The sequence below is a fragment of the Amblyomma maculatum genome, chromosome 10, assembly GCF_055883805.1.
Source record: "Amblyomma maculatum isolate TAMU_Amacu chromosome 10, ASM5588380v1, whole genome shotgun sequence".
NCBI lineage: Eukaryota > Metazoa > Arthropoda > Arachnida > Ixodida > Ixodidae > Amblyomma > Amblyomma maculatum.
Window position 1 is genome coordinate 19137939 of NC_139353.1, and position 67005 is coordinate 19204943.

A 67005-nucleotide genomic window follows, 5' to 3' on the forward strand; every position below is an offset into this window, starting at 1 on the left:
ACGTGTCGTTGTCAGTGTGCGTGCACTCGGCAAGACTTTCTCCACAGAGTTTGTGGTGGGGACAGTGCGATTTGGCCAGGGATTTTCGGGTGCGGCGGGTGCCAGCAAGCGGAAATCTTTCTCACTTTTCCGACACCAACATCATGGCCATAGGGCCACTGAATGTCTTTGGCGCACGACTTGCTCAGCTGTGTTTTCCACTTCAGCATGGGCCTGTGACACTCTCTGGTATCGGCGACAAAGCGTGCTTACGCCTACCTGTGCGACTTACCTCGCATTGTTCAGCAGTCTATTTTATCCGTGATGAATATGGCTTCCGACGTTAATTTACCTCCATGTGCGGCAACCTGGGTGCGTGAACGGCTGGAAGTACGGTCACGGCGGACGTGATTTTCGAGACCATCCGGTATTCCGCTCCAACTCGCGAGAGGACCTCCCCTCTGAGCCTGCGATCTGTGGTCAAAGAAGAAACCCATGTGTTTCTTCTAAGCTTAAGCCGTGAACCCCTTGTGCTGTCTTCGGTTCCGAGTCGTGACTTGCCGGTCGCGTTTCTCCAGCCTGACGTTCTGGTTTAAAATCCCACAACACAGCCAGCACTGCCGTGGGAGTCTCAATTTTGGCCCCAACCTCACCGCCACGGAGCTTACCTCGCTGAAGGCCTTGCTGCAGGAACATCGCAGTTTGTCTTGCTGTCCATGCCAGCAAACTTGAGTGCACTTCATGGGCTCAGCACCGCATCGACACTAAAGGCCCATTCCCCCAACCTCGTCGTGTAGCTCCGGCCGAACGGCGGGGTATCCAGCAGCACGTTGTTGATATACTAGTTCAGAGAATAATCTTCCCTTCGTGCAGTCCCTAGTCCTTCCCTGTCGTTCTGGTACCCAAAAAGGATGGGAAAATGCTATTCTGCGTTGCCTAACGTAAGCTTAATGCTATTGCTCATCTGGATCTGTACCCACTGCCTCAGCTCAACGATGCGCTGCACCACCTGAAGGGATCACGCTACTTATCCACCTTGACCCTCCTCTTCGGCTACTGGCAGGTGCCTCTACACCAAAAAAACGCCGAAAAACCGCATTTATGACTGCCCACGGTTTGTATCAGATCAATCGCGTGCCATTCAGCCTCTCGAATGCGCCGGCCACGTTTCAGCACCTGATGGATTGCATACTGCGACATATGAGCTATAAACTATTTAGATCTGTTTGCATGGATGACGTTATAGTCTGCGCAGCCACGTTTGAGGAACACCAAAGACACCTGAAACGTAATCTCGAATGCTTACCAGAGCCGGACTTCGTTTGAAACCCACAAACCTCTTTTTCCGTTACGCTGAAGTAACCCACTTAAGTCGCGTCGTCGACCGGCATGGCATTCGCCCTGTTCCAGATAACCTGCGAGCGCTATAGGCTCATGAATCCCCATCCAGTCCCAAAGAACTCAAAAGTTTCCTCGAATTCGCTTCCTATTTATGTCGTTTCAACCCGAGTTTTGTCAAGCGAAGTGTACTTTTGACTGCACTACTCAAGATGAATCCTGCTTGGAACTGAACACCGACCCAACATCGAGCTTTTCAGAACGTCGAGAGTATCCCCCTTCGGCCTTGGGCTTACACGATGCTTCCACGGCAGGTTACCATGGTCGCAGCAAGACCTGCGCTCGCATGATGGATCACTTTTGGTGGCCTCATATGTACAGAGACGCCAAGTTTCACGTGACATTGGGCCAGACGTGCCAGTACAGGAAGCTATGATGGCGCTACCCTGCGCAGGCTTTTCCGCGACAGAGCGTGTCATTCAAATTGGTTAGATTAGACCGTTTGGGCCCGTTTCCGAAGGCGTACGCTTGCAACAGGTATGTCTTTGTTGCTATTGACCACTTCTCCAGGTGGGTCGAAACATTGCCCGTCCCGATACCGACTAGTCATGCCTTATTGTTTGTGGAACGGCATCTCGTGCTCCGACAGGGCGCACCCCGCCGCTTGGTAACAGACCTTGGGAGCTGCATCATGTTACATGAGTTTGAGCGAGGTCTCCGTTCTTTTGGCATTCAGCTTCTCCAACGTCAGCTCCATCCCAAACCAACTGGGACCACTTTGTTCCTGCTTGCAGCCTTTGCCATAAACACTGCGGCACTGGAAACAATGCCTGTGTCCCCTTTTTCAGTTGTGTACGGCCGGACACCCTCCATTCCTCTCGACATGCAGTTGGGCCTGCCTCGTCCCAATATGTCGGTGTCTGTATCGGCCCAACCACCTCGGATCACCTGCCTTGACGCGCAGCACAACCTTTTAAAACCTCATGCGTGTGACTGAGCTGCCAGTGAAGTAGCTCCACCACTTCTCTCCTCCGACTCGGCTACTTTGTCCTCGTTCATCGCACCATCCGCTCAAGTGGCCATGCGGTGAACCTTTGCCCAAATATCGCGGCCCTTGCCGAGTCGTTGCTCGGCTCTGCCCCGCGACATACCGTCTCGAATATCTGCCCGAGTGTCGCCCACGCGGTGTGCACCGTATTTTTCCCGAGCATGCTTCGAACGTGAAGCGATAGGTTCATTCATTCATTCATAAACCTTTATTCATGAGGATGACCTGAGGCCTAGAGGGGTCTCCAGCACGCGCATTGCTCCCGAATCAGCCACCAGGTAACGCTTATCAGTTCCAGCATACCATTAATCGATCATATTTGGGGAGTGCTCTGCGGGTGCATTAGGAACTCGCATCGCCGCTGGTGGATTGTTGAAGCCAGCCACCAGAGCTTGGTGACGCGCACGCAGATTAACGACGACCTCGGCAGCCACTAGGTTATAATAATAACGACGACCTCAACAGCCACTGAGTTATCGAGGACCGGACATAAATCAGCTATTTCCGAAGTGAACCCATCAAATGCGGTGACATCGTAAGCATCGAAAGACCTCCCCGTACTCGGACCGGGATTTTGTTTGGGCATTCCCGATTAGTGTGACGTGTGTTACCATCCACTCCCTATGAAGTCTACGTTACCGCTTACGTATGTGTGGTCGTCGGACAGTTAAGTGCGTGTGCGTGCTCTCCCCCCCTCCCCCCGGTGGCACGGCGAAAGCCTGAAGAGGAAGCGCAGGGCGAGAGTGAGTGCGGCGCCGCGTGGCGAAGAGATGGTAGGAAAGTAGTACGATTGAGCCGCTGGTGCGCCAGTGACTGTGTGTTCCTCCTTGATCTGTGCCTCTTTGCTCGCACACACACACACACACACACACACACACACACACACACAGATATATATATATATATATATATATATATGTACATACACGGCTATATATATGTACATACACGGCTTATATATATATATATATATATATATATATATATATATATATATATATATATATATATATATATATATATATATATATATATATATATATATATATACATATATATATATATATATATATATATATATATATATATATATATATATATATATATATATATATATATATATATATATTTATATATATATATATATATATATATATATATATATATATATATATGTACATACACGGCTTTGTCAACATAAGCACGATAATCGAGGTCCCATGACCATTTTTTGTTTATCAATGAAATTTAATATGTCGTGGGCAAATGTCTCGACACAAAGGAACGAACCTTAGTTTTGCAAGATATGACATAGTTTTCACAGAAATAAATCTTGTGACTAGAAGTGGAAAACGCCATTTCTGCCATTTCAAATAGCTGCAAGTTTGGAGACCTGCTACTTCCGCACTAAAATATTGTTATACATTATACTTTACTCAATATATTTATGTAACGTTTACTTTTATCAAAACTATTGTAAACGCGTTTTGTTATTGCAGTTGATTTAGTAAAAAAAAAAACTAAATTTTGCTTCAGGAGCGCGAGGTGCGAAATGGTTCATTTTCAACCCTAAATACTGGCATGAGGGAAGCTGCTTGCAATAAAACTTTTCCTCTTTATTATGCAAGTTACGTTCTTAAATGCCCACAAAAGTTGGAGCTCTAGATTACTATGCGCATTCTCCACAAGGCATCACAGTCACCGGAAATTTTAAAACAGCAGAAAAGAGGCCATTTGATATTAATGAAAAGAAAATCTTGCATTTTTATTAAACTCCCTCTCAAGAATTCTCAGTAGCTCATAAATATTACGGACTAAGAAGTGTTGCATTATATCGTCTAAAATTATAAAAGTTACATAAAACATAGCGCTTGTCCCACATTCCGGAAGGAATGAGCTATATTTTCCGACTGAACATTTTTGTGTGTGTTATCCAGGCCTTGTTCTTCATTGCTGAGAAAATTTGTACCTCTAGAGTTATCCGTTCTTTCTACATATTGGATTCGGCCTAAATTTAAGTTAATCAATAAAATGACAAGTTTGATTCGAATTAAAAAAAAACTACCCGGCTCAATCCTTATAGAAATCAACTAAAAACAATCTTAAGTACTTTATAAATATCAGGCACTAAAAGGTATTGCAATATGCAAATAAAATCTAGAAATAAATATAAAACTGAACGCATTGTTTTATTCTATACAAGCGGTCAGGGCTTCCCCTTAAGGAGTAGGCGTCAAACTATGGACTAAGTATTTGCTGAATTCAGTTAAATTTTATCTGATGCAATATCCAAAGTGATATCAATACATACAAAGTCGTTTTCTGCTGGTTGACAAGGTTGATGATGGCTTAAAATATCGGACAGCGCCGAAGCCGCATTTTTGTTGTTGTTGTTGTTGTTGTTGTTGTTGTTGTTGTTGTTGTTGTTGTTGTTGTTGTTGTTGTTGTTGTTGTTGTTGTTGTTGTTGTTGTTGTTGTTGTTGTTGTTGTTGTTGTTGTTGTTGTTGTTGTTGTTGTTGTTGTTGTTGTTGTTGTTGTTGTTGTTGTTGTTGTTGTTGTTGTTGTTGTTGTTGTTGTTATCAGGTTAAAACGAAGAGCCGTGCTTTCGAGCGCATAGTGTTAAATGGGAAAAATGAAATACTCTATGGTTACTCATAATGAGGCGTTAAGAGTGAATTGTGAAGAAGGCTTTGATACACATTAGTACATTAAAATGTTACTTGTCTCTCTTTCCCTTTCTCTTCCATCTTCCTCCCATCCCTTACGGCGCGGTTCAGTGTCCACAGAAACAAGTGTGACAGATACTGCGTCTTTCCCTTCCTGTGAACCAATTAATATTAAAATGAAGAGTTTTAGTAGTAATAATCTCTCAAAAAGTATCGTCTCCAATGTATTTGCGTAACCAACAGAAAACCGTCAATTTGAACATTAGAGCCTCCAACAAGATTTTATTTTTAGAAAATATTTTTGTGTTTCAAAAAGAACACTGCAAAAACCATTCCAGACCATTGAAAAACACTTTAACCTCGAGAGGTTGGTAATAAAAAAGTATGTGGAAAGTTCCACTGATTTGTGAGGGACGCTAGTCATAGCTTGTGGCGCCGGTGTACAACATTGTTGTGTACAGCAGTTTATCCCGGGGCCTAAAACTTCGGATGGTTGCGTATACTCCCATGCTTGTTAACCAGGACACCATCCTGCAAAAGCAACTCACCGAAAATCGCTTTTAATAGTGATGGCTTTACCCTGAGTAAAACTTACATGCCAGTGTGGTGCTTCTCGAGGCGCTGTGCAAAGTGTTTTGCACAGCGCCTTTTGGCTGGCTTAAAATGAATGTAAAGTATGCAGTCCTCATTGCGCTGCATTTATATGAAGAAGCCCAATTTCAAACTGGTTTTACACTAAAAGCCGAATTTAAAATTATTCTAAGGGAGAAGAGCACCAGTTTGCGCAGATTATTCCGCCCTTGCGCAAAATTTTACCCAGGTGAATACTTACCATGCTTATGAATCACGTTTAGTACAAAGTAGTAAGGAGTTTTTTTCTGGCGGAGTTCTTCAGGGTGTGAGGGGGGAGGGGGGGGGGGGGGGGGGAGGAAAGGCAGGAAAGAGTAGCTGCGCAATAAAAATTAAGCTCCTGTAGCAAAGGGTGCGTCTATGGCGGCTTTCCTTCATTGTAAGAAATGCTGCCGCGCGTTAGGACAAACTTTGTACACACACAAAGCTGCGTTATGATGGGCGCGTTTGCACATTTGGCGTCACCTAAAGGACTAAATGGGACACTGTTTCTTCGTCGCTCTATATTTCTGTATAATTGCACGAACAAATCCGTCTACAAAAAATTTGTCTAAAAATCACTTTGTGCTTTACGAAAAAGATTGATATTTCTGCAGTCATTTCAATTGTTGTCCCCATGAGACTACTTTTCACTGCAGCCTTAATTTTCGGCCAATCGCTCGCATCAGTCGCCCGAAAAGCATGCGGCATCTTATTTACTTCGCTTTTTTTTTTTCGCTAAGGCAGTCTGCTAAAATTTGGAACGAAGAATTTCTCTCTGGTAGACGACTTCTTTCTGGACTTCTTTCTGGACGACTTCTTCTAAATGGAGATGACAATGAAGTACATTTATGAAGTTTTTATAGAGCTTGTTTTATGTAGACGCGGGTTGGTGCCCAGCCCGCAGAGAGAGAAAAAGAAAGAGAGAGAAAATTGCTTAGTAAAAGTAAAGGCGGTTATACCACCGGCGGTCAGCCGGTGGTATAAAAGAACCCTGGCCTGATAATCATTAATATTCCGCCCAGCCCACAAGCTAGAGGGCTGCTATGGGAAGTGGCTGGTGTGCGGTGCATCAGTAGTGTAGTTCTGCGTTCGAATGCTTCTAGGTCGGCTTCGCCGCTTCACCACAGCATACTAAGTTTCCGAGCGGCGAAGTGTGGAAGTTCGCAATACCACAGATTTCAGCAGTAAAAATACCAAAATTTTATTAGCTTTGGCCTTTTTCATTCAAGGACAAGTGTATTACACTTCTTGGTGGAACATTTGCATCTCACATTTTTGCGGTGAGCAAATCTGTGATGAAGTTGATTATTATCTATATTACGCGCCAAAATATGACGTGAATACAGTGCACAAGGACGTATGAGAATATATATGTTCGTGGCAGTACGCGAGGAATGTCGCAGCTCTCGGCAAACAGAGCATCTAATTATAGATCATGTAGGGTGAAAAATCAGAGGACGAACTCCTACACATTTGTAACACATTCTTGCACAGCCCATACGACAAGCTATTTGCATCCTTAAGGGAGGATGTTGCCAAATAAGGTGCCGATTAGCATTATTCAACGATTCTAAGTCAGTGCTAAGACAAAAATTATTAAACTTGGCTGTGTGTTTTATAGATGAGCTGGCACACTAAGATTGATTGCAAAGTAATGAGCAAATTCTATGTTAAAAACTTAATAAAAATGGTAAAGCAACAAATTGAGAAAGGTGAAATTGCGTGTATTGCTTAATGTTACAGAGAATAAAAAATGATTGCTTCATAACGCATTGGCACTAATTGCCACTTTCGCCTATGACCGACGCTATGGCATTTTTTTAACCACCTGCGATGAGCGATTGTCCGACAAGTAATTTTTTTTTTTTTTTTTTTGCGAACGCGCCATGCTTAGAGGTAAATTGAAACTTCAAACTCGGTATTTCGTGTTTTAGTACAGTTGAACACAGAAAATTCGACTATCTAGTGAAATTGGTTATCAAAAAGCCATTGAACACGCTCACGCGCTCTATTGCTTTTGATAGATATACAGAGGATTTTATTGAATGCAAAGGTAAAGAGGTTGGTCGGAAATTCGAGCATTATGAATCAATAAGTAACACGCAATATAGATACCTAAGAAAGCAGAAGACTGAACAGCAGCCGCAGTAGCTGAGTGGTACCCAACATCAAATTAGATTACTGTGTGTTCATATCCTACCGAAAGCATACGTTTGTTTTCTACTTTCTAGTCAATTATCTCCGTAGATACAATATATGATGCACATTGATCAAGTGTTAAACAAATCCACTATGTTTTACTTGGTGTCATTGGTTGTTAACTCCCCTTGGTATGTATACGCAACTCTAACGAACCGTCAGTTTCCTTTCATCGGTTCACTGGTATATAAAGAATTACGTGGCAGTAATGATCGAAATGCCACTCTTTCAGCTTCGGCCATACTTTCGGTAGCGTTAAGATAATCAAACCACATTATGTCGTCGCGATCTATTCCGGAAGCCGTCTCAACATTTTGCCATTGTAGAGACTGATTCCTGCACAAGGCTGCTAAACTAGGAAGTTGGAGCATTTGAATTGTGGGAACGTTGCGCTAAAAAAAAATGACAATAAAGAAGCGAGGCACACGACACGGGAGGGTGTGAAATGCTGGTTTCATTGTCCCTCCTTTGATATTTGGCCTGTTTTTCTCGTTAAGTTCCCCAAATACAAAACTGAGTCGGCTTCCTTGTAGGTAGTAGTTAGTACATGAACAAGATAAGCTGAAGGAGTTAGATGAATGTTTATAATGATGGATAGGGGTATTTGTGTTTAAAGTCGAATGAAGCTTTGTCTATAGTAGCTGATTTTAGGTCTCCCTCCTCATGGTTGACCTTATATTGACCAGTGATATTTGTTATAGCCCTTAGAGAATGGCTTACAAGCAAGGACCCCGGTTTGCTTCGATTTTAGCCAAAAGTACCCGTAGAAAATTATTTAGCTGTGTGAAGACATTTTGTAGCGTTAGCACTAAGACACTATTGAATCGGTAGCTGCATTAAACAATAGTTGCTTGCTTCATTCTTAAAGATGCTGTACTGCAAGCTCACCTGCATTATCAAAGAGAGCAGATTAGTTGCATTTTCCGGATCACAGCCAGCCATCAAACAAAGTGTCCCTAATGGTTGTTTATATTTGTATTTCAATGATATGGCAATGAAAATTGCGATGTGGCAGCCCAAGTGACAACGAGGTTAGAGCATGGCAAGTGGTGCCATTTGAATTGCTGCGCTAACTTTGGTGGTGGTACGGCAGCCAGTCCGAGCTTCCGGGTAGAGCTAGGAGATTGCACGATGTGATTACGAGCCTAGTGATGTTAACGCGATGGCAATGAAAGCCTACCCATTATCAGAAAAAAAAATGAGACTGCCTTTTGGTGCGTCACATCCACCAATCCAGCCTTATACTCGCCCACCTTTAGCGCATCAATATTGTGCGAAAATCCTCATTTGTGCCAAGCGGAATACCGCAGTCGCTAGAAAACAACGCATACTTTGTAAGCAAAACCTGTACAAAAGGGCTCTTCGCTTCCCTTGCCCTCCTCATCCCCCGAGAGGAAGCGTTACAAAACTGACAGGCCGAAAATCACTCAGCTTAGGAATTTGGTTGCCCGACTGGCAATCACGCTGCAGGTGATTGATCCTGTACATGATAGGTCATGTGCGTGATTCTTCCTCAACACTGACTGGTCCTGGAAATCCATTTCTTCGATATGTGCCCAAGTAAAACATTCCCACTGCACCAGTGGCCAAAATCCAACCAGACTAATGAAATACTAAGACAAATTTTCTGCATTTAAAGTGAATTCTCTTGTACAATTTATTTTCCGTGCATACCCTTTTTGTTATATCGACCAAACATGCATTTTTGTTCGTTTTGTTTAATGTTACGCACCTATACGAATACCACCGACAATACGAACAACTTTATGACACATGTTAGCACTGCACCATAATTGTCTGATTTTATACGATATCCAGAAATTGGAACAAAAAATATTTAGGCATTCTTTCAGAATTAATCCTACTTTTATACAAGCAGAATAAGTCACTAGAAGGAATTTTTGTTAGTGCACGAGTTTGGCGCAGACTGGACGCAAATTTATGGAGTGATTCAGCTGTACACCAGAGAAGGGTCGTGAATGGCATTCCGCTAGGTATGTCGTCACAGAAATATAATGCGCTCATCCATCGCCATTTCTAATAATTCATTTTATTAACTCCATGACCTCATTTCTAAATGCGAAAACATCGCATTAAGGCGGACGCTTCCTGTTTATAAAACAATGAAAACTTCTTTCATACTTTTAATTGCACGTTTTTTGTGTGTTACTAACTTTCGGCCACTCGTATGTTCCAGTCATCAGAAAACGGCGCAGCGTCTTATCGGAAACGCATATAAAATCGTCCCCATTTCGGCATCGTTAATTTTCGCCGAGGCAGCGGCATTGAACATGACGCATCTAAGGCTACTCACATTAAGTGCTCTCTCCTGAAAGGGACAATAGTTTTGCAGACGTATACCTGGCAGAAAACTTGTGAGCAAGGTAGCTCTACGCTTCATTATATCAAGCCCTAAGGATAGAGTTTAGAATTAACGTATAGACATTGCTTTTCGTGTTCCGGTCTATGCAGTCGTTTTTTCCTTCCCATGCGATATTTCCTTCATTGAACAAGAGTAAGCTAACACTTTTGTTTAATACCACAGGAGAAGAAACCCCCCACCCTGGAGGTGAGTGCGCACCATGTTTGATCAGAAATTGTTTTGTTATAGTATCGTGAAGCACCTTTACGACGCAGATCTAGTGAATGGCATTGCCTATCGTTTGAAAATTTCATGCTTCTACAGGAAAAGTTAAATTTTTGGATGGTACAGAGCATGCCCAAGGGCAGTTTTTTTGGACGTCAGCTGATCTTTGTATCGTTGAATGCTATTACGAACATATCAAAAGGGATGGTCTTTGCGATATAATTGTAGAAAATTGTGAAATTGTATGTTCGTCTTATACGCCAACCATATAGTTAAAACTGCCATAAAAAACACTGCGGCGATGCTTCAAAAAATAATTGTCGGGAAACTCGGATGTTTCATATAAGAGAGTTAGATATTGATGACAAGAATTTGATGTTTCGATGCATAGAGGAGTCTTTCTGTAAAGCTTGTCCTTTACTTGCCTTGGGTTGTTGAGACTGCCATAGAAGTCCAATAGGGTTTGTTGTGATAGTAGCTAGCAGAGAACTGCAAAAGTCTCGAGGGCGATATTTATATTGTATGACTTGTTACGCCGGGCAATAATGGTAAGGGGACGAAACGTATCCGCAAATCAAATTAGAGGGCTTTAATGCTGTTGAACCGAATGTGGAGCGAGAATAGCTCCGGAACCAGATTGTACCCGGCTGCGAAGTCGACTGCCGGCAGCCGTGTTTCGATGGAGGCGAAATGCAGAGGCGACGCTGTGCTGTACGATGTCAGTGTACGTTTAAGGTCCCCAGGTGCTGTCAATTACTCCGTTGTAGGCAAACACTACTTTCACGCCCTGCGCCTACGGTGCCGGCGACGCTTTCTTGCTCAAATCGGTCAGCTCTCCGCGCCGGCGCGCGCATCTGCTCGGATGCCGCTACCCTCCGCCTCCTCTCTGTAGCGAGCGCAGCGGCGGAACACCTGTGGAACGTCTCACCTGGTTGGAATGTTTACGGCGCATGCGTAGTAGTGGCTTGTGCCACGCACGGCGACATTGGCTTTACATGGCGTAGTGAGAAGAAAATGCGGTTGTGTCAAAGTTTTTGTTAATATGGAATGTGAGGTTAACTTTTATGCTTTTACCCCCTGGCGACTATTCCGTGCATTAATACATTAGTTTGCAGCGCAGGGGTGTTGGCTGTATTCTGAACCCGCCTGCGGTGGTCTTTATAAGCGAGAGATGTTACCATGGCGGTTCGGTTCAATACAGAGGCACTATTTGCACGTTTGCAATACTATTTTTTCGTTCAGTCACACACGGCCAAGAATGCGCTTTCGGGATTGATTTTGTACTTTTGGTGGTAGGTAAGAGAGAGCATATTCTCCTCTAGAACTCGATTTTTATGCTTCTATTAAATAAACAGTCAAACTGTTTAGAATAAACTTTACATCAAAAATGAATATTTGGAATTTTTGCAATGAGTTTCTAGCTTAAACATGTTTCACTCGAAGCTCTTTATACCTGGCGCTCGTTTGTGCCAGTCACCTCAAAGAGATGGGTTGTCTTATAAGGAACACATTGAACATCTCGTTTTTTCCGTCTTCACTCCCCTTTACTGAGACAGCGTTACGAAAACGAGCAAGAACATTTATGTTTGAAGGGATGAGACAGCTACATGTATGTGCCTCGCGTTTCTCATGGAATTCAACGTGGTTCATGCAAAAATTATTGTAACTGCTTCTGTGCTATCTAGTAGAGGTCAGCTTCAAAGATGCTTGAGAAAATAAGACATATCGTTTTTTGCGCAAGATTTGCACTCATTTATTTCTTGTCACTTTGAACATTAGTGCCTAAATTTGCTAATCGACAGCAATCGCACAGAAACTTACATCGATTTTCTTAACAGGAGCCTGGCGTGTGCGCTCTCGAAATACAGGTGAGTGGTAAGCTTAATCCACTATTCTTTCGTTTAGCGTCTTGTAGGAATGCTACGCTTGAAGAGGTTCCATGCAGTGAATGACACAATACATGCAAAATGTCGTCTACTCACAACGGAAGCTCACTTGTTCTATAGCACTGTGTTTAACCGTCACCACTGATTTGATATAGACTAATTATTTTTTATTTGCCGTCATTACTTTATGCGCACAAACAGCATACTACTATGAACGGCACTTTTGTGCGTTTTTCTTGACTAAAGGAACACACTTCTACAGCACACTTCTTTATCTAAATTTCTTTATTAATGCCACCTACACATTTACGCGTCTCCTAAAACGAGGCTGCTCTCAAATTTTTGCTCTTTCATGTCCATAACTTGTAATATATTCTAGTCTTCGCAATCGGATTGCCGTCGAACATTTTCCTGACTTTATCTGCCGCGTGCTTTCATCAATCGCTTGAGTAGTGTGTGGCATCATACCGGAAACTTGAAAAGCCTCGTTGTTTTCCCTCTGTTCTTCACTGAGCCAAGGTGTCCTCAGGGCTAAGAAACATTAACTAAAAATCAGCACACTGTGTTCTAATAGGTATATCTGGTTAGAATAGTATCCAGCCGGTGGCAAGCAAAGTAGGCCTGCTGTTAAGAAAATAACAATGCTCTGATTCTGGTGGCCCAATGATAGCGGCCGCAGTTAGTCAAGCGCTGAAACTATAATCTAGGAAGTAAGTGTAGGCATAAGATTTCAGACAATAGTCTACGTAATCATTGTTTTCTTCTAAAGCTACAGTGCGCTTCAAGTATCATTCCTTAATAAAGCAGGCAAGTCAAAACGTATGTGTTTTTTATTTACAGCAGGGATTGGTCGACAAACTCGGCCAGCAATAGGTGAGTGCGGATTTTCTTGATAAATACGTCTTCCTATAGCATCAAAACTGCGCGTTGTGGTGCAGTAAACAGCAATCAGTAGTATTAAATCGTGTCTAAGCTTCGTACTTTCATGACGAGAGCTTACTTTCCTGAAGCCCAGGATGATGCGATGAAGGATTTAATGTATTAGAAGGTTCGTTACAGCAATTTCGCACTCCTTAAAACGCACAGCCCATACATAATTATCACCAGTGTACATAAACATTTCCTGGCACGCTAGAAAATGTATGTTGCTTTGGTTTATGGCATTTAATGTGCCAGCGCGACTAAGGCTATGAAGGCGCCGTAGTGAAGGACTCCGAAAATTTCCATCAGCTGGGGTTCTTTAACGTGCACCAATATCGCGCCGCACACGGACGCCTAGCTTATCACTTCTAATCGAAAAGCGGCCACTGCGACCGGGATTCGATCCCGCATCCTTGTGCACTGACGTCAAGTGCTCTAACCGCTGCACCACCGCGGCGAGGCAGCAAGTGCAAATGCCCTTGCGCTTGTGTTGCTCTTTAGCTTACGTTTGCTTTTATTTCACGACGAGATTTCAGAAAAAGCTTCATTTAAGATCGCTGAGAGGAAAGCAAGTTAAAAATATTTGCAGAAGCAAGCTTTAGGAAAAGACTTTCCACTGAGACCTGATTAATCTACCACTCGTTTAGAATAGCAGCCTTTCAAAGGTGCAGAGCCATAAAGACAAATGAAACGTTTTTTAGATCTGCTATCACTTTCCTACACTAAGGCACAAAGCCAGAATCATGACAAACCTAATGTGCTCTGATTAGACGCTCTCTCTACCAAGTTTCCATATTAATGTGGCGCGTAGCCCGGCGGGTAGTGAGGAAGATAGCTCTGAAAGAAAACATTCTGTCTGCTCTCAGTGGTTTAATGAAGCTTCACGAAGTGATTTAAACAGATTTCTTCAACACCGGGTTTAGTAGAGCATAAAGCAGATAATAGAATGGATTGGGTAAGCATCGCACTTCAATGTCCAGTTGTCGCTGCCACTTTCCTCTTGTGCAGTTACAAAAAACTAGCACTGAACTTTTTCATACTTTTATGGGATAAAATTAAAGAATGTGCCAGTTTTCTTAACAGGGACTGGAGGTGGCTACCCTCAGTGTGGAGGTGGATGCTGTTCAGGGTTAATCAAATGTACGTTTATACAGCATTCATAACGAATGTTACGTGAATAAAGCTTCCAGCAAATGATACGTGAACGCGCAAAAGTGTTGTCCTTTGCGAAACAATTAAAACTTATGTTCATTTTATTGACAGGGACTGGAGGTGGCCTCCCTCAAAGTGGAGGTGAGTGCGGTTCATGGTTAATCAAATTTACTTTTGTACAACATCCTTAAATAACGTTAGGTTAATACAGCTTCCAGCGAATGATACGTTAGCGTGCAAATGTGTTGTCGTTTTTCAATAAAATTAAAAATCATGCCCGCTTTTTAACAGGAACTGGAGGTGGTTACCCCCAAAGCGGAGGTGGGTGCGGTTCATGGTAATCAATTTTACTTTTCGGCTGCATCCGTAAGAAATGGTACGTTAATACAGCTTCCAGCGAATGATACGTAACAGTGCAAAGGTGTTGTCCTTTGCGATAAAATTAAAAATGATACCCGTTTTCTTAACAGGAACTGGAGGTAACTACCCTAGAGGTGAAGGTGGGTGCGGTTCATGATAATCAATTTTATTTTTGTACAGCATCTATAAGGAATGTTACGTTAATACAGCTTCCAGAGAATGATACGTGAGCATACAAAGGTATTGTTCTTTGAAAATTAAAAATCATGCCCGCTTTTAACAGGAACTGGAGGTGGCTACCCTCAAAGTGGAGGTGGGTGCGGTTCATTGTTAATCAAATTTACTTTTGTACAACATCCTTAAGGGATGTTACGTTAATGCAGCTTCCAGCGGATGATACGTGAGCGTACAAAGGGGTTGTCCGTTGATGGTAGAAGCTTATTCTTTTAAATGCGCAAGTGTGACTATGGAGACTGATTCAGTACTGGGCTGCTTTATGCACATTTCCAATACTATATGTCGTAATGCAGCTATTCAATTTTGCGGAGACCGGTATTAAGGGCCTTTTTATATAGTTACTGGAATAAACATAGTACTTTATCCCTCGAATAACCATGTCTAAGGATTTTATTAATTCCAAAGATCTTTTGGAACTTACTATGCCACAGTTCAGAGGACAAAAATTGTTTTTTATAATGTTTTAGTGCCTCGAGCATCGTTTCCGTTAATTTCATTTTTTATCTGCCACTCTCGCTAATAACAGTGAGAAAATGTTAGGAGAGTTTCCACCACTGTTCTCGTCCATTAAGACAATTCTGATAGAACATGGAGGACCAAATCAGCTAAGATTAGGAGCTCGGTACTCCATGCTAAGAGAGTACTTGTCGCGGTTCCCGCGCCGCCACTCAGCGCCGTGTATCCGTTGCTATGAGGAGCGGACAGACAAACGTCTTGTCTCGGCAAGCGTAGATACAAGACGGTCCCTGTTTACCTTTTTTTTTTTTTCGCTTCGGTCGGCCTACATGATGTACACACTAAACACACGTTACTTATGCTGACTGTGGCACGCAGCACGCATGGATGGGGTACTGGTGCAATACTATATACGGATGCCTCGCGGGTCATGTTCACAGCAGCGTGATAACAGTAATACAGCAATACTCATCGAAGCGGAAAGACGAGATTGTGAAAGAAAAAGTGCATGCATGGCATTTAATGCACCACTGTGCACGCCGGCTTTTCTTGTCACGTATGGACAGAAACGCTGCGTTCCATTCACATCAGACGGCCAGATAACACGTCTGTGCTTTCTAATTTAACAGCACGCCCTGGTGGACGTGGTGGACCCTACCTCCCAAGAGGTGAGAGCGGACATGCTTGGTAAATCATGCTTGGTACCATGTTGTGGTAGTACATCATGAAGGAATATTTATGTGCAATGATGTCTATAAGCAATGGTGCAAAAAGCTGCAAATGTTTTTTCATTTTTTAAAAATACACAGCGCAACAAACATAGGACAAGCGAGTAGCGCTGTTCCCGTCTACTCGCTTGTCCTATGTTTGTTGCGCTGTGTATCTTTAAAAAATGATGCACCAACTAGCTCAACTCACAGTTCTTTTGCAAATGTTTTTCAATTTCATATATATAAGCTAATTTTTCCAAGGTACACGATGAGAACATGAAGGCTTGCTTCATTACAGGTGTGGTTCCGGCAGGTTTGCAACTATCATGTCGTATTTCAGCTACATCCACCCAACAAAGTATTATCAATGGGGTTGAAGCGTTTTAAGGAGCATCTATCTCTTTGCTTTGCTATCGCTATGAAGCTAAGTATCTTTTGACGACAAATTTATTTCAGACAACAACGTTTAGTCAAAAGTCATTACGGGTCGGTTTAGACAAAGATGAGCATTTTTTATCTTTTACTATCGCATTCGTTTTAAACGTTTTGCTACTGAAGGCCTGATTATTGGCTATTAGATTGCAAGAGTGGCCTCCAAAGCCTGTTTTTTTTTCGCAGGTGAAACAAATCAAATTTCTCCTTCATTTGCCCCACTGGTGGTGGCAGTGTGCGGTGAAACGTTTACTGATTCTTGAAAATTATGATTATTGCCTATACTGATGAGTCGGCTCGATATCACGTAGGTTGGCAGGAGCTTGTGGCTTTCAGTGACTCTCAGAGCCCAGCTCACCAGCTCCTTTTGTGCAGCCGGGTCCGAGCTGGGCACCGCGACCTCCCATCGCCCTATGTCTGTTAGTTACCATTTGAAGGGTGGCTGGAGCTCAGAGCAAATGTAGAAGATATGTTGAAAGTCTGATTTGGGTGCCCCGTTAGAGGGTGAATTCGGGGGAGAAGAGGCCGGGGTGGATATGGGCAAGCTGAGCTAGAGATAGAAATGTACGTGACTAGAGCTGCCGCCAAGTCACCTGCTCGAGTTTAGATAGTGATTGGTGTGGGGGCGGATAGTGTAGTCGTTGCTCCCTGTAGTGGAGAGTAATTTCGTTATAGGTAACCAGGCGTTCGCGTGCACTGCCGGGGTCTGTAGCGGGCCATGCTCAGTTGACATGCGTTTAAGCTGTGTTGTGGGCAGCTTCATCCCGAGGGTTTCCCGCATGAGCAGGTACCCATAGCAGTTCGATAGATCTGGTTAGGAGTTGAATAGAATTGAGAATTTTGAAAGCAGGCGCGTGAATCCTGTCTCGTACGAAATTGCGGATTGCTGTTTTCGAATCACTAAAATTTTGTGTAGCAGTGGTTGAGGAGATTGCCAATGCAATTGCAGCTTCCTCTGCCTCTAATGAAGATGGAGCTTCAATCGAACCAGAAACTATAGGGTGAAATGTGTTGGAAACCACGCTTAAGAAATATGCTTGATGAGTAGCATATTCTGTGGCACCTATATAGACTGCACTGGTATCTGCGGGATAGTGTTGTGCAGCGCCATGGTTCTGGCATCTCGCCGAGCTAGGTGGCGGACCAGCACTCCAGGCCACCTAGCGGCCGACCCGCCACTGGTGTCCATCTCCGAGAAAGCCGTAGTGAAAGGAGGTCAAAATATGCTCGGATTAGGCACTACATCCTCCAAGCGAAGATAGCCTAGTAACATGGTTCCTGTCGGTAGCGAATACGTTGAAGATGCTATACGACACATAACAATGTCTTGACAGCTCTTCCTGCTACGTAATGGAGAGCAGATTTATTCAAGCGGAAATATATGAATAAAAAAGGAAAACTTGAGGCTTGCTTAGTTACATCGGTTTACGCAGTAGCTTCTCACTTGTCGCAAGAACACGCTACCATTGGCTCCTTTCAGCCATGTCGAGTAACTATATGATATATACTTCCCCTTACCAGGTGGCTCTACTGGATCCCAGCGCCCTGGTGAGTGCGGACCTTCCGTTGTCAAATATATTTCTCTATATCATAACGATTGAGTGTTATGCTTTAATTAATTTTAGCGAATGGAGCAAGAGGCTGCAACACGTTCGTACCTCGACAGTAAACAACTTGTCCTTCGAAAGCGCAAGGTGTTGCAATTACGACTTTGTGAATAGGGCCAGTTTCCGCACGTTTGTTTATGTATAATTCAGCAACGCTTCAATAGGCGCGTGGCTGAATATCACCAGTTTGGAATATTACGTGTTGAATACATGCTATCACGGCCCACCACCCCTTTCTCTTTTCGCTTTCACTACAACCTTCCTCCATTCCCTTACGGCGCGGTTAAGATGTTGACGAAAACAATGGCAGATACTGCGCCTTTCTTTCCCCCAAGTAGCACAAAACAGGCTATGATGTGGGGGCGCACGCTGAGCCCGTAATGGCAGCCCATATGGGCCTCATGCAGGATTTGCAACTCGTGCCCAGAGAGGCCCCGTGTGGGCAACCCAATTGTGTCGTGATCGGTCCCAATTCGTTCCTGTGTGGACAACCCAAATTGGGTTGCACGCATTCGGCCCAATTATATAAAAATGTAGGCAGCATACCAAAATCACTAACGGCTCCTACTTTTGTATAGGCGGGTGCCGCACCATTGATCAACGTCTTAATTCCCGTGTCGGTTAATCCCTCCAATATCTGAATTTTACCAGCGCGGCCTTTATGAAGGCGGCAGGCCAGCCTGATTTGGGCTTTCCCATGTTTTGCCTCATGGCTTGAATCTGGCATTTTTGGTTCTGCCCAAGACAAGCGCCACCCGTGGTCTTGTCACCACGCACGCGGGAAAAGCCAAGTTTCTTGGGCTGGGGAACTCGACGCGAGCGCATGCACAATCGCACGTCTCCGCAAGGCCTCGCGGGAATGCCTGCTTGCCTCCGGCCTCGGAGCTTATCCCCTGCCCTAGCGTGGTCAAACACTCGCCCGTATCCTTGCTGGTGAGTCGGACGAGCTAGATTCATTTGCGTGTTTTATTGCTAGCTGGCTTTGTTGTTACTACAGCAATAAATACCTGTTTGTTGTTAGCACGTGTTGTTCCTTTGTTCCCAAGAAGCACATCCCGCAGTGGTCAGCGTGCGCTCGGTAGCGCACGCAATCACTGGGTGGGGTCGGTGGTTTTGACTGTCAGCCGCAACTAAGCGGGGAAAATGCATTTATCCCCCTATTACAACCACACAAATTAGCATCAAGCATTAGATTTTTATTCTCAGCATTTTGGCACATTTGAACCCCTTTTTTTTCTTTTTCATTTCTTCAATGTATCAATTAATTGCAATGATTTATTTAACTCTTCATCACCTATCAAAGTCATCAACCATCAATCACTAGAATCAAAATTACTATGAGGCCATTTTTTTACGCAGCCGCTAATTTTGGCCGACATGCGGTGGCGACAACTACTACTATGACGCCGACGGCTTCTCGGTTGAGCGAGCTGGATAAGCTATCACTTAATATAAAAGAAGTCGTTTATTGAAAAGGCAATGCTAAAATGAGCTTAGCACCTGCTCTTAAGGCAAAGCTTGATTGTTCTCTCTTTTATTCCAGCGGGAATCAATGAAGGCGCAGAACGTACAAACCTTCACAAATGAACCGGCGAATCAATACCATTTTCGTTACGCGGCATATTTTCCCAGCAGATTTAAAGTCCGAATGCAACGCGGTCATCTATGCTAAAGCGAGTTCGCAGCTGCCAGTGATGCATATATATTTATCAATCTCGTTGAAGTTGTTCCATAATCAAGAGCGAATTCATTCCGCAAATACGAAAAAGGCCACTGGTGTCGGTTTCAGGCATCTACATGATTTGGAAAAGAAATTGCGGAGAAAGGTTGTACTTTCTTTTTTCGTACAAGTTTTCGAGAGACTGTCGACAGAAGCTTGTGCGACAGCAGTAAAATATAGAGGAAACATACACATGTCATTTCGCCAGCTCCGAAACTATCCTGTTGAATACGATTTGCGACGGGCAGTTAGCTGCCACAAGAATAGGAGTAGTCTCGGTTTTCTCAAACCATGAGGTGAAGCAATCTGTAATAAAAAGAAAATAGATACAACGCTCGGTTGACGCAATAACAAAGGGCTGTGCACACAGATTTGGAAAGTAGGTACTGACTGGCCAAACCAAGATCATTTCTCCACAACTTACTGTCGTACAAACATAGCACCGGAGCAAGTTCACGAATAAAATAGAGCTCCGTCTGATAAATTACTTGTAAAGCACCATACCTTTTACTAAAGATCCCTGCATAGTAGAACTCTCAGAATTCCCTAATCACACGTTTCCAAAATTAAATAGGTCTTGCTTTAACGCAAGCTTGTAGACGACCAAGAATACAGATAGACTGCAATAGTATACATCCTCTGTAACCGAACCAAGGTCACTAAGCTGTGCTGCCTCCGCGTTTGAAGGCGCCAGTGTTCTCCCAGCATCCCTGTATGCAAGTTTCAGCTTCATCTGTTAATTTACCTCTCGCCCATGGTGCCGGTGTTTTTTTTTTTTTTTTTTTTTTTTTTTTGTAGTGCAAAAATGCAAAACGATGGACAGATAGTTTTCACTCAACTATTATCTCCACATTTTACGCAGGTGCCGCTATATGACTGGTTGATGAATTTGTATCGACCTGGCTTGCCGAGAGTCCACGTGAACGTCCAGACCTATCTGATTCAAGGTTATCCCTGAAGCTGCGTGTCTCTTTTGTTGTTATAAAGCGGCCATAACCAATGCTCTATTTCCTCCACGTCTGCGGTTTTCATTAGAGTCATCCTCCTCGGATGTCATTTTTAACGACAAGTTCAACGTGAATAAAAGAATAACGCAATTCAATCCAAATATAGTAAAGGAGTCGACTACGATGGCTAGATGAGCAGATGTGCCGACCGGTGTGATTCACGTGCGCATTTTTTCATCACGCGATGGTGGCGCCACCGACGAAAGCCCGGCGTTGCCGCTCATCGTCACTAGGCATAACTGAAAGCGACTCGCTGCACCCTGAGTGTAATGACTGAGTATTGAGTGTAATCCGAAGAAACTGTATTGCGGGAATTAGAAAGTGGCGGGGAAATGGTACATCGACAGGAGAGCCGAGTTTAAAGCTGTTTGTTACATTAAGCTCCTTTCATGTGTTTCCTATTTTTCAGACAAACAACTAGTACATATAAATTGCGCTGCTACTTCCTCGTTCTTGATAATTTGGTTCTTGAAATTTCCCGCGCCATCAGTAGCCCTTGTCAAAATATATTACAAAAACACCCAACTTTGATCGCGAATAAATAAATTGATTGAGCGTGCACTTGAGTTTTTAGGTTAGATTTAGCTGAACTACAGAACGTGCAGTAAACAACACGCATACCATAATGTTTTTTAGGTAACAAAGTCACACACCTACAAGAAACATCCCCGTGCGTCGCTAAAATCACCCGTCTCGACATCATTTTTTTTTTTCGTGTGTTCTCACACCTTTAATCGATCCTCGCATGAACAGTGGCTCGGACAGTGGCATGCTCGCGTTGTCTGTCTTCGAGTAATTTTTTTTTTTATTGTACCGCTTTGAACACCTGCACCACTGGGGAGCGGGCCGTCCTGGTATGCATGCTCGCGTTGTCTGTTTTCGAGTTGGTTTTTTTATGTTATTCTGAACCTTTGCTCAATTTCTGGCTTCCTTCGGGGGAGACTTGCCTTGCTTCGTCTTCGTGGAACCACTTCGCGTATGTAACATTCGTCAGCTCTCCACTTTCTCTTTTAGCCCTCTCTCCCCCTCCCCTTTTTTTTTCACTTTCTCTGTCTCCGTCTTTGCTGCATTAATAGCCATTAATCAATGGGAGCTTTTCGCCCTTTCTATCTATTCAGTGATGTTTGTTTCTCCAATTCCTTCTCCCTCTCTTAACAGTGGCGTAATGTGCTGACTTATTCTTAAACAGGACATACAATAAAGTTTTGAGGTGGAAGAATGACCACATCGAACAATTCAATGCTGAAGCTTTACGAAATCTATAACGCAAATTAATCTTTCCGAGCTGTTTGCCTTTCAGTATTGAGAAATCAACAACGCCCGTAAATATTGAGGGCATCTTTGTGGACCTAAAAAACGTTAGTTCGGTCTCTCCTCCCATGGGTGTGCGAACTTCGTTTCAGTCTTTAAATTTATTAGTCCTCCGAGAAGGTAATTACTCCACTGCAACAACAGTTGAAATGCAATACGGCGAAAAAGGATACAAGCTCTCGACGGCGAGCGGTGAAGGTGTCTGCTTTAATAAAAATGTCGTGTACGCTGCCGCCGTTTTGGACGGCAGCTAATCCCAAGAATTTGAACAACTGTAGTTTTCAACATTAATAACGAGATAAGACAGACCTAACTTTCATAACCATTGGCAATATGCTTTATAAAAATCATTATCAAAAGCACAAGCTCCTGTAAACTCAGTGATGCTTTCGGATCAAAGGGCATCTGTCCGACGGATTCATGAGGGACCCCTGAGGACATGAAAAAGACTTCGAGAACTCCTTCAAATTCATCAAAGGAGCATTGACTCGGTACCAGGCATGACTTCGGGGAACTTTCGTAGCATCCGAAGTCCTCGCTCGGTTTCGGGCGCCACCAGAGCCGAAGTCGCGGTTTTCACACAAGTTCCTCGCGTACTCTACAAAGAACAACTTCGTAACATCTAGGTCTTCGCTTCCTTTGAATCGGTAAAGTTTTCTCTTCGCTGCTATGAAGAAGGTGTACGCATCGAGACTGCTGCCAAGCGCCAGGGCGTCCAACAAGTCATCCAGGTTGCGGGTTTTAGTTCCATACTGTGGTGACCGCAAGGAAACGTTACTTGACTTGCGTGACACAGACACGTACTGGTCCCACAGGCAGTCGGCAGTGGTATCAAAGTACCGCAGAGGGTTCCACGTCATGTTGTCCAGGGCCAGGTTACCACTGACGAAGTACAACGCTTTGTAGATCGTGTAGTAGATTCGTGGACCGATGCGGGCCAACTGAAGGTGCCGGACTGAGTCCCCCAGTGTCCTCCGCAGGTTGAAAACCGGAAGGGGAACCTCGAGCACTTTGTAAGGATGGGCGAGATTTGCTGTAGTACTGAGGAATCCGCCCTTCCACTGGACTGCAGACAGGTCGCTTCCAGCATCTCGCCTGGACTGCACCGCCGACTGGAGGAAGGTGATCATAGACTTTGGGTCGGTCACGTTCAGTTGTTCATACGCAGCCGACAGACGCTCGAAAGTCCAGGTATGTTCCATGAGCTCTGGATTGAGGATCTGGAGGAGGAAATATTCTTACTTCGCTGTGCAGTTATATCTACATATCAATCAATCTATTAATCAGGGATATTTTCACCACAAAGCAGTGGAAGGAGGACGCGGGAAAAGCCGTGACCGCGGCTTGAGAAGTCGTCGGCCCTCTTTAGGCGTGTACAGTAGCAGGGAGAAACAAAAGTGGGCACGAAATGGTGACAGGCGTTATGTATGTATGTGTGTGTGTGTATATGTATATTATATATATATATATATCAATTGGGATTACGTGGATACGCGGCTGCGCGCACCTCGATCAACGTCGATTGGGTTATCGTCGGTCAACACATTAATGTTTACTCTCTCGTTGCGGATCATCGCTTAAAGAACGGTAGCTTAAAGTCACTATGCACGCCAATTTAGACAAAGATCCGAAGTTAATGGTGATTCCTAAAAAAGATGGAAGTGTTATTCTCACTACGTGACATTGCACAATATTCCAAAAAGTTATTGAGCAAAAATGACAACTGCAAGGAGAGGATGCTCATACACAAGCAATAACTAACTGATTTTATGGCTGGAAGGAGACATCTTATTGCGACGAAATCGCGTGAAAAGGAGTGAAAAATAAAGATTTATGACAAAGCCGAGATATTAGGGCGCATGTGCTGGCGAGCAGAAGCATATGACTCAAATTCAAATTGTTTTGTTTCCTTTTTCATTAAAGCGACTGTAAGCCGATTCCAGAACATCAAACTGAGCGGTAGAAGGCGATACGGATGTGGTGACGACGCACTCACTGCCAAGTTTTCATATGTACTAGGCTTCTAAACTAGTCCGCGCCGTCCTGCTCGAACTTTTTTCGAGAACCCTTGTCCCTTCAAAAGCTCGCCATAAATCCTTCGCACTGACATACGCGGCCATTTAAATGTGCGTACTTGTCATACAGGCTCTCTTGTCATGTTTTCGCTTGTCATGTGTCCTCTAATTTTAGGGCGTGTTCTTCTAAACGACCATTGTTGCAATGACTAGTTTTGCGACAAAAAGCTTTCGCGTGACATGTGAAGAGAGTGTACCACTCCAGTGAAACACTTCAGAAACAAACGATGTTTTACGATTTTTGTTATTTCCACTTTTTGACATTGCAGATGCGTGGGCTCTCAGTTGATTGGGAGCCGAAAAAGAACACGCAGGCCTTGCCTGCTTGCCTCTTTCTCAATGTTGCGAAATTCCGGTTGAAGCAGTGCGCACCTTCAGGCCTAGGGGCCTCTTGCGGTCTTTGTCGTTTTTTTTCTTTTGCATTCCACACTTGAAGTTTCGAAAGACGATCTCAGAGACGGCAGACAAGATAGAATAGGGAAACACTGCAAGCGAAATTCTATCTAATTTGGCCAATAAAATCAGTTAGTAGTAAGTGCTTGTGTGTGTCTGTCGTCTTCATTTGTCTTGTTCGGGTTAGAGCTTTTAGTAAACAATTACGCGCCGACTCGGCCAAAAAGGAGTTTTATTGAAAAATACGTGTTATTAATGCCTCAGCGCTATGAAATACAACTGCCTAGCTGGTTTACGTACGCGGAATTTTCTGAGGTTTTCTGAAGAGATACGGACTTAGATTCTGTCACATGAAACTAATTTCCACCACTAGCTTACCTGCCAGGAGAGTCCGCTGAGGAACTCGAGCAAAATTCTGGCGACAGCGTTGGTGGACGATGTGAAGAACAACGAGCTCGTCTTGAGGCAGACGTTCAGCTCGTCCTTCAGGAAGGCGACCATCTGAACCAGGCTGTCCGCATTCCCGAGCCTCTCCTTCCACTCTCCATGGAGCCGACGCATGGCGACGACAGGCTCGAAGTGGTCCACGAACCTCAGGCAAGCCTAGCAAGAAAAGCACCTCAAACACTCAGTTCCTGCTTTCACTTTTCAAATGCTTCTTTCATAAGAACATACACAGAAAACTGTACGCTTAACTTTACATAAGGTATTCGCTCGATGTCACTCATCAGTGCAAGATATGTCTTACCAAAGCAAAACTGTCAGCTCTGACAATTAGGATATAAGAAAAATTTTGGGGGTTTAAACATAGTGTGAACCTAGTGGGAACTCGGAGCTCGGGAACTGTTTGCCTTTCGAAGCTATGACTCATCTTGACAAGGTGCGCTTCAAATCATTAATTGAAAATATAATAACTTGATGTAAGCCCCCCCCCCCCCCCCCCCTCGTGTAATGCCTCTCGTGGGCCTTTGAGGTACTAATAAATAAATAAATAGAACGAAAGCTGCCAGTGTTGCCGCGATAGCCTCTGTAACAACGCCTTTGCAATCCTCGGAGCTTATTTTATCATTTTTTTTCTTTTTACATTATAAATTGGTTTACAGGAAAGGAAGGTCACCATGTCTGTCACACTTTTGTGCTAAGATTCCGACCACAGAATAAATTTCGAATAACCGTTCATCCTGGAGACCGAGAACAATTATAGATAAAGACACCTTGTCGATTCATGGCCTATACAGGCGACGGCAAGCAATGTCAACCGGACAATAGGCAACCTTCCTGCTGTGTACTGACAAGGTCATCGCTCCTTCCTGGCCACTTAACAAAACAAAAGAAAAAAGACGCCAGCGGGCACCTCTGTACTTGCGGCACCGCGACTCATCATAGGTTTTACCCCCTTCCTTCTCATTTATTTCACACCTATCTCACCTATCCCCCCCCCCCCCCCCCCCCCCCCCGTCGTCTTCTCCCCCGCCGTTCCTTTACTTATAGCTGCACCTAGCCCCGCGTCATGCACTCCTGAAGAAGGAGCCGGGCCCGCTCCGAAACGTCGGCTTTCTGTAAAATAAAAAAGTGACGGAGAATTTTCAAGTTTCACTTACGTAAGAATAGCGCACAGGAGCACGCAAGTGGCTACACTAGAGAGACAGCGAAGATGCCGTGGCTTCGATGCCAAACAAACAAGGCCTATAGCAACACCAGGGAGCAGCGCACAACCGGAGTGCCATCGGCAGCACTCCGTGTCGTAGGAGTGCCGACGGCATCTCTGCGGTACCCTGGCGCCATCCGGTGCTGTACTTAACCCGCGCGAATTTGCGCACTTTCGCGATACAGCTGAGGGCAGATCTTTTTGACGCACGTTCTATTTAATGGTCAACACGCCGCGCAAATGATCGATGCTGCAAAGAGAAGACGAGGCTACAGTACACTGTTACTGCGCCGTCGGTCGGTACACGAAGGTTGACGCTTCCTATTTTATGTGCTGCTCTTAAAATAAGATCTGAACCAGAAGTTTATAATCGGCACGATGTTAAATCGGGCCAGCTCGTGCACGTTTGCACTCAGGCACCGACACGCTCTTTCAGTCAGGCGCCACCACCTTCTCGCGTAACGTCGCGAACCGAAGCGCCAAGCTCAAGGCTTCAGGCTTGCAGTGCAGGCAGTGCATGCAGCACTCGAACAGACGACTTTCGCAGCTACCGGAAGTGTGTCCGTGATCTAGTTGCCATTGAGGCTGCAGCCAATGGCAGTCTGCCACTCTCTGTAGTTGTGACGATGTTCTCACGGCAGAATAGTTCTAAATATCACTGCCGCGCGAGAACCGAGCAGCCTTTCAAAAAACGCTGTTTCAAAAAATTATTAATAAATCGCTGCCTTTGTTCCATGGACATTTACTTTGTGCGAATGCTCAGAAGCATTCATTCTACACATGCAAAACGTTTATCAGTGGCCTTTCTAGTCATTTCATAGTCCCTTTCAAAGTGTTCGGTAAACAATTTGGATAGATAAAAGCACGCAGGAGGTGAACCTGAATTTATGGTTGGTTTATGTTTGGGAACTTAAGTTCGATGTGCGGTTGAGGCATGCTTTTTAATGGTTACACAGCGACTATTTGCACTCATCAGCGCAGCTGGTAGCATAATACGATATATTTTCCCTTGCACCACAGCTGGACCAGAATAAGCTTATTTTTCCGACAATACGGCTGCAGTGATGAACTGCAAGAATGTATGAGTTCTACTGCAGTTCTTGCTTATTTGTTTAGACACTCAATGGTGTAAAAATATGTATGTTGACTTCAATAATCATACTGCATTGCACATTTTCACAGATGTTTTACATTGCAGCGGGCAGACGCAGATATTGTCAAAAATAAGCCTATAGGACAACCTATAGGAATCGTTTAGTCTGGTTTTACATGTTTTAACGTCTCGAAGCACTCGAGCTTGAGGGTGCTGTAGTTGACGGCTCCGATAATTTCGATCACATGTGGTTCTTTGACGCCAGGTGCCCGCAATGACCCAAAGCCCTCTACTACGGCGTGCGTACCAAGGCACTGCACTAGAGTCTGGCCTACACCGGCTTGAAAGGCACTTCAATCATGCTTCAATGCCCTTGATATAGAGATCATTTTTAATTCTTCAAAGCCACCGTTCACTGTAATACAGTCTGCCCCGCTGTGGTGGTGTAGTGGTTACCGCGCTCGACAGCTCTGCCCCAGGATGCGCGGTCGAATCCCGACAGCTTTTCGATTGAGGCGAAAAGCAAGGTTCCAGTGTGCTGTGCAATGTCAGTGCGCGTTAAAGGACCCCAGGTCGTAGAAAGCCTCAGCTACGGCGTCTCTCATAGCATGAGTCGCTTTGGAACGTTAAATTCCATGAACCAAAGCAAAACGCAATTTCCTGAAATGTTAATAAAGGACTGAGGCGGCTTGGTAGTTGTTTAATGTTCTGTATTGTTCTAGCCCCACATCTATCTAGAAAGCAATTGAATCTTCCTGCATAGGCTTGAGGTATAAGACGGTATGCGGTAACGTAGATCAGAACGTAGAATTTGCCCGCACAGCCCAAGCTGCGTACCTGGTAGTCGTGCAGGCTTGTTGGGTAGCTTCTGTGCAGCGCATAGGCCAGGCTGGCGGGCACGTTCTTGTCGTCGGCCCCAGTTCCGAATGGGGAGAGCAGCAGCAGCAGTCGGAAGCCCAAGTAGTTGGCCATCTTGGACTTGGAGCCTCTAGCACTGAGCAGCCTGGTCTCATTCAATCTCTCGAATAGCAAAGGATCCGGAAGCAGCACCTCGGTTTCGTTGAGCGCGGTGCTAGTGCCCCGCACGTCAGGTCTCAGCTCACCGAACACCTTATCCCAGAAGACCCACTCTCCGAGCTGTGGAAGCTCTTCCACCGGTTTTCTTCACATCCAAAAATAAAAGGAAATAATTGTTCCTTACTTACTCATGTAGAGGAGACGTTAATTATAGTTGGGCCCTGTTCACACAGTTTACTTTCACGCGTCGGTCGCCATTTATAGATGTGTCATTCATGGCTTCCGAGCTTGGTATCATGTGTGAAAAGGGGAGAGAAGACAATGGTGAATGCATGGCGTATGTCTACACCCCTGTGTACCACGTCACTGTGAGCACTGGGCAATTTCGCTGTTGTTGAAGAGTGTGCCTCCCATAGGATCGTTATCTTTTTAATTGTTACCTTTCCATCAGTGATCTGAGTATCAGCACAACCTCTGCAAATGAACGATCCTGCAAACACGCCCCGAAGACCCGTGAGCGCAACTCTTCATAATCCGGTAACAGAAGTATTACAACATACTAATCTACTACACCGAAAAGCACTTTTCTTAAATACCAACCGCAAGCGTTGTTTGGTCGTGCTGATTGGCATATCCACCGAACATTTTTGTGCAAATGTACTTTGGCATTTAAAGTGTTTCCAAAACAACTACAGAGGCTTTTTGCAATCCCTGCACATGGGAAGCTCATACAGTCCTCACTTATTCTAAGGCTCACGATTAGGCGTTGTATTGACGTGGTCGCGCCTGTTACCGTCAATTCAGAAGGAGAATGCAGCTCTCTGCGACCTCAGCACAGCGCATGCTGCGATGGTGTGGTCTTGTCCGCGCCTGGGCATCACAACCCGCTGGGATAAAAAGGTCTGGATAGTACGCAGTTACAATTCTGGCTGAATGATTATTACGCCAACTTAGCATAGGACCGCAATTCATTTCTAGTTGCTTCATGCCTACTAAAAGGCAAAGTGACGTCCAAAACAGATCACGCAATGCTGAACCAGTTGATGTGGAGGTACCAGAACCTCAAACATGTATGTATATGCCACAATAATATGGTTTAAGACCCAGAGGATACCATGGATCTGCTGAATTACAGGCATTCTATCACTGTGACAGAGATACAGCAGACCGGGAGTGAGTTATGAATTGCCTGCACATTTTATTTCCCCTTATTGTCATATGTACTATGTTTTGTCAAAATTATTATCTACATAGCACTCAAGCACCTTCAGCATAGCTTTTAAAGTCGGTAGTAAGAAACCATAATTAGGCTATAGTTAAGTTGTACATATTATAGTGATATACGCCCATAGAACTCGCTATACCCATGGCTTTTTATGCACCGAAGATGATACATTTACACCAACTTGCACTGCCGTTTGTCGGTGGCCTATCTATTAAGATAGTGGCCTATTAAGACCGCTATTCCATCAATGCGTTTTCACTGCGAGAACATTAAACGAGCAGAATTTTCTCGAGCGCACAGTCGGTTCTCTACTGAGCAAGGCAGCGCCATTTCCTGTCAGCAAGGCTCAACATAGCCATCACCTCGCAAAAATACATATATATCCTCTGCTCTTCGTTTCCGGCGCCAGTAACCGTTATATGATTGCCTTTCCCGCTGAAAACGGCCGTGCTGGCTCTGATGGCGTTGCCGCGTTGGTTTCTTTTGCGACTGATAACCTGGCGGTCGTAAGCAATGAATCATGCCTGTGGGCTTTCAAATGTGATCCGAGGTTAGCAGCCGTCTTTTCTGTTCTCATGACTGAGATGTGTGGTTAGCAGGCATGTGACGAATATCGTCCCCGTGCAGGTCTCTGTATTTAAGATGTGGCTAGAGCCAGAAAAGAGGAGCAAGGTGGGAGAAAGAGAACACCCACTTTGGTCCTCTATTTTGGTGATAACTGAATCATGAATCAAATTCAACTTGGCCAACTTTCGACCTTATTATTATCTGTATTTAGTTATCACTGATGTCGTTAACGTGTACTGAAAATAAGGAAGACTGTCAATGTCATTCTCCGATACTTTGCTGTCTTTTGGGATAAAAAAGGCGATTTATTCAAATTTCCGAGAGTGACGACTGAGACCAACACTATAAGTAAAAAACGTTGACAAAAGTACTCAACTGGGAAAAACAAGGTAGGACAGGAAGAAACCGGAACAAAAATGCACAAATATGAAGCTGCTCAATGCTGGTGTCATCAGCATTAATTTATGTAGGTTTTACAAAGCTTCAAGCAGCGCACGGCAATTAGTTCCGGTCAACCGCTGTCACTAGCTCTCATTTCCCTACTTTCATGCGCTACAACACGGAGATATGTAAGAGACCATGACCACAGCAAACGCCGTCAGCGAAGGCAGAGCGACCCCTATTTCGGGCCGCACATTCATTGTCAACAGCTCGTTCAGTCCCAGCTCGCAATTTTACACGGTGTAGCTGTTTTAACGGCGCCCCAGTTACAGCTTCTGGACAAGGCCGCGCACATCTATACATGGGCGTCCTGTCGGTTGCTACAAGCATATTCTTTGCCTTCCTATCTTATTTTGCTTTGTACACTGCTTTTTTTATATTCTGCTATCAACTTCATGGTGCTTGCCGAATATATGAGAGGTTTCCGGAATTCTGCCTGAAAGATAAGATACGTGTAGCCGCATTTAAGCGGTACGTATTTTCATTTTCATTTCGACCGCATTACTAGTAAAATGGCCTGTAACTTCATTCTAAAGACATTACTGCAAGGTAGTCATACAATTCCGTAAACAAAACGTCAGACGGATGACGCGGCGTACCTGGTACAGTTCTTCAGCTTCAGTGCCTTACTGGCCAGTGGCGCAGACTGCGTGAACACCGTGGCCAGTTGTACATCTGTCTCAATAGGGTCGTACACAGACTTTTCTCCGATTGCCTCCACGATAATGTCGTAGGCCTGCGACAGGTTTGGGCGAAAGACCCAAGATGGTCGATGGATAAAGCCATCATGCACGTCTTACTTTTAACCTCTGTTTTTTTTTTCTCTCTCTCTCTCCTATTAAGTAAGGAAAAGGTACAGGAGGGTAAGCAATTTTACAAGCTCGAAGCAACTTCGAACTCATTTTGCAAAGAGACACTTTAATTTCGACCATTGCATGTGCAATATTGAGTACTCAAAAATATTCATTCACATAAAACATGGTTAAGCCTGAAAAGGTGTACATTGCACAAAAGGCCCATCGGCACCCTTTGTGAGTTACAGGAGAAAATTATTTCGCCTTTTATATTTTAATACCCTTAAACGTTGCTTAATTTGTATTAGCAAGTTTACTCTTCACAACTGCTCAAATTTACATATTTTAGTTGCGTTTAAAAATAAAGCTGTGATAAGTCCGCGCTATGTACATCTTTTCCTTGGTGCTCGAGGCATGTAAGCTGCGTATGCGGAGTTTGCCACTATTTGCGCAGAAAAGTCCTCAAAAGCATGCAAAAACTCGGATAAATCTAAGCACGATGTTTGTAACTCTTGTTTAAAATCACAGTCTGAATTTTGGATGCACCAATATTGTTATCACTAACACCTCGCAGCTGCCATGTAATGTGGCCCGAGCGCCTTCAAGTGAATTAACGTGTGATTTTTGTCTCGGGTCTTCATTTCTTCTTGAAATGAAAATAAGCTTCAAACTTAAAACTTAAAACCATTGTTCCCCCTTCTTCGAAATCATCACATCACGACATTAATATGCTAGAACGAAATAAATAAATAACATGACGCTGTTGGTCATCCTTGCTCCTTGACACCTTTTCGTGCCGCCTAAGCTCAGCAGGTTTATTCTAGCGTCTGGCCTAATTTGAGTTTATAAGCGGTAAATTTGAGTTTATAAGCGGTACCTGTCGAACGAAGCCGTATTCCCTGCCTTCTTCGATGCCCTCGTTGAGTATGGGATCGGGTCCGGACAGGGCAAAGGCAACCATCAAGCCTGACGCAGACGCTGGGTCCGGCGCCAGTGTCAGTCCAAACACTGGGTCCAAGTCATACGCAGTGATCATGCGACCAAGCGTCGTCGAGATGGACACCGTGTCGGCGTCCACGTCATGGTCATAGGGCCAGCCGTCCAGAGCCACGGACTGGAGAGCCTCGTGGGCTAGCCTCGAAAAGAAGTCCTCCGGAGACGCCACGCACGCCTACATATGGTTAGAATGTGGACGCTCTGAAGTCTACAAATACCGCACTGCTGCTTATAGCTCAGTTACGTTAAAATGTGTGACATTTAAATTCTAGTTTATGGGGTGCGTGAGAGGCATCGCGGTGTTAAGAAAAAACAGGCTTCTTTCTGCTTGGGTTGAGCACAATATCGTGGCCTACGCTCTGACTGAAAACCCTTGCACTCAATGGCAGCTCTGTTAACTTTCTCCGAAAAAAGTTGGAATCGATTCAAATGGGCCCGTATGTGCGTCCTCCTCTCTGATTAGTAGCAATTGAAACCTTTGCGAGCTTAGTAGCGAGATCATTCGCTTTGGCTTCAAAGCACCCATTATTGAAACAACAGAAATGACTGCTGACTTGTCCACACGATCAACTATATTTGCAGTGAACCTTTATTCCAACTAGGTAGCTTTGAGATTACCAGGAGCCTGTTTAGACCAGCTAGTATGGACAGCCAGAGGCCAGGCTGCAGTACGTCTAAAACGACAGTTATAACTAAACGAGTTTCAAATAGCAAGATTCCGAAGCTGAACAAGTAGGACAAGGCCACGTTCGGTGCCTTGTCCCATTTGGGAGCATAATAGAGAACGACAGTTCAACCTGCACCTTAACCACCTCGTGTCAAACATTCTAAATGGCGTAATGACGAAAGGAATGTACTTAAATTCGCGAACTACAGCGTTTCCTGCTCAACAGGAAGAAAAAGCCTTCGGTACAATTGATTCGTAGTATTCGTAGCATTTCAACCTGTATGCAGCAAGGTAGGTCATTTTCCTTTGCATAAAATGGCGCGACATCTGATAGGGCTTCATTGTACTACAAAAAAGGTAATATCATTGTAGGTATATCAATCCAGTGAAATCAGGACCCGCAATCGCTCTTCAGTAATGCTATGCAATATTTTATGACTTCTTAAGAAGAAAATAGAATTAAAACCTTGTTTCAACCCAACAAATTTCAATTCTTGATTAAATTTTATGCTCACCGCCATCACATTGTTATCAGTGTACAGCCAAAATAAACGTTATCATTCACCTGAAATAAAAAAGCTGTCTAGTATATACATATCTAAACAGCGGCAGGTACAGCAACAGCCCCACGGCTAGCGCTCCTATAATATTGCGTTAAAAACATCTATTGCTTGTAGAAGCAAATGTGTTGCGTCCGCTAGACTTTGTCCTGAAAATGGCTGACCAAAACCAAGCAGGCAACGTGCGCTTTTCTTCATACACTCCTTCCAAACTCTTTACCCTTTACAGGCCCCATACTGAAGGTAGCGGATATTTATAACGAACTAGGATTAGTATATGCAATCAGAAGTCGAGCTCGGGACTGCGCGAATTAAGTTTCTTTCAAGAGCTACCCGGCTTTTCATTGTCCTCGCTACGTTGTTCGATACCTGACTGCGTTCGAAGCTTTTTCTGAGCAGCCCAAGCGTTATTGGTGACAAGAGGACAATAAAAACCGACTAGCGCACCTGGAGAAGGAGCCTGAGCTTGTCATAGAGCCTATTTGTGGACTCGCTGCCCAAGACGTTGAAGACATCCAGTGTAAAGACATCCAGCAGGTCCCGGTCCACAGAGACCTCTGCTTGGCCCCGAGGTAGCGGCCGGTCGTGAGTCCATCGGTTGCAAACGTAAGCGTAGAAGTCGTCGCAGGGGCTGACGTTAGGATCCAGAGAAGACCTGTTTGTCCAAAAATGTGCATGAAGATTCGGCGGTCTGCAGCTTACGAGCAGTTATCGGGTGCATCACATCTACCTTTCATAAACCTGAAAAAGTATGTTGAAGCCCTTGGGCAGCAGGAAGTATAGGTACAAGCAAGAAAAGATTAAAATCAGATAAACATTTATCAAAATGCCATTTTAGGTACAAATGCACCTGCTCTATACATGGCCCTTGATAATAAGTATTGTCTTACCATAGATACCACTTAACATTAAGAGAGAGGAAACGTTCATAGTGGGTCAGAGAAATAACTCAAGTTAATGACATTCTAGTGGAAATCAAGAAGTGGGCATGGGCAGGACATATAGTGCGAAGAGAGGATAACCGATGGTCGCTTTGGGTAAGAAACTGGATTCCAAGGATAGGAAAGCATAGCAGGGGGCGGCAGAAAGTTAGGTGGGCGGATGAGGTTAAAAAGTTTGCTGGAGTCAAGTGAATGCCGCTAGCACAGCACCGAGTTATTTGGGGGAATACGGAAGTGGCCTTCGCCCTGCAGTGGGTATTGTAAGGCTGATGACGATGATGGTGATGATGATGCCGCTTCGGAACCGAAAACGCAGCATTATTACCAAACACTTCGGCTGACCTGTTAAAGGCTACGCCAAAATAGAATGCGAACACAGAATGCAAGTGCGTACCTAATGGCAGCTCCTTCCGCTAAACAATCCTCTGTCCAACAGACAGAGTCGTCCCACTGCAGCGTGTGCCGTTGCTGAGGCGGTGTTGAAGAATTTGTCTCCGGAATATGTGTGGTCTCCACCTTGACAAAGGGAAACAGGCGAGGAAAGGCACGACTGCTGCTGGTGCTCACATGCCTGCAGTGGTCATGCCCAGGTCATGTTGAATAACAAAAATGACAAATGAGGATGTAAAAAGTCGCCGAACCTATTATAACTTGCAAGAATACCAGTTTGAAATAATTTAACATTGTAGATGGTAATGTATACGGTACCGTCGCTGCAGCTTACGCCACTTGACGCGGTGTATCTCAGCCTGTGACAACTGCCACGAAGGACCAGGCTCGCTATCCATTTCTAATCAAACTGAATTCGTCCGGCTTATCACACGTGATTATACGCTTACGAAACCTAACACTAACTCCAATGCGCACGTAGAAGGGATGTCCAATATTAGCAAACAAAAATACAAGTAAGAATAAGGCAGCGGACGTCATAGAAACTGCCGACAAATTAGTACCCGACCATGTCACCTGCAAACTACCGCCTGCCAGGTGCATGCTCTGGGGGAGGACCGGGAAATAAGATTCTCTCGCTGCCGGGAGCGACACCTGCAGATATAAAGCCCCGATTGTTGTACGAACTTGCTTGCATGGCCCAGGCTCAGCGTGACTAACTTGGGATTGCTTAGGATCCAAGGATCTTGGAGGGCTGGATTTCCATTCACTTTCCATCGAAATGGTAGCGCGGGAGTCGGTACGTGGTAGGTGTTGGCAACGCGAAGAATACTGAGCCGGTTAGACCTCGTAAACCATTACGCTAAATGTATCGTTAGGGTGACCAAGCAGCAACGAAGACAAATTCTACGTAACGTTTGTGATATATATCAACGTCCTAACGACAAAATCCCAGTTTTCGCTGAGAAAGAGCCTGGTATGAGAAAGATAAAAAACAAAATGGTCAGCGCATTTGGCACTCTGCATAACGCCAACGCTAGCAAGAATAAATGTGATTACGAAACAATGATGCCGCTATGCATGTTTTAACTCAAGAGAGGTGCGGCCGGTAATGAGCCAATAGTTCTGTCGTTTCCCACGGGCGTTTGAAAGGCGCGTCTTTCTCATTGAAACAATGTCAAAGGACCAAGTGGGTCCGGTCCGAAATGAAAACGCAACGAGTGCCACACATCATCGCTTGCGCCCATGGCGTCGCCTGGGGTGTGTCCCCATCGCACCTTCTGCCCACCAGATTCGCTGACTGCCTATAGTCTCGACTGCAATCACACATCGCAACCTTACCTCGTACTGGTCAGCCGTGTCGCGACCTTGTGGCCATTCGTAGAGAGTTTTGGAGGTGCGCCATACTTGACGAGGCTCCTCGAGCCCGCCAGAACATCGCCTGCCCCGTCGGCCTTGATAGTAGGTTGGGCCCGGGTATCGCCACCTAGATCCTCTTCTGCATGCCCCGAGGCAGCGCTGTGAAGCGCTGAGAACAGCGACTGCGTCCCGGTCATTAAAGACAGCGCGAGCACCGCGAAGCAAGCGAGCAACACCAGCACGCCCATCATAACGCAACAGCTCTTTCCGGCGGCAACGTGCGTCTTGTCCTCTTGACGCGGCAACTTGAGCCTCGGCACGTGGTCTCTAGCTCGGCGCCGTTTCTCGAAATTTTCAACAAGCACCTGAAAAGCGCATGGAGCGAACAGACGTCAGTTATTATTTCTGTTCAGTCATGCGGGTGTCGTGGGCTTTGAGACCATTACCGAGCAAGCGTTATCCAAAATGTCACACGTATCCCAGGATGCCTACAAACAAGCACGGTAGTTTCCAATTTTAGTAATGCATACACCGAAAGACAACAGTGACTAGGGGCAGTTGAGCGTACAAGTTACTATTTCACCCAGCCATAGTGGTTTAGGTAACGGCTACGCTAAAGGCTGTGAGTTACACCGCGGCTACCTTGGCTGCATTTTGTTGGAGCTGAGAAGCAAGCACGGTCACGAAGCAATACTTTGTTGCACGTAAGAGAAGCGTAGGTGGTGGAAATTCGAAGCTCGGAAGAATGGTCCTTTTTTTAAACGAATCGGCACCTGAAGCTCCAAAATACGTCTCTCCTATTACACAGAATAGGCTTCTCCCGTCCTAACAAATCATATCATTTTATTATGTACATTTGTATGATTGAAGGTTACTGACATTTTAATGCATGGTACAATATGCCGAAGATGTGCGAGAAAAGGACACTTTATTGCCTCCTAAGCCCATAACTCGCCTATTATTCAGGTGCGGCCAGGAAAACAACTCTATTATTTCATCATTTGACCTGCATTAGGTAGTAAAGACATAGCGGATGCATTTATCTCTCTATCATCATCATCATCATCATCATCAGCCTGACTATGCCCACTGCAGGGCGAAGGCCTCTCCCATATTTCTCCAATTATCCCTGTTATCTCTCTAATTCAAGCTTAAATGTCGGACTTAATGAATAAGGTTATGTCAGTTGATGCTCGACTTCCGGCTTCTTCACTCGCACCGGCCGGTAAATTGCAGTTCGGCTTTGGTACTTCAATAAGCATTTCCGCTTTCAGTTCCTATTCTTAGTCCCACCCAGAATGAGCCCTAGGACCTCTTTTTCCTCTGATTCTGAAATAATTCCTGCTAAGGCGTTTAGCGCTACTTCTTTGATGAAACCTCCCACCACTAACGCCAGCAAGCGCCATACATTATATTCGCGTATTCCTGAAGTGTAACACCCTTAAGTAACTGTACTGTTAAGTTTTCTCGTGCTGAGATTTTATTCCCGTTCTCGACACAGTCAGACAATCACCAATTCGTACAGCAAAACGAGCATTAGGATGAAAGTTAATTCAAACATCCGAAAAATCTTCCCTTCAAATTGTACGAAAGCTGACCCATGTTACAAAACGGGCGCGGTGCTAACACCAACTCGTCGCACTGGCCAACCAAGGTATTCGAAGACAGCGAAGATCCCTCGATGTACCGAAAGCGTGTATCAATGGGCATGAAAAACTTGTCCCCTCTCGATATCATCCGCAATCCGTGGATGTTGCATGGAAGTGATCATTTGTCAACCCCATGCAGCCACCGTGGGTTTAAACTATGAACTGAGGCGACCATCTACGAGAGAACAACGTCTTAAAAAAAAAAAAGGGGGGGGGGGGGGGGGCTGAGTGCCGTTAATCAGAATGTGTCATGTATGTTCCGTTGTGTGCGCTGGAGCCAACGCAACCGCAAGAATCCCTGGTCTACACCAATGTTGCTCAACATATGCGTGTTCATGTTCATTTTGTAACCACGTAGTCACGTCGCACACTTGGAGCATAAGTACTAGGCGGCTGACCGCTTCAGCGTCCGTATTCTACGTATAGCCCGGTTGACACAGCAAAAAGCGCACGCCTTCGTCTTGGCGGAGCGAATCTTTCGCGGCTGCCGGGTATCATTTGCGGAAGCGAATAAGCTAGCCCTTATGCGCAAGCCTGTTATGTGTCGCTCTCGACAACTTGGCACAACACGTTCAGTTTGCGAGAACGTGAAAGATGAAAGCGCGTTTGCTGAATACATTGGCAGGCTCACGGCGCCACCTACTGTATTTGAATAAGATCGGCTAAGGTGATCGGTAAACAATTCCTGTAAATACCTCACTGATGGATGCCGTGTACCCCACAGTGCCGGAAGCATTGCCTGTGTCCTTACTGCAGCCGCTGCTGTTGCTGGTCGCGTCACGGCCCGATGAGCGAGAGCCTGTGATCAGGGTGGTGTCGCCGTGTGAGGTGCTCGGGTATTCACGCGTTCCTTCCGAGGAGGACAGGAACACTGGTGGCCGGTCACATTTCCGCCAGTACCAGCCGCGGGGCACCAGCATAGGCGAACGCGATGACGGCTGGGGCTGAGGCAAGCGCAAAAGATAAATTTACACATTTCCACATATACATCTACGAGCCTTCCTTTCACTGTTTATAGAATATAAACTCACGTGTATGTACGGCAACGGAATAGCCGCCAGCAGGGGCTTGTTCTCTTCCAAGGGATTGGCGTATGCCGCGTAGAGAACTCGGCTAGGCGGTTGCGCAGCCGCATCATCGCGGTGCTCAGCTCCGCCGTGGTCTGGCATCAGCTGCCGGGAGCAACATACCGGCAGTGACTGCGAGCGTGAGAAGAGCGGTCGCAGAGGAGGGAAGCCTGGGAACATGGTCCTCTGTCTTCTAAGCACTAGTTTGAAAAGGCACGGGATCGGTCGTTGAGGCACGTGCTGTCTTCTTCTTTATTGCGCACGGCGAGGATAGCTGCGGCTGGTTCAGCGTTCTTGTCTCGCGGCGGCTGCGAAGTTTCATATGAAGAACCTATTTTATAAAGCTACTAAAAATAAGCTGTCTTATGTAATTGTATGATATGCTGTTTTTATATTACTGGCCCACTAGTATTGAGTAATGTACCACTAAGTAATCGAAAAAAGTGATTACTTTTATCTTGTTTTTGTATGTTTGTTTGTCTGTTTGTCTGTTTGTTTGTCTGCTTGTCTGTTTATTTGTCTGTTTGTCTGTTTGTTTGTCTGTTTGTTTGGCTTGGTCTGTTTTGTTTGTGAGGTTTAACATCCCAATAGTGGTTGACCCCGGAAATTTCGGCCCCCTGTGGTTCTTTAACGTGCGCTCTGTTTCATTCTGTTTAACCTCCATTCAGGCAGCGCCAGCGGTCAGGTTCGAACCCGGGTACTCCGGTGCAGTAGTCGAGCGTCGTAGTCACAGCGCCACTGCGGCGGGGCTTGGGCATTTTTAGTGCAGCAGCACCCGCATTCTTGTAAAAAACCTGGTGAGGAGGTGGTGAAGGGTGGCAGTTCCTGGCCCTTCAGGGCTGGGACGGTAGGTCAAAGCCGCTTGCGGCAGGGGCTAGTCAGGCACCGAATTTTATCTGTTGTAAGTCGTCATTGCACTCGCCACTGCTTCAGTGGTGGACGACGGCTGTTGTTGCGGCGCGCGTCTTTCTCTCCCTCTGCTTTTTCCTTTCTTCTCTATTTTCTCTTCTGTCCGCACGAGGAAGCGGGGTGGCTCAGCTACAGACCCAGTAGCAGGCCCGTGCATTTTCTTTGATTGATTGATTTATAAGAAGAAAACGGCATGGTAACTGTCTCACTTGTTTTCTGTGGACACCTCAACCGCGCCGTAAGGGGACGGAGGAAGGTGGGAAAAGAAAAAAAGAGCAGCCGTAGTGGAGGTCTACGGAGCAGTTTCGACCAACTGGGAATCTTTAATGTGCGCTGACATCGCACAGCACACGGATGCCCCTTCGTTTCGCCTCCATCGAAACGCAGCCGCCGAGGTCGGGTTCCGTGCATTTTCTTTTCCTTCTTCCTACAGCCACAACAAGGACAACTTGTAAAAACCCGATGACCCCGCCGGGGTGGTTCAGTGGTAAGACGCCTGACTACTGTGCCGGAGTACCCGGGTTCGAACCTGACCTCGGCGGCTGCGTTTCGATGGAGGCGAAACGAAGAGGCATCCGTGTGCTGTGCGATGTCAGCGCACGTTAAAGATCCTCAGGTGGTCGAAATTACTCCGCAGCCCTCCACTACGGCTCCTCTTTCTCTCTTTCCACTTTCACTCCCACCTCCCTCCTTTCCCTTACGGCGCGGTTGAGGTGTCCACAAAAACAAGTGAGACAGTTACCGCGCCTTTTTCTTCCTATAAATAAATCAGTTTTTTAAATCAGTGGCTCAGATAGCCCCGCCGGGGTGGTGCAGTGGTAAGACGCCCGACTACTGTGCCGGAGTACCCGGGTTCGAACCTGACCTCGGCGGCTGCGTTTCGATGGAGGCGAAACGAAGAGGCATCCGTGTGCTATGCGATGTCAGCGCACGTTAAAGATCCCCAGGTGGTCGAAATTACTCCGCAGCCCTCCTCTACGGCTCCTCTTTCTCTCTTTCCACTTTCACTCCCACCTCCCTCCTTTCCCTTACGGCGCAGTTGAGGTGTCCACGGAAAACAAGTGAGAGAGAGTTACCGCGCCTTTCCCTTCCTATAAATCAATCAAATCAAAAACCCGATGTCTGAAGCCAATTTGACCTATCCGAGGAGCTTCAGGTGTCCTCAGAACAAGTGAAAGAGATACGGCGCCTTCCATTTCCTGTAAAAGATTTATAGAACACAGGTGAACTTGTTTTGAAGGTCATTGCGCGCATTTCCTGACATTGGAAATTGTAGCTCACAGTGAAGTTTTTGCTTTAAAAGGCGCTATCGCGTTTCTGTCTTAAGCCAGAGCTTAAACGACCAAGCATGTCATGTTTGATACGCCTGAAAATTTAATAGTACCACGTCAACTTCGCGCGTGTCCGAACGCGCCGCGATTACAGCGCTCTCAAACTCGAACGCCTTCTTTTTCTTTCTTCTCTGCTTTCTCCTGTCCGTTAAGAAAATGCACGGGCCTGCTACTGGCTGTGTAGTCCCCGCCATCCCTTGAAAAATATACAGTTACCGGATCCTCACCAGTTATTTTACCTTTTTAAATGCTTCAAATGCTTTCATATTTCCTCTCACTGGCTTCAATATCATTACCATCCTGATAATATCACCTACTGAAACTCGTTGACTAGTTTACCTATTTTATCCACAATGGTAATGAAAGCGGTTTCTTTTTCGCTTAGCGCATAGCTGGTTTTATCCACATTGGTAATGAGAGCGGATTCTTTGTCGCTTAGCGCATAGCTGGTTTTATCCACATTGGTATTGAGAGCGGATTGGTTTGGTTTGGTTTGGTTTGCGGGGTTTAACGTCCCAAAGCGACTCAGGCTATGAGAGACGCCGTAGTGGAGGACTCCGGAAATTTCGACCACCTGGGGTTCTTTAACGAGCACTGACATCGCACAGCACACTGGCGCCTTGCTTTTCGCCTCCATCGAAAAGCGGCCGCCGAGGCCGGGATTCGGATTCTTTGTCGCTTAGCGCAATGCAGGTTTTATCCACATTGGTAATGAGAGCGGTTTCTTTGTCGCTCAGCGCATAGCTGGTTTTATCCACATTGGTAATGAGAGCGGATTCTTTGTCGTTTAGCGCATAGCTCGTTCCTTCCAGTGACTTACTTTCTATTCAGTGATTTTAACCTACCTCTGTTCTGCTAAGCCTGCGCTGTCTTCTCCATATGCCGTACCTCCTTACATCCACTTACCAATCACCTTTGAAGGTTGTGCCAGTTCCTTCATACGTGTGTGGTCAGAGGCTTGAATAATTTGCACTTTCCAGACATGGATATTGTACTAGGTATCTGTGTACGTCTGTTATGTCAATAAAAAATATAAAAAAGTAGGCAGCAGGCACCGGTGAGATTCGAACTCGATCTCCTGTTTACTAGACAGGCGCTTTAACCAACTAAGCCACGGCGCCGCCGAAACCTGCGCCAGAAGCAACGCTCCCCGCTCCGCACCTAATTAAAGCTTCATCGCACGCAGTGTGAACGCCTCCGTCTCCAAGGGCGTCACTTGCGCAATCCGCGCCGAGTGGCACGCAAGGCACTAGAGACCGGTTCTCGATATCGTTTTTTGCCTGAAGTCTTTGCCCAATGAAGAAAAATGATGGAAAAAGGAAAACAGTAAATAAATGTGTCCAATAAAGTGAAAATATATTTTTATTTTTGTTGTTGTACGTTCAGCGGTTTCCTTGTTACGGGGCGCTGAAATCATTGCCCTATTTCAGTCTCTGCTGGACACGCCACAGTGCTCCTGCACCGGAGTTTCAAAAAGGCATACTGTGCGCATGTGCAACGCAACAAATCAGACTCGTTTTTAATGATTTTCTAACAACCTAACGATTATATTCTATTTTATTGGTGCACGCTAAAAGCGTGACTGCGCAACGTTTGTAGCACCACCATAAATAAACGTTCCAATTAAACGTCTTATTCAATTTTTCAGGGCGGACACCTCTGGCGAGGAGGGATTCACAATTCAAAACAATTTAGTTTCTCATTCAGGTGAGCGCAACTCTTTTCGTGGAAAAATTAAGTTTCGACAAATTTCCTACTTGAAGAAACATTTATCTGTAATGACGCAGAAGTAATTGTTATAATCCTGCTTTTTCTTCAATTTTGCTCCTTTCTACATAAAAAACTTGAGCCACTGGCGCAGAGGGCTCCTAATTATTTCGACCACTTGGGGAGTGCACAACGAATTGTCTGCCGAAGACGGTTCGTTACCGACTCTGGTGATCTGGACGTAACGCGGAAGACTCCGCAACGTTCCGATGATTTCAGTCCAGGGCAATCCAGAAAGGTAATCTTTGACAAAAAATACTTTGGGCGCCGTTCCTAATAACCTAGAGCCGTCTACACTGAGAACCTAAAAGACGAGTCCTTTGGGGACCATACCCTGAATGCGCACCACCTTTGTAGAAGACTATAAACAAGGGTCTCATGCGCACCACATAGATGGCGCACTCAGATTGCCCCGCTAGGAGACATCTACGAATACGGAGGGATTGGAAGGGTGGCTGTTCCTGACCCTACGGGGCTGGGACGCGTATTTGGGTTTGCTCGGTACGGTGGCTCCGCAAGGGACAAAACGACAAAAGAGACGAAGAAAGCGGGCTATTCCGACTAGCGTCTACCGACCCCAGGAGCCGAGCAGCCTAGCGATTAGCGGCGTATGCCTTTTCAATGGGCGTCATGTTGGACGCGGCACTAGCTTGAGAGAGCCTATAATACTATACTACTACTACTACTACTACATAATAATAATAATAATAATAATAATAATAATAATAATAATAATAATAATAATAATAATAATAATAATAATAATAATAAATACACACATTATATTTCTTTGCTAAATTAAGACTGTGAAGATAATATTTAGCCAGTTAATTCGGCCGTTACCTACAGACAATTCAGTGCCAACTTCGTGTAACGAGTCTTCCTCTATACTACTACTACTACTACTAATAATAATAATAATAATAATAATAATAACAATAATAATAATAATAATAATAATAATTGTAATAGCAGTAGTAGTAGTAGATGTTTATCTGTTGTAGGCCGTCATTGCACCCGCCACAGCTTAGGTGGTGGACGACGGCTGTTGTTGCGGCACCCATCTTTCTCTTCTCTTCTTTCTTTCTTCTCTACTCTCTCTCTCTCTCTCTCTTATGTCCGCACAAGGCAGCGGACGCCCGACTACTGTGCCGGAGTACTCGGGTTCGAACCCGACCTTGGTGGCTGCGTTTCGATAGAGGCGAAATGAAGAGGCGTCGTGTGCTGTGCGATGTCAGCGCACGTTAAAGATCCCCAGGTGGTCGAAATTACTTCGTAGCCCTCCACTACGGCTCCTCTTTCTCTCTTTCCACTTTCACTTCCATCTTCCTCCCTTCCCTTACGGCGCGGTTGCGGTGTCCACAGAAATCAAGTGAGACAGTTACCTTGCCTTTCCCTTCCTACAAATAAATCAGTTTAAACGCGTTTCGATGGAGGCGAAACGAAGAGGCGTCCGTGTGCTGTGCGATGTCAGCGCACGTTAAAGGTCCCCAGGTGGTCCAAATTACTCCGTAGCCCTCCACTACGACTCCTCATTCTCTCCTTCCACTTTCACTTCCTCCCTTCCCCTACGGTGCGGTTGCGGTGTCCACAGAAAAACAAGTGAGACAGGTACCACGCCTTTCCTTTCCTATGAATAAATAAACGAAGAGGTGTCCGTGTGCTATGCGATGTAAGCGCACGTTAAAGATCCCCAGGTGGTCGAAATTGTTCTGTAGCCCTCCACTACGGCTCCTCTTTATCTCTTTCCACCTTCACTCCCACCTTCCTCCCTTCCCTTACGGTGCGGTTGAGGTGTCCACAGAAAACAACTGAGATAGTTGCCGCGCCTTTCCCTTCCTATAAATCAGATATATAGTGGCTCAGATAGAGGGGCTGGGACGGTAGGTCAACGCCGATTGCGGCGGGGGCTAGCCAGCCACCGAATTTTTATCTGTTGTAGGCCGTCATTGCACCCGCTACCGCTTAGGTGCAGGACGACGGCTGTTGTTGCGGCGCTCGTCTTTCTGTCCCTCTTCCTTTTCTTTCTTTATTTGCTCTTCTGTCCGCACGAGGCAGCGGAGGTGGCTCAGCTAGTCAGTAGCAGGTCCGTACATTTTCTTTTCCTTCTTCCTACAGCCACAACAGGTGGCTCAGCTACAGAGCCAGCTCTGCTAGTCAGTAGCAGGCCCATGCATTTTCTTTTCCTTCTTCCTACAACCACAACAGGTGGCTCAGCTACAGAGCCAGTAGTAGTCATCTTCGCTGAACTTTACGCGTAGTCAGCTCTGCCCTGATGGGGCTGGTGCAGGTGGGTCGCCGCTGCTTGCGGCGGGGGCTGGCCTGGCACCGAATTTTTGTCTGTTGTAGGCCGTCATTGCACACGCCATCGCTGGTGGTGGACGACGGCTGTTGTTGCGGCGCGCGTCTTTCTTTCCCTCTTGCTTTTCTTTCTTCTCTATATTCTCTTCTATCTGCTCGAGGCAGCGGAGGTGGCTCAGCTACAGAGCCAGTAGCAGGCCCGTGCATTTTCTTTTCCTTCTTCCTACAGCCACAACAACATCAACAACAGTAGCAGGGCCATGCATTTTATTTTCATTTTTCCTACAGCCACAACAACAATGCAAGATCAGTTGTCAGTAAGCGCTTGTCTATGTACCCTTTGTTGTGAATATCTTATTAGCGCTTCGTCCTTTTTTGAAATGTTGCACTAACCCAGCAAAAGGTTCTTCAGGAAGAGAATATACAGGGAAAGATTAAACTTGCATTCAGTTTCCATTTACTCTCCACTTTTGTTCATTCCGAAAATGGGACAATGTCAATGGTAACGAGATGAAAGCGATAATAAATGATGTCGGTGACAATACCGATCGCCGAGGCATGCCGCGTAGTGCAACAAATGATCTAACCGCTTCACCACTGAGGCGTATTAAATTTTTTTTTTTCCTTTCAAAAATGACTCGACAGAATGCACACTATCAGGAGGAATTGGAACATATCAGACAAATTCAGGAATGCGGTATGGCGATGTCATAGGCCTTTTCAATTTCCATTGCTACAGTGGTACGCACATTACGGCTGCGGGTAGAGGGCAGAACTGCTGATGCCAAGACAGCCAACCTGTCATCTGTACCTATATATGAAGGAAAGTGAATTTGAGCGGCATGATTGAAGCCATTCTGCTCAAGTCGTGCAGCGTTCTTACTACGCATCAAGGCGAAAGTGTTTTGCTACACAATCCCTTAATCAGTGATGCTATGAACAGGCGCTAGAAATAATCCCATCTTTCATCTCAATAAGCTTTTCTTAGTTCTTTATTCAACTGAACGTTACTGCAGAAAATAAGGAGCGTATTTAGAACTTTAGAGTTTTTTTTTTATTTGAAGTGCATTGACATACGCATCAGGAAATGTAAGCGAAGTTCACTCGGCACTATTACGGCAGTGCAGACATACTGCAAAGAAATTCGTGATCAGCAATTCATAGATAATGGTGTGGGCTGGATTTACTACTCTGCACTTAGAAAAAAGGCATATGGCAGCCAGACTACATTTGTGAAAACACTCAGTGGCGCTGGAAGGAGTATTTTTTAGTTTTGTTCTATTGTAACGTCGTTAAGGACTACGTTTGTTTTTCAAATGATGCGTCGGCGTTGTTTCGTTTCTTGTTTTCTGAGCAGAACCTAAACATGCGTCCGACAGGCGATACACGATGTGCTTGAGCTACGCGCGCACTTTTGAACCTCAGTAACGGTTTTATTGCTGTCTATCTGTCAGTTTTTTTTTTTTTTTTAAATAATGCCAGGGACGTTGTGTAATACAGTACGCGCTGCGCACAGGCACCATCGGGCTCATTCATATAGATCAGGTTTCGAGATGCATGACGAGTGTATTTACTTGTGCTGCACTGCGTCAGAAAAAAACAGTAGTTCTGCTGAAAAAGGCATCAGCGTTGTTATGGAGACTAAAGAACATCAGCACATATTTCTTCAGTTTTCTATAAAGCCTATTGCCAGTCAAGTTATGCGAGAACTGCGTCTTGGGTGTAGTAATTGGGGCTTTTTAATGGCTGAATACCGTTGGACTCCTGTGAGCTGCGTGTGAAATCTATTCCTTACTCTCAACGTCTCCAACGTCAGCTGCTGAACCCAAAAGACACCTGGGTTAGGTAAAGGTAGCATGTCAGAAAGAAGGTGTGCTTACCGCAAGCGGTTGTTACAATATCTCATTTGACGTTCATTCGACGACATAGTGCCTGTCTTGACACTCCCCCATCTCCCCTTCTTTCTTCCCGCATATACCACAGGAGCAGGGGTGTATTTGTCCAAATCTGGTGCCTCTTCATAGAACGTGGTTACATCTATCGCAACTAGTCTAGCATATCTGTACCATTCTGTACCATATCTGTAAACAGCACATTCTTAGTACTGTGCCTCCTTTCTAAAAAATGAGAGGGCACACGTGTCTTTTATCTAATGGCGTCACCGCTCATCGGCTTCGCAGTAAGTTCGTCTAGTGAAGCCTATTGGCATCGAAAGGCAAGGTCGGATATAGAAAATAGGCCCGCCAACTTAACAGAGCTATCAAGCACATAAGGGATGCGGAGCCCGGACGTACATTAGCTATTAACTACACGTGCCGTGCTTGAACGGATACAGCTGGGGATGGCGAGCCGCTGCGTCTGTGTGGAGGTCTCCATAGCAGAATTCTTCAACCATGTGGAGGAAGCATAGGAAACAGCCTGTACAGCCTGGAAACTAGGGAACTGCGTGAAGGACAGCAGCCGGGTGAGCGTATACTATCGGCAGTGCGCCTCTAAAGCCCACATGTTGAGAGAGCATACGCGGTTTGCGTGATGAAAGAACAGTAAACCTCAGCGAGCACGAAACGTGGAATAGAATGTGCATGGTCCGCGAAGCCCTCCTTTTCTATACGTGCCGAAGATCAACGTTGATTTTTATTCTTTCAAGCCTAGCATCTCACCACGTGTTGCACTTCTTTAGAAATTCTGTTAGCCTGCTGTCAGTTGACATCTGCTCCCAAGAGAAAGTATCGGGCTAGGTGCTGCGTACCTAAGAAACAGGGTTCAAATGTTTGTCGGAGTATGAGATCTGTTCTTTCCTTAAAATTTATTCTATCTCTTGCTCTCATATTATTGTGCAGTTCTTCAAAACTCGTTCTCATTTATAGTTGTGTGCTGCTCGAATTAACGTGTCTTAGACATTATACGAAAAGATACCTTTTTTCATGTTATAGTAACCATAATTGCCTTAAGAAACAAACCGAAAAAATACATGCATGCTCTATGATGAAGTGTGAATGCCCTGCCGATAGGTAATTACGCCATACAGAAAAAGCCTTTTTACTTCCAATACTTAGGCAATTACCCTGCTTCTACAGCTTCAGTTCAGTTCAGTCGTTCAGTCGTGTCCGACTCTTCGTGACCCTATTGACCATGTCACGCCACGCTTTCCGGTCTCTCACTATCTTCCTAACATCACATAACTTCATCTGCAGTGCCTCGAGGATGCCATGTAACCATCGCGTCAGCTGCCTACCCCTTCTCCGGCGACCCTCAACCTTTCCCAACATCAAATCTTTCTCCAGCGACTCCTCTCTTCTCATCAGATGACCAAAGTAGCTGAGCTTTAACTTTAGAATTTGACCCTCCAATGAGCAGTCAGGATTTATGGTCGACAATATTGACTGATTTGATCTTCTGGCAGTCCAAGGAACTCTCAAGAGTCTTCGCCAGCACCACAATTCAAACGCGTCAATTCTTCGGCGGTCAGCCTTTTTCACAGTCCAACTCTCGCATCCATACATCACAACTGGAAAGACCATAGCACGAGTTATACGGATCTTGGTTGGCAGCTGACTAATGTCTCTGCTCTTTACTAGGCGGTCAAGGCTAACCATTGCTCTCTTTCCCAGAAGCAGGCGTCTCCTAATTTCATGGCTGCAGTCTCCTTCCGAGGTAATCTTGGAGCCCAAGAAGAGAAAATCTGTCACAGCTTCCACTTCTTGTCCCTTGATGCTCCAGGACTTGATAGGGCAAGACGCCATGATCTTTGTCTTTTTAATGCTCAGTTTAAGCCCAAACTTCTCACTCTCTTCTTGCACGCGCATCAGAAGTCTCTTGAGTTCCGCTTCACTTTCTGCCATTAAAGTGGTATCATCCGCATATCTAAGGTTGTTGATACGTTTTCCAGCAATCTTCACTCCAGCTGAAGACTCGTCCAGACCGGCCTTCCTCATGATGCACTCTGCATATAGGTTAAATAGGCAGGGCGACAGTATGCAGCCTTGCCTCACTCCTTTCTCAATCGGAAACCAATCAGTAAGACTATGCCCAGTTCTGACTGTGGCCTCTTGCCTTTCATACAGGTTCCTGAGGAGACAGATGAGGTGAATTGGAACTCCCATCTCTTGGAGAGCTTGCCACAATCTGCTGTGATCTACGCAGTCAAACGCTTTCGCATAATCAATAAAGCAGAAGTAGATGGGTTTTTGGAACTCTCTTGCTTTTTCCATGATCCAGCGAAGGTTGGCAACTTGGTCTCTAGTTCCTTTGCCCTTGCGAAACCCAGTTTGCACGTCCGGAACTACGCGCAGTACGGAGTAGTATCTAAGATTAAAAAAAACTGGAAGGAGGGATCAACTTTTTCTATCCACGAAATCTAGATTTAAAGACAATCCACGAACACTCTGCGCATAGAAAAAAGGACTGGCAGTTTTGCTGCCTCACTAAAGAGAGCGCTATTTTTAAATATTTGAAATCGTATCGTGGTCTGAATACAGCTTTGCCAAAAATTAGGTGTTTAATGCGAATAAGCCATGTAAAACGTAAGGAAATACTAGTTTGGCGCAAGTTAGGTTGATAGATTTTTTTATCTAAATTTCTTCTTGCCAACACCTGCCAGTGGCACACTCGTGAGTCGACCATGCCGTTTATTGCATATGTTATCAAGAGCGACCTAGATCATTCTTCGAATCCTTGTAACCTTCATTTCTTGCTGCGGGCAGCCTCTGACGCGAAGCCCCATCACCTCGCGTGTACCAAATAGAAAGATCTTGTGTTATCCGTTTATTTACGCTGATTATGGCCAAGAGGCCACTTTATCATTTTCTTTGTCATGCAAGATGTTCCGAAATATATCTCGAATTACTCCAGCCACTCGCGTCTCTTTCCAAAGTGTTCCAATGCGTGCTAGTCACCTTTCGTAGTAGTAGTCCTTAAATTGAGCGCTGACGAGTGCAACGGGCATTCGTGGTTCGACGACTAGCGAGCTCTTTTGCGGCCGTCGCCGCCACTGAATTAATTATTTATTTTGCGGGCGTTAGTCAGCCCAATAAAAATCTGATTCATTCATTATACCTGTCTGTTCGTTGGTCGCGTGGGACGTGGTCACCGCCGTGTGCAATTCCAATAAAGCACCGCTGTAACAGCAACGTACGAACATTTCTGCATTGGCTAAGGGCAGCATGTCTAACTATCTAATTAGGAATCCAAGTGTCCTGGTTGGTTTGACACCGATCTCATCTTGTAGCATCTGATTGGTTTAGCCTAGTGTGGCAAAGACCTGTTAATTTGTTTGGTTTGGTTTGCGGGTTTAACGTCCCAAAGCCACTGAGGCTATGAGAGACGCCGTAGTGGAGGACTCCGGAAATGTCTACCACCTGGTGTTCTTTAACATTCACCTCCATCGAAAAGCGGCCGCCGAGGCCGGGATCCGATCCCGCACCCTTGGGAGCAGTAGTCGAATGCCGTAACCACTCCGCCAGCCCGGCGCGGAGCTGTTAATTTATCAATCCAGGAAACGGTGAGTCGGTTAGACCTCAGGAAGCAGTGTTTTTGCCCAAAATGTTCATGACATTTTCCTTGAAAGTTTCGAGGAAAAATGGCAAGCATGAGTATTTTCAGTACCATTTTGAGCTACCGCTTTCACTTAACCATGGGAAGAATACCTCGAAAAAAGGAAACCTATAACACTAAATCGAGCAAAGAACCAATGTATGCAAAGTTTTAACTGACATGCCTTAAAGAGTGGCTGATAGTTACGGTACTCGGTATATAAAAATTTGACCCCCGCATTCAACCTATCATAGTTTTTCAGTATGTTAAGGTAAAGAATTTTAGAGACATGCATCCATATATGTGCAGCTTCAGTGTTCTCTATATTATCCCCCAAAACAATCCTACTGACACTCCCTCCCGTCGCAGGTTTTGATTGTTATAAGGAAGGCTTTACTGGCTCAAGTCCTGACGTTGACACGATTTCTTATTAATAATGAAAGAGAATTATGAACATATTGGCAAGAAGTTGCCGTATAGCAGCAGTTAGTGAGCTCGGCTGGCACACTAAGAAGTCCCCTTGTCGAAACGTTGACTTGCAAAATGAGGTTCTTTATCAACCTTTGATAATTTCTCTTGAATAAAAGGAAGGATGCTGGTTCGAGCCCTGACATTGAGACGATTTTTTTTACTAAAACTCAGAACGCATTACGCTAGACAAAGAATAATTTTCATTTTCGCAGTTGACATATAACAATGGTTAGCGCGCTTAGCTGACACGCGTACAAGTCCCCTTGTCGAAACGTTGGCTTATGAACTGAGACTCCCCCTCACCCTGTATCTATAGCTTTTTTTGCATACAAGAAGGGTGGTAGGTCGAGTCATGGCATGGATGTAATTTCTCATTTTATTTATGACTTTATGAGAACTCGCTGTGTGACACGCTCTGTCTACCGCTTCGGGTTATAAACCTTGTACACGCCCCGTGTGAGGCAAGAAAGGATTTTGCCTTGAAAAAAGTCGGAGCTCCCCGCATCCAACGTGGCTCCGTCCTAACGTTGGTTGCGTTAGAGCGATGCGCTGCTAGGGACGCATTTTTGCGTGGGCATGCTCTTCAATATGGCAGTGATATATCGTTTTGAAGTAGTGTGGATTTAAGTCCAGTAAAGGCTATACATCAGGGCTACAATGCTTGCCGGGCTTTTATGGTTGCGAATGCCGGGCTTTTATGGTTGGGAAGATAAGTCACACTGTGGTCGTTACCCTGTGCGCTCAAGATTACGGGGGTACTAGCACACAGGAACAATAAACTGAAATTCCAGTAAACTGCCATCTTTTTGCCCCAGACCTCAATTTTTTCTCTCTCGTATTTTGTTGCGATAGGCTCGACGTACAAAAAGGAATTCCAGAAACAGAGCGTGTGGCCACCGCACTGTTCGCATTTATTTTTATGTCCATAGTACCAGCCGGGAGTCTGCAGCCATCCTTCTTAACGTTAACCCGATCCGAAACAGTCGTAGGCTCACTTTACGAGCCATAAATTTATGAATAAAATGTTTTGTATTTTACTCTGCCCAAAAGACTACGGCCCATAAGTTTAAAAAGTGCATTTCTCATGGTAGATTACTGTTGTTACCTTTATTTTTTGTTTATCAATGCATGCGAGTAGCATTATGGAGTCATCAGAGATCATTTCACAAACATGCTTACGCGTGAATGAACTCTTTGCTAAATAAACTCATCTTTTCTGCTACCAACTCGTGTCAAGAACTAAGTGCTCTCTGAGTGACAAGAAACGACGAAAAGGGTAGGTTTCAGTGTGCTGAAAAATGCTTGGAGAGCCGGTTTCTCATCCTGCTACATTCCTATGAGGTTCCTGCGATTTATAATATCTCTGTGTTGTAAATCAGCCTGTCGTAGTTGAATCGAAAATTGCAAAAGCTATGTTTGGTGAGTGTGTGCAATAATTTGGCAAGTCTGCTAATTCCCGGGAACTGGAAAAATATTCCAATAACTTGTGATAGCGCAATGATGTCGCTACTATATCCACAAGTACACGGAACCATTTTTGTAGCAACAAAGACCTAAACAAACAAATTTTAAAAGCATCGTGCTTGGAACGTTTCAATGTTGGATGTTCCATAAAAAAGACCACTTTTTGGTAATTAGACGCGGACACATAGTAAACGACTGAACTCCTGAGCTGCACATTGAAAATCACGGAGAGACATCGAGACATCTGAGTCACCCACTTACTGCGTCCATCGAACACTCCCGTTGGCTTAAGATCAAATACTGTATTGAACTATGACGTATTTCAACTTCCTTAGTAAATTCAGAGTACTTTGTCACGAATAACGTGCCCAACGAACAGCAGAACAATGAATACCAGTTACAAAAGCGTTGGAAGCTGATATGAAATAGCTACTTTAATCCCATGCAATTTAAGACACTTTAAACACTTCGAAATGCGAGAATATTATACAAGAGCTTACCTTTACTTGGCATGCGCGAAACCTAATCAGGTTAGCACAACTTAACTATTAGCAAAAGCTTCGGATAGGAATAGAGAGAAAGAGAATGAAAGTGCGTGGAAGAGCTATGAGTAGGCTGGAGACAGAACAGGACAGATTTATAACAAAAAATCTACATATGGCACACAGCTTGCAACAACACATTTGACAGAGCTCGGCGATGAACCTGGAATAAAATTAGCTTAGTACTGGCAATAAAGCACTTTACTTTACCGATAAGATTACAAGGCGCTAAAAAATAAATAATAGACGTCTAAATAAAACATTTTGCCGCAGTTGAAAATCGCTTGTCGCGGCTGGTATTTCGATTTTACATTCGCTGTCGCACCATCCGTGTGCCGTATTCAGTTAGTCGTAAGAAAGAGTAGAATAATCTAGAAATGTTGATCGCATTTTAACATGTGTGTTCCTACAGGGACTGCTGCTAAATTCACAGATAATTCTCCATCGACGGCTCCCAGGAGTAGTACGGAATCAAATCGCGCGTAGCAAATTATATATCGGTTAAGGCACCATACAGCATGACAGACTTAGTCGCTTATATAAACATTACTTGTTCATGCAGTCTCCATGCATGACTCATTTTTCTATTCATCTATGTTTATGAACGCATAAGCCGGTGTACTTCGCTAGATTTTATTGTGTACACGTATAATTTGATGCTTACTGACGTGCTTGCTTCCCCTCAATGTCCTCAGACATTTGGGAGCAGGCATTTGTAGAGTGGACGCCGGATTATTTTTTTTTTTTTTTTAGTGGCGCAGTGTTCAGGCTTTATGGACTTCCTAAAGTATTAACGAGAAAGAGGTGACATGATTAACTGCTCTGTAATTTGGAAGTGAGATGCAAATAAATATATTGTGCTCAATTCTTCTATTTCCAGGTGCTCCGAAATGGCCGGTTTTTTTGTGGTCTTTTTGTACTTCTTCCTAGTAGCAGTTACATGCACAAAAGCACCCCCGCATATTATATTCTTTCTCGCCGACGATTTGGTACGTTTTCTTTCTTGACCTTCATATCTTTTTTCAATTGATCCTTCTTGCGATACGAAAGAAAAGTTCAAAAAATGCCAATAAGTACAAAAGACCAACTGAAGAATGCTATCTTGGGCATAGTCTTTATTATTAGGAAATTGTGCCATATTTATGTGATCTTGAGAAAATTTTGATGGGAACAGTGTGACATCCCGCTGCGCAGCCAAGTCTTGTATCTGCGCTCATAACGACTAGCTAAATCTGACATAGAGAACCATAGGGTGGCATTAAAAGGGATTGTGAAGCAACTAAGAAATATTGGTCAGTCCTGACATGAGAATACTGCTGGGAATAGTAAAATCTTCCCTCAGACTTGTAGCTTATTATTGTTTCTAAGATTTCTTTTTGTCACCAATACGTGACATTATGCTCGCTCCGAGAAGCACTAATGAAATAACTTCCGCATATCTGCATATATCTTATAAAGGAAGTCCTTACATAGTAGCATCAGCTATTGTTTCTAAGATTTCTTTTTGTCACCAATACATGACATTATGCTCGCTCCGAGAAGCACTAATGAAATAACTTCCGCATATCTGCATATATCTTATAAAGGAAGTCCTTACATAGTAGCATCAGCTCAAGCGCAGTCACAAGTAGGCAAAGGAAAACTAGGAGTTCTTTGGGAAACTATGCACATTTAAAAAAAGTATTCCTCTCCGTAGCTTGACCCCGTACAAGCTGAACTAACCAGCACAGCAGGGAGATCATGTGCTAGGCGGGGAAGGAATTATTACGTCTTGGGAGAGTCAAGCAAAACATTATACTCGGCTAGCTGGTGCAAGTTTAACAGAAACTGCTGTAATAATGTATATTTTACGTTTTTTTTTTTAATTGGTTCACAGGAAGGGAAAGGCTCGGTACCTTTCCCCACTTGTTCCTGTGGACACCTAAACCGCGCCGTAAGGGAAGAGAGGAAGGTAGGAGTGAAAGTGGAAAGAGAAAAAGAGGAGCCGTAGTGTAGGGCTGCGGAGTAATTTATTTAAATTTTAGTAGTCCGGAAGCGCGTGGACAATTCCTGTAAGCATTTTACCATAATTCAGATATATCACTTGCTGTACAGGCAATTTTTTAATTCTTTTTTGAACCTAAGCCCCATTAAGAGCGATAAGGCAAAAGCTTATGAGCTTATGCCGCGTTTTTTTTTTTTTTTTTTTTTTTCACAGAACTGATTTCGATACACATTGAGACAATTAATTTATTTATTCTTCTTTAATGTCAGACAGGAAGAGGATTACACCGTAACATCGACCCGTCCCAAGTTCCCATATAACAAACACATCATCATCATCACGATCATCCATCCAACACGCGTGGCAAGGCTCCCTCCCCCTCGTAGGTTGGGGGAGCCAGAGAACGGCTGCATGGGGAAGAGGAGATGGAGGAGGAGAAAGCATTTATTTATGATACTGAAAAAATTGTATGAGGCAATAACATCACGTTTTCTCACACAATCTCACTCAATTCACATAAGAAATCGCATACAAGTCGCATATAATTGAATACGGTCTCATAGCTTCTTGTACATTATCATAAATTATGTACGATATTTTATGAAATGATGGGAACCGTATGAGAGTCTATGCGATTCGATGAAATTTTATGAAGTTATTGCTATGTAAAACTTTTGGTTTTTCAGTAGAGATATGATTTGGGAAGGGAGGTGCGTTTGGATGTGGAGCTGAGTGGCAGACCCTATTCCGGGACGTCACTGGCCGCCGCGTTGCATAATGACTAGCCGCCTTAGTCCTAGCCCGAATGCAATCATAGCCAAAATTTCAATTCAAAATTCGGATAAAAATTAAGCGACGACTCTAGTAACGATTACTTGGCTATGATGCCTTAATGACATTGGATAATGAGTAGCCACATTGATCATACCACGAATCCAAGCCATTGCCAAGAATCCGATCCAGAATCCACATAACAAGCAAATACCAAATACAATCATTATTAATTAGCTATAACGCCTCAACGACAAAGCACAAAAACGTGACATTAGTCATAGCACCAATCCAAGTCAAAGCCAACAATGCGATCCAGAATCCACATAACAAGTCTACCAATCCTAATGCACGATGCAAGAACCTTTGTGTGCTTTTGCATTACCGCATGTAAGGAGACTTAAGTGTACCTATTCAAATGTTTAGGGGTAGGAGATATTTGGTGTCAGGCTATATTCGCCTTCGAAGTGGCGTCAGTCTTAGCGACCAGCGGGAGGCGATAGAAGGGGGAGGGAGAGTGAAGCCATCTTTGAGACTAGGTGAATTTGGTCTTTTTCGCGCGTCTAGCGAGCCTGCTAGCGCACAGCCCTCCTCTCAATCCTCCGCCGAGGGCCAGTGGTGACCGCTATGTTACCAATGAGACCATAGACTCGCTAGACAAGAAAAATTGCGATCTGTTTCGCAGGATCCCGGCGTGTCGTAGTTGTTTGGGCGCTCGGTTGGTGTTCGGAAGGATAGTGGTTCGATTTTTCGAAATTTGGTGACCTGACGTCTTCGATTACAACGGTAAATCATGGTGTATTTCAGGGATCGATCCTGGGACCTTTGTTGTTCATTCTGTACATAATGGCATGTGCAATTTGTCTCTTTCACAGAAACATGGTCATGTACGCTGATGACATAAATATTTTTTTCTCCGCACAAACCGTAACCGAATTGAACACTGTCATAAATAGTTATTTGATAAAACTTGAAGAGTGATTGCATAACATTAGATTAACCTTGAATGTTAAAAAGACTAAATATATTTATTTTAAACCTAATAACAAAACATGTGACATTGAGCTAGTCCTAAACTTTCAAGGTACAGCGTTGCAGCGTGCAACTTCAGGAAATTTTTCAGGCTTCTGGTTTGAAGAAACCATGTCGTGGAACACGCATGTTAGCAAGCTGGCGATGGAATTAAGCAAAACAGTTGGCTGTCTCTATAAGCTTAGAGAATTACTTCCAATAAGTATCAAAAAAGCAATATATTTTGCTAATTTCTACTCACGTCTTTCATATTGCATTTTAGTTTGAGGAGTACAACCATCCAGAAAGGAAAGAGGAATGATGAGGAGAAAAGGCAGGGATGGTAACCCGTAAAAAAAAAAAACGGTTTGCTACCCTGCACTGGGGGAAAGGGGTGAGTAGATATAAAAGGTGTGAGAGAGGGATGGGTGAAGTTAGTACAGTCACATCACAGATATGTCACATCACATCACGTCACAGTCATATCATGTAACATGACAGCAGAATCACAGTCTTTCGATTAGGCTTGTCCTTTTCATAAAGCGGAGCAGTGCCTGAGAGGCCTTCACCGCAGACGATCGCCGTGGCCAGGAACCTAAAATATTAATTTCAGTCAATGGGCGTCCACCTAGATGCTCCAGCGCACGGCATAGGCACTGTCTTTCCTCACTGTATATAGGGCGCTCACAAAGAATGTGGACTATAGTCTCGTCGCACCCACAGTTTGTACATGCAGGGCTGTTTGCCATATACCTAACACAAAAGAATACGAGTTTGTGAATGCTACACCAACCCACAGGCGGCACAGCAAAGATTCTTCGCGTCGGGGTAGGCCAGGTGGAAGCCGGAGCTTCAGGTCAGGGTCCAGGGATTTTAAACAACAGTTCGAAAACTGGCCAGATTTCCACAAGGAGAGCGTGTGTTCCCGCGCAACTGCGCGAAGCCTGCCCGCTGCGTCTGCCCTGGAAAAGGGAATCAACACACAATCACTGTTTTTGTGGGCTGTTCGTGCGACCTCGTCCGCCCAGAGATTGCCCGCTATGCCGCTGTGCCCTGGAAGCCATTGGTAGATGATGTCATGTCCTCTATTAATTGCATAGTGATGAATTTGTCGTATTTCCGCAACGAGTTGCTCATGAGCTCCATAATTATATAAACTCGAGTGACTACAAAAAAAAGGTTCTACGAATTCTTTAAAGCTTTTATGGAAACCCTAGCCTACTATCTACTGATTCCTTGTTTACTAAACATCATTAGCTTAAAGCAACTAAATTATATGATTACAAACTGTCTCTCTGTATGCATAAACGTAACCTTCCCAATGATACACGCCGTCTCTTGCATGCTTACAGCTGACGTAGGGAACTAAAACCGGTGCTACATACACGGCAAATTATGGCCGGCACACTCTTGACTACAGCGTACCATCATGTTAACGCCAGCTCTCAAAAACGAGGACGCCCAGCTGAACGGCCGCTCTGCGAGCCAGGCGTAAAGAACGGGACAAGCAAGGCAGGCAGGGCCTGCCGCTGTAACCCGAGGCCCCGAAGGCGTCCACAAGAGCAGAGAGAGAGGCAGACAGAGGGTGAGGAGGACGCGCTCCCGCGCGCCGGGGGACCGGGGACCAAGAGAGAAAAGGAGACGGGGTGCCGGACACGGACGAGGAAAGATCACCGTTGTCGTACAATCGTGTAATCAAGCAATTTAATAAACGCAGTTTAATTGGATATACTCCATCCTTTTTTTTAACAAAAATCAGAAGTAGGATAGGCAACGTGCGCCCGAACTGTCAAACCCCACCATGCCAGTCACTCGCAACGGAGCATCGTCGACGAACGAAGATGGCGGACGACCGGGCAGCGATGGCGGGAACGACGACTCAGGCCAAGGCGCTGACGACACGGTAACCAGCGGCAACTTACCTCAGGTACCCCACTCAGCGATCAACGTGGCAGAAATCCTGCAAGCCAGCGTTCAGGCAGCAGTGAGAGAAGCTATCAACGGAATCGCCTTGCTTCAGACGCAGCAAGCCGCGGCTACACCCATCATCGGCGCGGCAGAGACTGCTCGGTTGGTGCCTTCGTTCGATCCGGTGTCTTCCAGCTCCCCAACGGCAGACGCGTGGATACGGCGCGTAGACGACTTGGCACAAGTTTACCATTGGTCCGACCGGCTGACATCTGGCAATGCACTGTCAAGGTTGGAAGGTCCTGCGAAGATATGGTATGACTCCCTCTCCTCCGTCAACAAAACCTGGCCGGAATGGAAAGAAGCAATCAGGCGCGCCTTCCCCATGACAGCGGGATCGCAACGACTCCATAGGGAGATGGAGGAAAGACGACAAAAGCGAGGTGAGCCCATCGAGTGCTACTATTATGACAAGCTATCGAAAGCTCGCCGTTGCGCCCTCGCAGATGAAGCGTGCATTGAATACCTCATCACGCGGCTCTACGACGAGGAGGTAATCAGAGCAGTGAGCGTACGCACGTACGAGTCACCGGAGGATCTCCTTCACTGCCTGAAACGCCTCGAAGAAAGGCTAGGAAACATCGCCTCTAAATGTTCGAAGTCGGGTGGCCTCCCGAGTGCGCGCTCCTCCGCCATTTCCAACGGCCACACAAACAAAATCGGCGAAGCTCCGGCGGTGACCTTGAACACCAGCCGCGGCCTCAGGGACGCTTCTCCGAGGGCGAGGAGGAAGCCGCCATGGAACGAGAGAGGAGAACCTCTCTGCTTCAACTGCAGCGAGTACGGCCATGTGTCTCTCAACTGCCCCGCACCGCCGCGGAGGGCGAGATGCAGAGCTTGTGGGCGAGTGGGTCACGAAGAAAATGACTGCAGGGCAAAGACACAGAGAGGAGCGCGCGTCGCTCAAAACGTCGTGGGATTCGACCTCCGAGCCGCTGAAAAGGCGAACGAAAAGTATTTTATGATGGCAAAAGCAAACGGCTCCGACATAAGATCATACGTCGATCTCGGCAGCCAATGCGTAACTCTGCGGAAAGAGGATGCAGACCGAATTGGAATCGCTTACTCGAAGTTGACTAAGCCGTTCACCATCGGGGGTTACGGATCAGGGCATGTGACACCGCGTGGAGAAGCGCACATCACTCTGACGGTCGACCAAGCTACAGCGGACGTTCCTGTGCTGGTTGTTCCCGACGCGTCACAGACCATACCCCTACTTGTGGGTCAGCCTTTCACCGAGCAACCACACGTCACGGTTGTGAGGCGGAAGAATACCGTGCGGATATTTGAGGAACACGATAACGTGGACGACGGAGACGACAACCTTCAGTCGATTGAAATACCAGAGCTCCCAGAACGACCCGTATGCCTTTGGGCGAAGGAAACAACGGTGGTGCCCCCACAATACGTTGGTTTCGTTAAAATCCACGCCACAGGCAGCGCACCATGCTCGGATGTGTTCGTTGACGTCCAGCTCAGGTGCCAAGAGGGTCGGGAGCATTGCATACCACGCTGTGTCCTCAGCGTTGACGGGGACAATGAAACATGCGTCCCGATCATGAATATTTCCAATCATGATCTGATGATCAAAGAGAACGAGCGGATCGCACGAGCGGAAATTTGCTACCCGGACGACACGCCACTGCGAGAGTGTGACTCGGAAACCAGTGTTACTCGGCCTTTAATGATGCCGAGCGAGGATATCAAGACAGGTCCAGGTGTTACTCTTCAAGAGCGAGAAAAACTCGAAAAGCTTCTTTGTGAATATCGGGACTGCTTCGCAAACACCGTTTCAGAGATCGGCTGCACGAATGCTGCTGAAATGAACATTGAATTGACATCACCGGAGCCAGTGAAATTTCGTCCCTACCGACTCTCCTACGCCGAACGAGCACAAACAAAGGAAATGATCGAAGAGCTAAAACAAGCTGGCATTGTTGTCGACTCCAAATCGGATTATGCAAGTCCTATCCTGCTGGTGCGAAAAAAGACAGGGGAGCAACGACTTTGTGTGGACTACCGAGCCCTCAACCGTGTCACAAAAAAGGGTCGGTATCCGCTACCGCTAATTGATGATCAACTCGACCGACTAAGAGGAAAATGCTTCTTCACGAGCCTAGACCTCGCGTCAGGCTACTACCAAATCCCGATGACCGAAGAATCGAAACACAAGACTGCGTTCGTTACTCCAGACGGCCATTATGAATTTGTGCGAATGCCATTTGGCTTGGCCAACGCACCGGCAGTGTTCCAGAGAATGATCAACGCTGTACTGGGTCCCCTGCGATACACCGTGGCTCTCGCCTACATGGACGACATTCTGCTACCCACAACAACCGTGGAAGAGGGACTGGACCACCTACGGGTGCTATTGGATGTCCTCCGGGGAGCGGGATTGACTCTCCGTTTAGGCAAGTGCCGTTTCTTCTACGAGAGAGTCGACTACCTTGGCTATGATATTTCGGCCAGAGGGGTACGACCCGGAAGTTTAAAGATCCAGAGCGTCGCTGACTTCCCGGAACCCGCCAATGTACATCAGGTGCGTCAGTTTTTGGGTCTTGCAAGCTACTTTAGAAGATTTGTAAAGGGATTCGCCAGCATTGCTAAGCCTCTAACGCAGCTGACATCGAAAGATGCAGCTTGGAAATGGACCTCAGAGCACGATGCTGCGTTCAGTGAATTAAAAGTTAGGTTGACGGAAAGACCAGTTCTGGCGCATTTCTCGTTCAACGCAAGAACAGAGGTGCACACGGATGCCAGCAAAGATGGCCTAGGGGCAATTCTTTTGCAAGAGCAAGCGGATGGGCAGCTTCACTCTGTTGCGTACGCAAGCCGCCGAACAACTGACTACGAGGAGAGATACCACTCGTACGAACTCGAAGCGCTGGCTGTTGTTTGGGCGTTAGAGAAGTTTCGAGTGTACCTAATCGGGATGAATTTCAAAGTGGTAACCGACTGCAACTCAGTACGCGCAACGATGAGCAAAAGGAATCTCCTTCCCCGTATAGGCCGCTGGTGGTTGCGGATGCAAGAGTTCGACTTTGACATGGAATATCGAAAAGGGACGGCAATGACACATGTTGACGCACTAAGCCGTTCAGCATGCGACCCTCCCGAAGAGACCGACATCGTTCCTGGCCTTCAAGTCCTCGCGACATGCGTAGAGATAAAGGACATCCTCACCGTTGCCCAGATTAACGATCCAAAGGTGCAAGCGTTGAAGGAAAGGATAGAAAAAAAAGAAGACCTCTCCAAAGAAGACAAGCGCGTCAAAAGGGATTACCGGCTGCGTAACGGCATCGTGTTCAAGAAAAACCAAGACACTGACTCGGAGGAAAAGCTACTCTGGGTAGTGCCGAGTCAACTACGATGGAGAATCGTGAAGTCATGCCACGACGACATTGGCCATTTTGGTGTGGAAAAAACTTTGACCAAATTAAAAGAAAGGTACTGGTTTCCAAGCATGAAGCGTTACGTCAGAAGGTATATCGCTTCCTGCATCGAATGTCTCTTCCACAAGACTCCATCTGGAAAGAGACCAGGCAAGCTCCACAGCATCGACAAGGGCAATAAGCCATTTCAGGCAATACATATTGACCACCTCGGCCCATTTATAAGAAGCAAGTCCGGAAACGCCTACATAATCGTAGTCGTCGATGCCTTCACAAAGTTCGTAATGTTGCGTGCAGTCCGCAACACATCAGCTGCACCAGCGGCGCAGTTTCTACATGATGTGTCAGGAATCTTTGGCCCACCAGCAATGGTGATCACAGATCGAGGGACAGCTTTCACAAGTGCCAAGTTCAGAGCGGCATGCGACTCTTACAAAATCAGGCATGTCAAAAACGCAACCGCCACACCACGGGCTAACGGTCAAGTCGAAAGATACAATCGCATGATAACCCCAGCTGTGGCGAGCATGACGGAAGATGAGAACGGAAGAGATTGGGATGCGGTGTTGCCTCGGGTGATGTGGGGCATCAACAATACGCTTCACCGAGCTACCAAAACTACGCCGTTCGGACTGCTCTTCAGCTTCAGGCCACGGGGCATTAAAGGCGACAGCGTGGAAGATGCCCTCGAAGAAGAATTTGACAATGAAATGGAAGCCAGACGAGCCTCAGCGGCTCAAAATATTCGAGAGGACCAGCGTAAGCAACAGGAGCGGTACAACAAGAGGCGGACGGAGGCGCCGACGTACACTCCCGGAGATGTTGTACTGGTGGAACGAGAGCCGGTAGCAAGCGGAGAATCGAGGAAATTGAAAGCAAAATACAAAGGACCGTACATAGTGCGAGAAAGGCTGCCAAACGACCGCTACCGCATTGAGAACATGCCTCAGGTTCGGCCGAGGCGAAGAGCATACAGCAGTATTGCGCCTGTTGACAAACTGAAGCTTTGGGACAGAGAATTCAAGGAGACGAGCTCAGAAGAATCTGACTGCGAGAACGATTCCGACCGAGACGGTCGGTCTGACAGGATGGCCGAATGTTAACGCCAGCTCTCAAAAACGAGGACGCCCAGCTGAACGGCCGCTCTGCGAGCCAGGCTTAAAGAACGGGACAAGCAAGGCAGGCAGGGTCTGCCGCTGTAACCCGAGGCCCCGAAGGCGTCCACAAGAGCAGAGAGAGAGGCAGACAGAGGGTGAGGAGGACGCGCTCCCGCGCGCCGGGGGACCGGGGACCAAGAGAGAAAAGGAGACGGGGTGCCGGACACGGACGAGGAAAGATCACCGTTGTCGTACAATCGTGTAATCAAGAAATTTAATAAACGCAGTTTAATTGGATATACTCCATCCTTTTTTTTTAACAATCACTTTATAATAAACTTAAAGCCCATACTGACTTTACTGTCCCGCCTAACACTTTAGACACGAATTAACAAATTTTATGATGAGGCAATGAATATTACTGCTATGTTCATATTAATTTCTGATATCTGATGCGTGTATAATTCTTTGGGAAGTGTAAGCACTGCTTTTTCTCTCATGTTCATATCCATTTTTATGCGCTGTGAAATCCACTGCCCAGTCAAGCTGTCAGTGACAGCTTTTTCCCTGGGGGACCCCCAAATTGTAGGTTGGAAATAAAGTGAATTTGGTTTTGGATTTTCCCGAAAGAGGCGGCAGATGTTGTTATTAACGTGAAAGTGTGGTGAACGTTTTCCGGTCGCACTTCCTGTACATGGCGCGAATGAGCAACAAATGTTCTCCCCTTAATATGTGCAGAAAATGGGCGTATGTCAGAACATCCAGTTGAAAGCATGCACTTATATTCAGGGTTTATCTTGCTGCTCTTCCCGGCCGGCATATATAAGCAAAACATTTCACTTTAAAAATGAAGTGGCGTCGTTAGTCCATGCTCAGCTCACCTCCATTCAAAACGCGACAATTTTCCGCACTAGCCTTCAGCGTATAATAATCTATTGTTGTTGTTGTTTTTTTTTTCTTGTTTTTATGTTTGGTTTTCACTGAAGGCCTGATTTCACGCCTTCTCTATCCTTGGACATGCATTACTGCTTCTCATTTCTGCCGAATTCATGTATTTCAGCTGCCTGAACTTTATGATAAAAGAATATATCTTTACCTCACTTTGCCTAATAAAGCAAAGCTTATAGTGAATATGCCTACCCGACTTCAGTCCGTGTGCTGTGTGATTGCATTGCCCGTCAAAAACACTAGGTGGTCGAAATTGCCGCAGTTCGACTACAGCGTACCTCACATCCTAAGTCGCTTTGGGACGTTAAACCCCATAACCAAACCAAACCATTAATAATACATCCAATCTTTGTACCTAAATTAATCATAAAATGAAATATGCTAGCTTAATTAGCAGCTCCAAACTATTTGTTGCGATAAGGCCGTAACAAATAAAGGGGCTCATCTTTCGCGGTGACTTTTGATGCCGAGAATGGTATAAACTGCCCACGTTGGCAACAGTTTATACGTCTTCATCTAGGTCTGTCTGATTGATACAGCCGAACAAACGGTGTGGGTTCAGAGGACAAAGCCCTTTATAAAACGCCATCTATTTGACCATTCAGGTATCTTTCAATTACTTCAAAAACTTTATTTCATTGTACCTGAAAGAGTATGAAACAGGATTTATTGCAGCCTATGAGTCTTGCTAACGAGCACAAAAACCTGCTCAATATATTTACTAGGTGACGCAGCTGATCTAAGCCAAAAGTGTTAAAAAAAAAACGTTGTCGCCATGTTGCCGTGAACCCAAATAAGGGCTGTTTATAAACCCGTATCATGGTCGCAAGGTGTTTATGACAGGACCTTATGGTTGTTTCTGTCTGGAAAGAATATTAGTCAACCTTAGCCTCCTTTCTTCAATTTTTGTCCTGGCTGTGCCATACCACTCGTATCCACGGTTGCTTTCGCGAATGCTTATGTATTCAATTCATGTGCTCATATACTAATATGATAGAAGCAAATGGTGAAGGAAAGGCGAAATGCCACTGCACTTTCAAAGCATGGTTGGCAGATTCATTATGTTCTCGGTTACTGTCTTCCTGGTGTGCAGGGATGGGACGACGTGAGTTTCCACGGGTCCTCCCAGATCCCCACACCCAACCTGGACGCTCTGGCCGCGGACGGTATTATCCTTAACAACCACTACGTGCAGTCTTTTTGCGCACCTTCGAGAGCAGCCCTTCTAACGGGGCTGTATCCGATGCGCACAGGTCAGTCCAATGTTGAAAGCGACTAAACTCTTTGCATGCACGCGGAAGGCACCAGTTCCTAAGGCACCAGTTCCTAATTTACTGTTTGAAATGAACAAGTGTACTTAATAACCGGTTATGCCTAGTAGTCATCAGCTGAAGAAAATATAAAACACCAAGGGAGCTTCGGTCTACCTTCGTCCGGCCGATTTCTGTTTTGAATGCTGGGTACCCAATAAATTTAAGAGTTGGGTTAACTGTTATTTTTGAAACAATAGCTTCACTTCACTACGCGAGATAAAGCCAAGGTCACCGTGTGCTTCCGATGACCTTCAAGCAGCTCCAAAGTCAAGTTTGAACTTAAGCCACAGACACTTTGGCTAGCTATGTTCCCACCAAAGGTCAAGGTCAAAGTCAAGGTCAAAAGTCAACTGACGTGGGACCTAGCTTAACGCGTGAGCAGCTACGTGGCGAGACACATGATCGCTGACATCGATCTCAAGTGCATATAGAGGTGCGCTGCGCGCCTCGGCTGGAGCCGCACCACGGACTCGGAGGAAGAGTAAGTGATCAGCAGTGCTCGTTACGATCGTCGGTTGGCTGTATCTGACGATCCGGAGGACACTGCGTTGCGAGCTGAAAATTTTCGGAGGAGAAGAGAAGGGGCTAGAGCCAAAAGAGTTGCGGAAACGCCGGAACAACGTGAGGAGCGTCTTGCGAAACGCCACTGCTCGATGCTGCAAGGCGTGAGCGACGAGCAGCACAGATGGCCGGCGACACCGCCGCAGCCACTTATGCGTGCCCATTCTTCAGCGATCGCTTCACACTAGGTTTCACCTGAGCTAAATCACAGGCAATATTTTGTGCCTATAATAGGCAAACTTCACAGCGAAATTGTGCTCCTAAAATTCGTGGGAAGAAATGTGACAAAAATATAAAAGAAATAAACTGCTCCTGAAAAACAGGAGCTTCCGAAATGGAACCATTATTGACCAAACTGTGGCTGTATCAAATGAGTTAAACTTGTATAATGCGCTCTCGTTTCTGGGTCTTGAAATGACAATCCTTTAACTTTATGGGTCTGCGTGGGAGTAATGTCAAAATTCTGGAAAACATTTTTCCATTGATGCCTAGTTCCACTTCATAGAAGGGGAGCGCGCTGTAAACTAGAACTC

At 45.4% G+C, this 67005-nt stretch overlaps 1 protein-coding gene and 2 long non-coding RNA genes across 4 annotated transcripts; 2 read left to right on the forward strand and 1 right to left on the reverse strand.

The window, feature by feature from the left end:
• The first annotated feature begins 10384 nt into the window (after positions 1–10384).
• LOC146175750 (uncharacterized) lies at positions 10385–13189 on the forward strand. Its single transcript, XR_014701150.1, has 3 exons — positions 10385–10411; positions 12268–12297; positions 13156–13189. It is a non-coding gene; the product is annotated as an uncharacterized LOC146175750 (long non-coding RNA).
• Positions 13190–14182: 993 nt separating this feature from the next.
• On the forward strand, positions 14183–21018 carry LOC146175751 (uncharacterized). The gene is made up of 6 exons (XR_014701343.1): positions 14183–14191; positions 14500–14529; positions 15032–15061; positions 16071–16109; positions 18105–18131; positions 20773–21018. It is a non-coding gene; the product is annotated as an uncharacterized LOC146175751 (long non-coding RNA).
• Positions 21019–22363: 1345 nt separating this feature from the next.
• Positions 22364–53287, reverse strand: LOC146175752 (neprilysin-2-like). 2 transcript variants are annotated; one of them, XM_084582119.1, is made up of 11 exons: positions 53147–53287; positions 39075–39418; positions 38739–38987; positions 36377–36759; positions 35040–35216; positions 34152–34359; positions 32359–32652; positions 31287–31423; positions 28275–28599; positions 25075–25299; positions 22364–23448 (listed from the first exon to the last, which is right to left on the reverse strand). In XM_084582119.1, the coding sequence occupies exons 2-11, from the start codon at positions 39288–39290 to the stop codon at positions 22606–22608; spliced, it is 3057 nt and encodes a 1018-aa protein (XP_084438245.1). In that variant the 5' UTR covers positions 39291–39418; positions 53147–53287; the 3' UTR covers positions 22364–22605. The 2 variants fall into 2 exon arrangements, with proteins under 2 accessions (XP_084438245.1, XP_084438246.1); XM_084582120.1 differs by lacking the exons at positions 38739–38987; positions 39075–39418.
• Between the last annotated feature and the right edge of the window lie 13718 nt (positions 53288–67005).

Bases quoted from the DNA above. Each gene is read 5' to 3' on its own strand.
- LOC146175752 (XM_084582119.1), bottom strand. From the start codon at position 39,290: ATGTTCCCAGGCTTCCCTCCTCTGCGACCGCTCTTCTCACGCTCGCAG. The intron at 35,217-36,376 runs GTAAGGTTGCGA...TGACCACTGCAG, and splicing joins ACACGGCTGACCAGTACGAG to GCATGTGAGCACCAGCAGCA. The intron at 23,449-25,074 runs GTAAGCTAGTGG...TTCCTCCTCCAG, and splicing joins TCAGCGGACTCTCCTGGCAG to ATCCTCAATCCAGAGCTCAT.